Source organism: Chenopodium quinoa, unplaced genomic scaffold, assembly GCF_001683475.1.
Source record: "Chenopodium quinoa cultivar QQ74 unplaced genomic scaffold, ASM168347v1, whole genome shotgun sequence".
NCBI classification, from domain to species: Eukaryota; Viridiplantae; Streptophyta; class Magnoliopsida; order Caryophyllales; family Amaranthaceae; genus Chenopodium; species Chenopodium quinoa.
In genome coordinates this window covers 1,915,456-1,987,544 of record NW_018744813.1, presented here as the reverse complement: position 1 = coordinate 1,987,544, position 72,089 = coordinate 1,915,456, and the positions used below count along the sequence as shown (strand labels likewise).

The 72,089-nt window shown below is 37.1% G+C and overlaps 2 protein-coding genes across 2 annotated transcripts; both read left to right on the top strand.

Annotated features, from left to right (window-relative positions):
• The first annotated feature begins 35,270 nt into the window (after positions 1-35,270).
• On the top strand, positions 35,271-40,439 carry LOC110704017. The gene is made up of 4 exons (XM_021881805.1): positions 35,271-35,890; positions 35,999-36,057; positions 36,167-36,865; positions 39,927-40,439. Exons 2-4 carry the CDS (start codon positions 36,000-36,002, stop codon positions 39,947-39,949), a joined length of 780 nt encoding a protein of 259 aa, XP_021737497.1. The 5' UTR covers positions 35,271-35,890; position 35,999; the 3' UTR covers positions 39,950-40,439.
• A 446-nt stretch (positions 40,440-40,885) lies between these two features.
• On the top strand, positions 40,886-41,701 carry LOC110704019 (photosystem II repair protein PSB27-H1, chloroplastic-like). The gene has a single exon (XM_021881806.1). It carries the CDS (start codon positions 41,004-41,006, stop codon positions 41,538-41,540), a length of 537 nt encoding a protein of 178 aa, XP_021737498.1. The 5' UTR covers positions 40,886-41,003; the 3' UTR covers positions 41,541-41,701.
• The last annotated feature ends 30,388 nt before the right edge of the window (positions 41,702-72,089 follow it).

Genomic DNA, 72,089 nt, shown 5'->3' with positions numbered 1-72,089 from the left:
TGTTTCCCTGTGGAGATCGACCCTACTTCCCTATCTACTTTAGTTAGAGGATTAAGGTATTTACTTTTGATTAGGGGATACGACTTTACCCTGTCATGCATCCTTTGCGAATTGCATAAAGATCATCACTCAAAACCTTAATTTCATCAACCTTTCTCAAAGCATTGAATCATTAAGCAACGTGCCATGTTGCAAGGGATTGAAACTCCTTTCAATATAATGTTGAACCTTATAAGAATCTTATCAATATAAGTTTCTTAACCAAACTCAAACATTCTTTGAGACCTATCTCTATAGATCTTGAATCCCAAATGTACTCATCATCCTCTTCAAGGTTTTTCATACAAAAATGCACTACCCACCACTTGACTCTTCAAGCAATGAATAATTTAATCTTTATACTAGACCAAGAAGACTTCATAGCTCCCACTAAACATCTTGTACACACAAGACCTTTTCTTCATTTTACGAGAACATCAAACGATTTGATTAACTCACAAAATTAAGAACACGAATCAACTCCATATGCATCCCTAGGATTATTGGATCTTCAAACTTTTGATTGTATCATATACAAATCTTCTTTCATGAACAACTTCAAGAAAGTGTTTTGAAATCCATCTACCAAATTTTATAAAGTAGTAATCACTAAAATATCTTTAATAGATCTTTGCAACATGACTAATGTAAAGTTTTCATCGTAATCATAGTCATACTATGAATTTGTTGAATCCTTTAGCAAGTCTTTGCTTTAGTTAGAAAACTTTTTTTCTTTCTTGTCTGTTTTGCTTATAATGGGTCTCACCCAATTAGGCAAATTATTCAAGTGTCATACACTTGCTTATAGACTTAGAATCTATTTCAGATTTCTGGTTTTTTTTTAAACCACTTGGAGTCATAACTTGTCAAATCATATTTATTACTTTCATAATCATCATGTTCCAAAATGAATATTTTAGAACTCTTAATCAATATGAAATCATATTTCTTTGACTAAGTTTTACATATGCTAGTCATCATTGTGGGTTTTGATGCAACAATTGAAACTTATACAACAACTTTGTTTAGTTTCAATGAGAAACGACAATTGAGGATGTGCACTTGGAATGTACTACCTTCGACACATGGTTATTATTCCCATTACACTTAATGAGACCACGCGTTGTCATTTGTAACATGAGGTGAATCATGCTCATATTGTTGCTTTGATTCAATTACTTCTCATATTTCTTCAATATTTTCGAATTCATTTTTCTTGAACTTTTCAAGGCTGTCGAACTTTTCAAGATTCTTATACTCCCACTTGCCTTTTTGAGAAGGCATATTTAGCGTAGGGTGAACCAACCATGGTTTGAGCCATGTTTGTTTGTTGCTTTTCTCGAACTCTTTTGAGAATTATACTACTCCCACTTGACCTTTTGGAACAATTTCCATAAGGGAACCTACTTGAGCAACAAACATTTTGTGCTAAGTATGGTTTGTATAGTAGTACCCTGTGCTCTGTATAGGAATTGATCGGGAATTAAACGATTTAATACAAATTTTATTCCTTACTTTGTAGAAAGACTTTATAAGAACTCTTCTTATCCATATCACATATGAAACCTTTGCTACATTTTGATTTGACCTATGTTTCTTTGTTTAGTTTTGTAGATTATCTTAAAAGTATATCCCTTGAACAATGGTTGGAAGATAGGTAATTTTATCCATTATCAAAATATATCTCATATAGATTGATAGCTCCCTTCATAAACACTTCATAAGGTTTTCTTTCGGAGTTTGTCGTAAAACGATTTCACAACTCTTGGATGTTCATTAAGGTCTTGGCTTAAATTTTCATTATTACGATCATATCGCAATATTTTGAATGTGTTGCCAAGTAAATGTCTTGACTCAAATTTTCACAATTACAATCATATTGTAATGCAATTATTATCTTGTCAAGTTGATACTGAACTTCATACTGAACATTTTGAACTTTTCAAAATTTTCACTCTTATGCTTCAACTAAGCACATGTGATCATATCACAAATGAAGTTTCATTGTCCATCTCTAGCCTTTGAACCTTTGGTTTTCTTACATCGATATGTATTCGATCTCGAGTTCACATCATCATTTCTCTAAATGGTGACTCAGTCAAAATTTCGAATTAGAATGATAATTACATATATCAATGGATTCATAATCCAATGATATTGAAAGTCCATCCCTTTGGATCTTCCGCATGCAATGTTCATTTTCATTCGAGTTAATTGACATTTTAGAGACAATTTATAAATATAGAAATGGTTTAATTACTTCTATCATATAGAACTTTGAACCTATTTAGCGATTTCAAAACACATTATGACTCAATGAAGCATAGAATAACATTCATTCCACGTTTTTGAATCTTCGATGCTTAGTCATTACTTACATTGAATGGTGTTTTAATAATGGCAAGAATGAATAACATTTTTTAATTCTAGCCCATAACAAGGTAAGGTGAAATATAGGTTCTACTTGTAAAGTTGCAACTTTTGCTTCCAGACTTGTAGATTCTACTTGTGAAGTAGCAACATTTGCTTTTTAACTTGTAGATTTATTTCTCCTTTAGTCATACTTCTTCATTTAGTTCAATTTCATTCTCAATAAGAGAGAACTAAACAAGACATCATATGTCCAAGAAGTAGTAATGTGCTAAATCAATTTGTATAATATACTTCTTAAATTGGAACATTTCCATTCTTTTACCTTCCAACTATATGAGGTAGTTTCTAATCAATTGGAATTGGTCCATTTAATTTGAAACATTTGTTATTCATAACAACTTTTAGCATGTAAGTAGTTCTAGGTTTGAGAAGTAGCAACTTGTTTGCATTTCTTGGCCTATAACTTCTTTAATGCAATCCTCATATATTCCTAAACCTTTCCCATTTGAGCCACTTAGAACACTTCTCTTTGGTTCAAAATGATACTTTGCTTAACTACCTTAAGCACATTTCATGATTTTTCTAAGTCTATTCAATCATTATTTATAATAGAGTTTAATCAACTATTTAACTCTTATATAAAGTGGATGAAGAATAGCGTCATTTGATCAACTTTTGATCATAGAGATTTCCAATCACTTTCTTATATTCAATCATATTGAAGATAAGAGATTTTATTGGACTTTTATACTTGTCTTTTAGAGGGTTTGTACCTCCCATCTCATTATATCCCTTGAAACACTTTTCAAAATAAAGATGTGTTGGCATTTTACTCAAACATTTTGAATAAAACCAACCCTAGACATGTGACATGGATTTCTAAAACTTGCCTTTTAGAACCATCTTAGTAAAATTGGAATATAGGTTTATGGATTATCTTTTAAACTTTTGAGAACGTTTCTCAACTTTATTTTCAATCGAGGAGATTATATATAATAATAAAATTAGAACGACATGTTACTTGTAAGTAAACGCAAAATTCAATTATGTTTAATAAAAATTTAAAGTACCATAAGCGATTATAAAACTGGTAACTTTAAAACATTCATTCAATTTAATTGATCCCTATTGAATAGAATGATTCCAAGATCCTTTATTTGTGGAATAATTGACCGGACTTTGGCCCTACCATCAACTATTACATTTTCAAGGTGAGTAAACTCTTTACTGATTACAACTCTTTGTAATTCTTGGTTGAATAATTATCCATCACATGTTCAACTATTACCCTTAGCTTCAAGCTAAGGTTCTAAACTCTTTAGGTAACCTTGTTGAGTATAACCAATCAAAAGTGTAAAATTTGTTTTACCCCCACTCCCCTAAGATATAATATGACACCTTGCTTTGGCATGACCCATCATAAATATCGAAGGTTTCATCAGGTTTTTGATTAGAAAAGCTACCTCAATATTTCTGGGACCTAGATTTATTATGTTGTGATTAAATAGTGAACTCTAGCGCATCATACCTAACATGCGTAATAAACTGAATGCATAAACAAGACATAGCATGGCCCCTAAACCTAAGAAAACTAATAAAGTAAATGCTCCCTCTTGAACCTTCATGGATCTCATCCATCTTGCTCCTTTGGGCCTTCACTCCATGGATTTCTTGGATTAACTGCAACCTGTAATTTTACTCTATTCTATCTACTACTTAAATAAAATGAAATAAAATTACAAAAATACTTTATCGGTACATAGACCGTACTAAGATTACAAAAATACATCACGATGCGCAGATCGTATTTAGAAATCTACTGGGCCATACTAGTCATTATATAACAGTAAATAATATCATATATTATAAACTGCCACATAGTAAATCACTCATCATGCTTTCCTAAACTACAACATCGAATGTTCACAATTAAGGAAACATGGCACCAAAAAATCTCACATTTTTTATTAATGCAATTAGATAATATCATATATTATTCATGACCATCAATAAAATATCATATATTCAAAATTAGTCATGAGATAGAATCAAATCTTATTTTAATCTTAAAAGATAAATCATATTTATCCTCAAAGATTATCCTAACAAAGTTAGGAAACTCTATCCTAATTACTAGTCAATCACAAAATTTTAAATCAAATATTATCCAAAAATAATTATGGGATAATCACATTATTTAAATCAATTACTATCCTTTTGGAATATGCTCATAATATCCTAACAAATCTTATCCAAAATTAACCACTTTAATTATGGATAATTACCAATTTAACAACTTTAAATATGGATAATATCAAATATAACAACTTTTGAATATTTGATTTTATCCTATAATAAAAGATTTTATCCAAATAAAATTGATTTTATCTTTCAAAATAAAAGATCATATTTTCAAAATATTTTATCTCATCCAAAATAAATCATATTTATCTTGAAATATTTTTAAAATAAAATAATAATAATAATAATAATTTTAATTTTTTTTTGAAAATCGTGTACCACCACACCGGCCACCATGGTTGGCCAGCCGAAGCTAGCCACGGTGGCTGGCTGCCAACATCAGCCACTGCCGCAATGGCAGCAGCACTGGTAGCCGTGGTAGCAGTCGTGCAACGCTTGCACGCTGCTGCCCACAGCCACCTTGGACCGCCGCCTTCCCCTCCTTCCCTCTTGGACTGCCACCAGGTCGGCAGCCTTCGTGGCTGCGCCACCCAGCCGCGGCTGCCGGCCTTACAACTATTAACTTTTATTTTTTTTTCAATTTAATTAAAAGAACATTTATTAAAATTAAATCAAATCAGTCCAAAAATTAAAATTAAATCAACATTCAATCTTAAAATTAGGGTTCATCATAAAATTAATCCCAATTTAATTTTAACTTTTAAAATTAAATCGAAGATCATACACAAAACGTTTTTATGCATAAATCAATCCGATTAAAATTATGAAACATAAAACAAATCGAATTAAATAAAAATCAAGAACAAAAATCACATTTTAGGCTAGGAATTTTCAAAATAATTCGAAATTAGTTTAGGGCTTTCGAAAATCCGAAACTAGTGTTCTAGGATTCGAAATTTTCGAATGGTCTAGGGCTTAATTCGGTCCTCTTCATGGCTATTTTGAGCATAATTAAATCACATTTAATTAATTTCAAAAGTTTAATCACATTAAATATAACAATTGAACCATAATTAAATTATTCTCCCTCCTAATTGAATTAAAATTATGGACTATCAAAGAATTATAGTCTATATGCGTAAATGCAATAGGCTAACTGATACCATTGTAGGGAATTATAGTACTACGCAGCGGAAAAACATGAATCATATTCATGCAGTACCTAATCCCGAGATCTAATGCATAACACATAAAGAACATATAATCGTACTTTTGAAGCGTGATTCCACGTGCGATCGAGCAAGAACAATGGGAGATAAAGAACCCCAAGCGTGATTCCTCTACTTAGTCCACGAGCATGGATTAAACCTCCACTAATGCTAGTTAGTTGTGACTGAACACTTCAATCAACCTTCAACGGAGATTTGAGCCACGAACACACCACAACACCACCCACGCGCCACCACACGCGCCACCCAGGGAGTAGGGCCGTACGGACAGGGAGGAGAGAGAGGGCCGAGTAGAGAGAGAGTTAGGGTTTTTGGGAAACTTGGTTGCTTGTGTGACAATTCACTGTATGTCAATTGTTGTATATCATGCAACCCTAGGCATGGTTTATATTTATAGATCATATCTAGAAATAAAACCATGTCAAGTCCAAAACCCATTAGACTCTTCTAATTATCCAAGCCCAAATATCAATGTTGTATATCATGAACTCATGAGGCCCAATAATGGGCCTCTAACTTGTTTAACCCAGTACTCTTATGTGTGACCTTGTAGGATCCATTCTATAAGGCTTTGGGCCATTAAGCTAGCCCAAAGATCAATTGTTATATCTAGCGCCAAAAATTGACGACCCTATAGAATGAACTTATTATCTCCATAATAGTGATCCTTGATATATCTAGTAATTGCACTTATCGAAGACATAACCCCTTCACAAGCCTCCATAGTCCGGTGCAAAAGGCCATACCCAGCCACGAGCCAATGCTATCATGGCAGCTCCTTCTGCTAGTTCCAACGATGCCGAGTCAGCGGGAGGTGTTTCTCAAATGTTCACGGCAGACCAGTGGAAAGTAATCGCAGGCTTCATTGGTAGCATAAAAATTCCCGATGATCGTTTGAATGGTGAGTTCGACAATGAATTGTGGATTGTTGACAGGGTGCTTCAAGGCTTGTGACGAGTAATGACAAATGGCTTTTTGATACTCGACACATCTTACATTGTCTCGTCGGGCTTCCGAATGGCAAACCGTAAACACCACAAAGGAAGGCTCGGTTTGATTGTCATCAAATATTGTTCTTAAACATGTGTTATTTGTTCCTGATTTACGTTGTAATTTAAATTCGGTATCACAAATAATCGATGAAAATAATTACACTGTCCAATTTAACTCTCATATGTGTGCTATACAGGATCAGTCGAGGGAGCTGATTGTAACGAGTGTTAGGCGAGATGGACTGTGTTACTTTGAAGGGCGTGCTACGGTGCAACATGTGACTATTTTTGAGTTTTCGGCAAATTTAGAATTGTGGCACAAGAGAATGGGTCATCCTTCGGAACGAGTTGTGAAGCTTCTCCTTCCAGTTCATAATTGTAAGGGTAGCTTAAATACAGCATGTGACATTTGTTTTCGTGCTAAACACCCTAGAGATAGTTTTTCTTTAAGTGAGAATAAATCCTCTAGAATTTTTGAAAAAATACATTGTGATTTATGGGGGTCTTATAGACACACATCATCTTGTGGTGCTCGTTATTTTTTACAATAGTTGATGATTTCTCTCGTGTTGTTTGGATTTATTTGCTAGTTGATAAAACATAAGTTTTTCGTTTGTTCATGTCAATTGTAGCAATGGTGGATAGACAATTTTCTCAAACAATTAAAATAGTTTAAAGTGACAATGGCACCGAATTTAATTATTTGCGAGAATATTTTAATGCAACTGGCATATTATTCCAAATTTCTTGTGTTGGTACTCCACAACAAAATGGTAGAGTTGAGAGGAAACACAAACATATTTTAAAGGAAAAATTGAAACGAATAATCCCACATTTTCCACTTCTGCTCAAAACAATCCCACCTTCGCGTATTCTAGAAATAATCCCACCTTTTACCCCCCCCCCATCTTCTCAAAACAGTCCTTTGACCGATTTGTAAAATTGGTAACTGGTTTTAGAAGGTGGCTTGCCACGTGCCACTTTCTAATTAGCTTTTTTTTAAAAAAAAATTAAAATAAAAGAAAATTAATAATAAAAAAAAGCCTCCTTCTTCCCCGATTCCCCGTCCTCCTTCCCGAACGCCCACATGAAACAACCCCCCACCCCCATGCCTACTCCTTCCCTAACCGGAGCAGCCACTCCGTAACCCTCCATGCCAACTCGCCTCCTCTTCCTCTTACAGTCTTACCACCCTTCTTCCTCAAAATTCTCAAACCTCTAGCAATTCTAACCCCCACCTAAAATTTGTTTTGTCATTTTTAACCCAATTTTCATTTTAGGAACATGGATCAAACCCAGAATCCGAAGCAAAATCTTAGGAAAATCGTTAAATTAATAAAAATCAACAAAACCAGGAAGATACACGCAAGAGTTTAATTTTGAGGTGATTTTATGGAGGCAAAAATGCAGCACTGTAAAACCCATTTTTATCCAATTTTCCGGTGCCACGAACACCACGAAGGTTGCAGCTGAGTTTAAGGGGGTTTTGGAGTAGCGGTGGTTGGGTTTAGTGGGGTTTGGGTGGTCGGTTTCAAGGCATTTCGGGGTGGCTGCCTGGCTGGTAGTTTGGGTTTAGGAGGTTTCGTGGGGGTCAGGTACGAAACAATGGTCATGTGAGAGGGTAGGGTTGGGATTTCGGGTGAGGTCTAGTGGGGCTGGTTATGGAGGTCTGGTAGTGGTGGTTATGGTGGGTCTCCATTGAATGGGTAGGGAGGTAGAAGGTGAAATTTAAGAAATAAAAAAGAAATAAAATAACCTGTTAAATAGGTTATAAGTAAAAAGGATCATTTTGAGCAAATAAGAGGCAAAGGTGGGATTATTTCTAGATTATTAAAAGGTGGGATTGTTTTGAGTAGATGTGACAAAGTTGGGATTATTAGTTTCAATTTTTCCTATTTTAAATGTGGGGAGGGCGTTGAGATTTCAGGCTAATTTACCAATATATTTTTGGGGTGAAAGTGTTCATGTCGCAGCACATTTAATAAACTGAACCCCCTCTCCTCTCTTGCAAAATAAATCACCCTATGAAATTTTATTTAGCTCACCCCCTCTTATTCCACAATCTGTACCTTTGGGTGTCTTGCTTTTGCTCACAATAAAAAATCCAAGGGAGATAAATTTGCAAATAGGAGTCGTAAATGTGTTTTTATCGAATATCCTTGATGAGTGACATTTATGTCACTCTTAGGGATTAGTTTTAGAGTCAATTTCGGGCTCGGTTTCTCTTATTTTTCCTTGTTTTCTCGTTAATCAAGTTTTTTTTTTATTTTAGAGTGTTTTAGTATAATTTCTTTATTTAATTAGTTTTATTTTATTTTCGTATTTTATTTTCTTTTGATTTATTATATTTCGTTCTTTATTTTCCTTGAAAGTAAACTAATTTACTTTTATTTATTTTAATTAGTTTTTAGTCTTTTTCATATTTTATTTGTTTGTGTTTTATTTTATTTTGTTTGTTTTAATTTTATTTCTCTCATTTTCTATTTTAGCTTATTTAGTTCAATTTTATTATTTATTTTATTTGTCTCGGTTTTACCCTCGGGTTTGTTTGTGTGTAGGTTTGAGTTCAAGGTCCAAGTCGAGCCATCCAATTACAACCGAAAACTACTAGCAGCCCCTGCTCCACCAATTAACCATTGCTTCCCAGATATCTCCAACCACCGCTTCTCAAACAACAACAGAATAACCTTCTCACCATCGCAATAACAACCAGCAGGGGCGGATCTATTAAGGTGCACAGTGAGTCACGTGACTCACCAGAAAAAAAAAGAAAAAAAACCAACTAAGAGACCCCCTATTATAGATAGGCGGTCTCTTTGTTGCTTCTGTTTGAGATTAGCCCACTGTCAGTTTTTTAAATATTAAAGAGACCGCCTATTAAAATATCAGATAGGTGGTCTCTTTGTTGCTGCTATTGCCACCATGTCATTAGAGACTTGTTGTCTAGATAACAAGTATCTTTTTGTCAGCATTGAATTAGAATAATATTTTGCGTTGCTTTCATATTTCATTAAAGAGACCTGTTATATTTAATAACTGGTCTCTTAAGTTATCTAACTTTTTTTTTTTAATAATTCTTGTTTTTAAGTAAAAAATCATAAAATTAGTTTAATGTAATACTTTTATAGTATGTATTTTTATGTATTTTTATATCCTTTTTTTGGATTGAAATCATTTTGGTGAAATATAATTTTTTTATATAATTTTTGGATTGAAACAAGTGATCAATTATTGATGGTGAGTCATAAGTTCGAAAATCCTGGATCCGCCACTGACCACCAGCCCACATCAATCTCTATTGCAACCCAAACCAGAGGTAGCCACAATCTGCCCTTAATCATCTCTCACATCACCTTACCACCAAAACCACCAGCCGCACCACCATTCTCAATCACCAACAGTCATATCTCCTCCCGCAACTCCACCTTCGTAACTCCAACCGCACCTTGCAGCCAACTCCACCTCACAGCCACATCCTACAAGCAGCCACCTGACCGCAACTACCAATCACAACCCCCGCACTGCAATTCACCACCACGTGCACCACCCTGCTTCTGCTGCAACACCTCACTCCTTGAGCCAATTCGCAAGAGCAACAGCCCCAAATCAAAGCAAATTCAATTTCAATCGGGTATGGGCAAACCGCATAGAAGTTCGATCGAAATGCCAAAAAGTGTCAAAAAGAGTCAGAATCATTCGTAGTTTTCTCATTTGAAGAGGTGTGGTCGAACACACCCATGGTTTGACCGAACCAGCCCAAAGTTCGGCCGAACCTACCCTCGGTTCGATCGAACCATTTCACGAGCTTGGCACATGATAATTAATAAGATCGAACGGTTGAGATTGAAGATCGAAGATGATGCTCCATGATAGCCATTAATGATGTGATGTGCGGCAGTGATGCATGATGATGAAGAGTAAGAGCAGCTGAAATTCAAAGGAGTTAAGGGTCACGTTTTGGTTTTGGGGGGAATTTGTTTTTTTTCTTAATTTCGTTTTCCTTTTCTTTATTACCTTTTATCTTATTTTTCTCTCTTAGTTTTATTTTCTTTATTTTTATTTTCTTTTTCGTGCTTTCTTTAGTTTTCTATTTTTCCTAAGTTGGTATAAATACCCAATATTGGGGTAATTAGTAAAAAAAAACCAACTATTATTCTATTTTGCTCTTAATTAGTTTTAGGAGAGCTTCTCTCTCTAGGTTTGGCTTAGGATTAGAGTAGTTTAGAGAGAGAAAGTGAGGGTTTCACCATTGTTGAGCTTGGATTTTGAAGAAGATGATTGATCATCTTGTTTGTAGACTTTCATCTTCAATAAATGAGAAACACTAACTCTCCCTCCTGTATTTTATTTGCTTTCTTTTGATTATTGTTTTAGTTGTTAGTGTTGCTTGTTAATCATGTTGATTCTTGGTTATTTGTTAATTAATCTTGTTATTATCATGATTAGTGAGTAATTCCCCAATTAAGGGGATGATTGTGGTGTAGTTAGATCTTGAGCATGTTCTAGGGCTTGGAATTGATTTATTTGTGATTAAAGTCTTTATATGCTTGGTATTATTAAATCTACTTGCAAAATGCATGTTGTTAGTTGACTGGGAGTGAATTATTGTTAGAAGATGCGATAGGGGACCTAATAAGATTCATTTGTATCGATCGTTATTTGATAGTACCTCCTAGTATATGGTTCTAATGTGGAAGCATAGAGGCTATGTTAGGAGAAGCCAATGAACCCCTACAGGTGGCTAGATTGGACCTTACTTCGATATTAGAGCATGTTTAGTTCATAATTAATTCAACTTTTATGCCTTTGCTATGCTTGAGTGATTGCTATTCCTAAACCATTTCCCTTAGTGTTTTATTTCTTGTCTTAGCGTGTTTAGACTTTAGTTTACTTATCTCTTATTCCGGACTAGATTAATTGTTGATAGCTTTTGGTAATGTTTACTCGTTCCCTGTGGTTTGACCCCTATGCTTGCTTTATACTCGTATTAGGTTTGTTTAGGTTGTATAAATTTTATTTGATCTAGGGATAGACATTTGACGGCGCGTTTATTCCCTTTGTCAATCCTTTTAGAAAAAAAGATTGGAATCTCTTTGATCTTGATAATAAAGAATATTTTGTGTCACGGGATGTTAAATTCTTTGAAGATGTTTTCCCATTTCTTGATCCCATATCCACCAATATTATTCCCGAAAATATTGTACCCATGAATGCCGAAGTGTCTTATGATTTTGATGATGTAAATGTGGGTCAAGATATTAGCATCCTGGTCCAGCCACGCAGGGGGTACCTGCGCCCGTTGGCAGCTCGCTGGCTGGCTGACAGGCTAAAGTCGTATCACCCAATCAAAAGTAATTCCTAAATCCTATAACTAATGCAGATAGGGAAGTAGGGTCGAACCCACAGGGAAATTGGTCTTTCTATTCCTAATTAATTAAAGCAATCTAAATTATTAAGTAACAAAATAATATATTGATGAAAGGAAACTAAACTACGGAGAGTAAAAGTGGAGAAGAATAAGAATAGAGAAAATCAATGAATGAAAGACCTAGGGCATAGGTTCACCAATAAATAACATTCTAGGGTAAAACATAATAATCAAACATCAATGCATCAATTAATCAGATCATAAAGGGCTTTCGCTACGTATTACAATCACGGAATTAATCTACCGGTATTAAACCTCATCTCCTGAATCTCGACTTAACCATTTATAAATTAGTCCGCTTATTGATACTAGACCTAAACATCAATTCTCATCTCTCGAATCTCGAATCAATATTGTCAAACTCATGCTTAAAAGATCAGGCCTAATCTAGTCACAGAGCATTAAATCAATCAATAGGAAATTAATCTAGCATTGATAATCAACAACAATAAATTACCCCTTCATATTATTTATGGATCCTCACAAACCCTAGAAAGAAAACTACTCAGACATAATTAAATATAAACTAAACAAAGCAATTAAAGGAGACATGATGAAAGAAATAAAGTAAATTAACTGAGATTAAAGTAGAAGAAATTGTTACCAAAGTAATCAGAATTAAGGAGTTGAATTAAGAACAAAATATAGAGCAAAAGCTGTAGAGAGAGAAACTAATCTAAAGCTAAGTAAAGAGAGAAAGTCTAAGAGAAGAGATACTAATCGAAAGCATTAAAATCATATTTATATCTAAAACAATTACTCCTAATTAAAACTAAAATAAATTGCCAGAATTAACACTCTACAAATCTCGCGCCCGATCGGGCGGCCCTTTGCCCGATCGGGCCCGCCTTTTCTTCAATAGGAGCTTCTCTTACGCCCGGCCGGGCGCGAACTCGGGCGCAAACTACTCTTCCCCGCCCGGCCGGGCGCGCCTTCGGGCGGTAGCTTTCTTGGCCGGGCCCGGGCACTTGGGCTAGCTTGGACTTATTGATTGGGCTCCGATTCTTCAGCCCAATCCGGATTTCCTCTTCACGTCTTGAATACTCGGTCCAAATGCCTCTGAATCTCAAATGCTAAGCCCTTAATCACCGGTTTGATGACTCTAATAGGCCCTGGGCTATAAAAACTGGTCGTGCTCCTCCAATGCTCGTAGTCACTCCATAATATCTGGGGAAAATGCTCCAAAAGTGCAAATCGCTATAAAAGTCAACCAAATCTACAAAAACACTAGAAAACACCAATTAGTAATAAAAATGGCTCTAAAGGGTCAAAAACACTATTAATTATGACCAAGGGACGGGGGTAAAATACTATGTAAAATGGACATATCAAACTCCCCCAAGCAAAACCTTTGCTTGTCCCTAAGCAAAGATCTCATCAATGACTAAATAAATACATGCCTCACCCCAAATAATCAAAATCAAGCAAAAACAATTCAAGGAGAATCTAATAAACATGTTTCAACATCAACCAATCTCATCCATCCAATCACTTATCCTCCCTAACAATTGTCAAATAGAGTAAACCACAAGAGCATATAGAATTCAAGACTAGTGCTCACACACTCAACTCTCATTTATGTGGCGAGTAAAATATGTATTCGATTGCTTTCCTTCCCAACCCCTTTATTGTGAACAATGCCCTCCCAAACTCACAACTCTCGTGTGTTTAAAAAGACAAGCACTCAACCTACTAGTCGACTCGAAATATGTCAAATCATAACTTGCATTGATAAACAACACTTTCACATCCATACAACTCTATGCACAAAGGTCGGAAGGTTTTTAAAGCTTGTAATGTAAGGCTAGGGTAAAGGGTAGAAAATATTTAGGAAAATGTGGGAGAAAAGCCATTCTTAAGGGAGCAAAACCTAATAAAACCAAGGTCAAAAATAAATAATGACCAAAACATCCAACATACTCAACTCCACCAAAAATTCACCAAATACAACTCCAAACATAAACAACAATCCCAACAATTACAAATTCACTCACAAAAATATGACAATAAATAATTAGAGTGAAATAAAACAAACTTTGAACTCATTTTTTTCTTTCTTTTTTTTTTCAAACTTGAACCTTTTTTTTTCATTAGTTTTTTTCTCTTTTTTTTCTTGAGCAACCTTCACATAGAACATTTGAACATTGAAACAATTTTTCTCCTTTTGCTCTTTTTTTCTTTTTATCTCACATTAGAAATTTTTTCAATCTTTAACAACAAACTATCAACAATTTTTCCAATCACAAAATCTAAAGAACAATCACTCTTATTTAATTCCCACATTGTGCAAATAATATGCACACCACAACTCCCTCACCTCACCAACTAATAGCTCCCCTAAGCCAAGCTTGAGACTAGTAACCAATGGGGCTCATATAGGCTTGTAATGTGGCTAAATAATCAATAAAAGGGCACAAGCAACAACATGGGTAGCAAGAAGGGAACAAATGTATCTAAATCATCTGAAGGCTACCTAAAAGAAAAAAGGCCTTCATCCTCCTCAATATGCATAATAGTGATCCATACAAACATTACTCATAGTTGCAAACCAATACTCAAATTCATTGACATACCAGGAACTATCACACAATTCCTAACCAAATCAACTAGTCAAGCACTATATTCACAAGCAGTTGGGCAAAATTTGATGCATGCTAGGGTATCCAAGAAATCAAACTTCAAACCATGATTAACAGATCCACAATGCTTAATGTTATATACCAAGAATCAAAACAATATATTTTCAAGTATGGGGCACAGGGAAGCATGATTTACAATCATTGGAACGTATTTTTGGATTTTTTGATTTTTTAATTTTTTTGTATTTTTCATATAAGAAAGCAATAAAACTATACTAGAAAGCAATAAATCTAATCTAAGAAAAAACACTAAAAATAAAAGAAAAAGGGAAAAAGAAAGATACCAAATCCAAAAATCTCCCCCAAGCCAGAATCAGACAATGTCCTCATTGGCTAGGGAACTAGCCCAGCGGGCTAATCCTCATCATCCTCATCCATGGAGTCGAATCCTCTACTGCTACCACCTGCACCAGAAGAGCTACCACCAAAATAGTTAGGCGTAAACCCCCCTCCCCAGCCGGTCCAAGGTATGTCCTGGCAGTACCCGTGCAAAGATGAATAGTCAGTATAAATACCATGGGCGGTGGGATCTCTATCGTATCCCTGGGGTTAGGGCTGGCAAAAACTGACCCGACCCGAAAACCCGACCCGAAAAAGTGGGTTAGGGTTGGTTTTTTCGACTCGAAAACTTAAATGGGTCGACACGAACCCGAACCCGAAATCAAATGGGTTAGGTTAAGATTGAAAATCTCAACCCAAAAACGACCCACTTAACCCGAAATAAATTCCAGGTCAAAATCAGGTCGGGTCAACCCGAACCCGACCTGATAAACCTGAACATTATACAATATAAATAAATAAAATTAAAAAAAAATTGCACAAACCTGAATAAAATTCAGTCGAATCCCAAATATGTAACTAGTATCTAAAACCCTAAAATCCTAAATGCCTCCTCCTCACACAATCAGCCATTTAGGCTTTCTCCTCTCTCCTCTCTCTCTCTTCAACTCTAAACTCTTCAAACCTCCGATCCAAATCAATTATTCTCTGTTTTTTGGTTTTTTCCCATCCTTAGATCTTCCTCTCCTTCATAATTTAAGTTTTTAAAGATTCACCACTTCAACCTTCAAGGTAATTGCTATTTTGAATTTTGCATTTATACAATTTTTTTTATTGTTGTTGTTGTTTAAATACGAATCTTGCATGTCTGTTGTTGTTGTTTTTCTTTGCTACTCAAATCCTAATTTTGATGTTGTTTGTTGTTTTAGTTGTAATTCAAAGCATAATTTAATTATATGGTATTGTTTTTTTGTTTTAATTGATGTTTGTGTTTGTTATATTATTGTATTGTTGGGATTGAGTCCTTTATTATTGATGTTTGCTTAAATTGTTTTTATCTGATTTGGATCCTCACACGCCACAAACATAGCCTCTGCTTCAACTTGCTTCAAGTCTCTGCTTCAACTTGCTTCAAGTCTCTGCTTTAACTTGCTTCAACATTGTACATTATTTGAGAACTATGTTGTATGAAGTTTGTAAAAACAATTAAAAACATTGATTGTATTGAATTCTGATTTGTAATTTATTTAGTATACTATATTTTTGTATATAATCTTTAATTAGACTTGCCAAATAACATAATTTAAAAATCAGGTACATTCGGGTTAACCCGAACCCTGCTACTATCAGGTCATTTTCAAGTCAAAATGACCCATATAAACCCAGATAAAAAAAATCAGGTCAATTTAAGTTACTTTCGGGTTGACCCGAACTTGAAAATATCAGGTTCAGGTTGGGGTTCTCAACCCAAAAACTTAAATGGATCAGGTTCGGGTTGAGGGGTAGCTGACCCGAAATCAGCTAACCTGAACATGAACCCGACCTGACCTGATCCATTTGCCAACCCTACCTTGGGTGGGGCTGAAACCAATCAGGGTAAATAGCATCGCCAGGAATATTTCCCCGACGAGCAAAATCATCATACATAGGATACAGGGCTCTACCCTAGTTCCTCTCAAGGTACCCTAATCGTTGGTCAAGGGAGCCTACCATCTTCTTAAGGTCCCTATGTGAGTCCTCTATGCGTCATATGGCCTGACCTATACTCTGAAGATCCCATACTGTCTCAGAGTCGCTATGGGGAGGAGGTGGGGCTGCATGCGACATGCGAGGTGGTGAAAGAACTACCTCGGGCTCAGGCTGGGGTGGTGAAACTGGTGGTGCTTGCCCCCTAGCATGGGCAACTAATAGGTCATATGTGTAAGACTCTTTCCTAGGGGGAAAAGCGGTCAACTCGGGATTAGGCAGGGGAAAGATAGGTAATGGTTGCTCTGACCCTGTCCTAATGCACCAATTGGGGGACTCTATGGCTATCCAAACATACCCAACCCAAGTCCTTTAGGCACCTAGCAGTCATATAAGTGTTTGGTCCACAGTTAGTGAGACCGTGAGGTCCACTCTCAACAAACCCGACCTTCTTAACTGTTATCCTGGTGATGAGGCCTCCTAGACGAATCGGGGTGCTAACATGGTCACTAGTCGAGGCATGTCTACTAAGGTGAAAGATGATGTATCTAGAAATGTTTAGCTTACCATACCCAAACACATAGTGTCCAATTACAGCTAATTCATTGCTTTGGGCATTGTACGGCTCATTCCTACCCAAAAAACAAACACCTGCAAATCTTTGCCATATTTTAGGTACAGGGTGATGGATGGGTCTGGCACTAGCATGTTGGGCGTTAGGCGTCGGTAAACCAGTCAAAACATGATAAATATCTTCCTTTTTATAATGCTCATGCCATTGGTTAGGTAATTTAGAATTTAAATCAAAAATCTTACAAAAATCAACAAAGGTTAAAACGATATTTCTATTATTTCACCTAAACATTATTTTCGGACCATTTTTGCTATTTACAACAGACAAAGAAGACAATAATTCACATGTTAATTCACGATAACTAGGGTAGTGCATATCTAAAAAATTTCTCATCCCTATATCGTTCAAAAAAATGTTTCACATAATCATATAAACCATAGGATTCAAGAGTAAGGCGTTGTAACCACCGTGAAGGGATTACCTCATGCTCGTAGAGTTGCTCAAGTCGTTCTCTTTTTTTCGGGGTAGCAATTCTGATGGTCGGCCATTGCGCAAGTTGCAATTCCAGATCGTATTGTTGACTTGAGCTGGAACACCTCCCTAAAATTGTCCTCAACCTCTTTGATGCCATATTTCAAAAATGGGTAAGAATTTTTTTCTAATTGGAATTTGGGGATTTTGGTATGGGAATGTAGAGGATGAAGAGAAGGTGAAAAATATGTAAAAATTATTGAATTTGGATGAGAAATGAAGAAGAGATCTTAGAGAGTGAAGGTTTTAGAGAGAGAAAAAAATGGTGGAAAGAGAAAGAAGGAAGAAGAAGAAAATAAGGGTGGAGGTATCCCCGCCCAGTCGGGCGGGCTGTCGCCCGGTCGGGGGATCTATCTTTCAGAAAATAAACTCATCTCGCGCCCTCAATTTTTCTTCGACTTTCGCGCCCGGTCGGTCACCCTTTGCCTGTCGGGTGATCAAATGTTCCGTATTTCGTCAATTCTCGCGCACGGTCGGACACCCATTGCCTGGTCGGGCAAAAATTCTTGAATTTTAACCCTTAGTCTGGCGCCTGATCGGGTGGTGCTTCGCCCGGTCAGGCCCAAGACAACTTTAGTACGGGGAATTCTTTTCTTTTTTCTTCAAATTTTGACCAACTCTTTTCCTTTAAACCTGTGCAAAAACTCAATAAAGACATTAAACTCCTTCATCTCTCCTCTCACAAGAAAAAGAAAGAAAAACTAGTCTAAAAAGCAAGAAAATACGGGTTGCCTCCCGCAAAGCGCTGGTTTATCTAGGTCCCACACGACCCTCTTACCAAGTATAAAAATTAGGACCCTTGGCCTACCGCTTAGTCAGGTGGTTTCTCACCCGGTCGAGCGATGTTTAGACCACGACGCGGCTTCCTGATAGACCCCATGAGACGCCAATTCACCTTATCTGATGGATCCTCCTTGTCTTAAAATGGGGGTTTCTTTCCTACTACACTCTAGAGACCCCTTTTCGACCGATGGTTGCTTCAAATTATCACTAGATTGAGCAATTGCAACTCAATCTGGCGGAACACTTACTGTAAGCTCAATTTCCACAACTCGCTTGTTTATTTCCACCTTCTCATCTTCAAAGCCAAGAACGACAGTGTAGAGGGCTCTTTCTATTACATCAACTTCCTTTTTCCGTTTGTCTATTTCATTTGTAGAAGATACAACATAAGATACCGCCTCCAAGGGATCTTTTACAAGAGCCTGGGCTTATTAGAACAATTTTGAACCACATTAACACTAAAACACTTCTCCTCTATCATGGGGCTTTTAGGGGTATTATTCAAATTGAAAGTAATTTTAACATCCCCTACTGATAGTGTCAATTTGCCACATTTTACATCTCTAATTGCTCCTGCAATGTTAAGGAATGGTCTACCCAAAATAATTGGGGTTTGCAAATCCTCAATCATATAAAGAACAACAAAATCAACGGGTATATAAAATTTTCCTACTCTAACAGGAACATCCTCTAAAACACCTAAGGGGTATTTAAAAGAAAAGTCGGCTATTTGTAGAGTAATATTAGTAGCTTTTAATTTACCCATATTTAGCTTGGAACACATAGACAATGGCATGACACTAACGCTAGCACCCAAATCACATAATGCATTATCAATCATTAGATTGCCAATATGACAAGGGATAGAAAAACTACCCGGATCTTTCAATTTAGGTGGAGATTTATTTTGAAGTACGACACTACATTCTGCAATAAAAGCGACTGTCTCTACCTCACTAATAGACCTCTTTCTAGTCAATATTTCTTTCATGATTTTTTCATATGGAGGAATTTGTATAATTAATTCAGTGAAGGGAACTGTTACCTGCAAATCTTTAACCATCTCCAGAAACTTACCAAACTTCTTATCCAAATTTGTTTTCAAGTGATGATTGGGGAATGGAAGTTTGATAACTAGCTTTGGAGCATTACTGCTCTTATCTGGAGCTTCTACCTTCCATGGAGTCGTACCCTGCAATGTATTATCAGAAATATTAGTACTACTCTTTAGCCTACAGGGCTATTAGCTACATTGTCAGGTTTAATGGAATCAAGATTAGCAATATTCATTAAAACAGGTTCATCATGTCTGGGCATAGGGGGGCCCTTCATAGTTTGAACCACTCGTTAGAGTAATTACAAAAGCTTGATCCGTAGGCCTGGTTGGTTGTGCTGGTAGGGCTCCCTATTGACGGGCTTGTAGAGTAGAAGAAAACTGCGCAATTTTATTATCTACAATTTTATTATGTGCTATGATCGAATCAATTTGGGCACCTCTACTCTCCATGTGCTTCTGTATACTCGCCAGTATCGCTCTAATTTCTGCCAAAGCAGGGTCAGAAGATGAGGAGGGTTGTTGTGGTTGGTTCTTTTGGCCAACATTGGGGTGGTTGCTGAGTTTGTTGTGGCGCCTGTGAATGTTGTGGAGGTGGCGGATTTTGAACATTGGTGCTCCGGTAGGAAAGATATGGACGATTCCGGAACCCAGGATTGTAGGTGTTGGAGTATGGGTCATTCTACCTATAAGCTTGAAAGGCATTGACTTGCTCCACGGAACTCCTGCAATCTTGCTCCCAATAACCTACAATTCCACAATTTTCACAGAAAGCCTCATTAGCATTATTATTATTAATTGTAGAAACATTAGCTTTATTTGCAGTACTAAGATTATCTAATTTTTGGCAAATAGAGGTTAGTTGAGCTTGTAAAAAGGATACAGAGTGGACACTATGTTTCCCTTTGTTAGCAAAGCCTCTGGGATTCCCATATTGGGAATTATGAATTGCCATATCTTCAATAACTTGACCTGCATCATCAACATTAAGGTTCATAAACCTCCCACTAGCTGCATAATCCAATATTGTTCTAGATGAATTTCCAATCCCATTGTAAAAGACTTGAATTAACTGCCATTGTGCCAGATTATGGTGGGGGCATTCTCTCTGTAGATCCTTGAACCTCTTCCAAGCCTCATATAGAGTTTCATCTGGCTTTTGGGCAAAGTTCTGAATGGCACTCCTTAGTATAGATGTTCTCTCTGCAGGGTAATATTTATTATAAAAATTTAAAACAAGAGTCTCCCAGTCAGTTATACCCAACTAGTGTAGTTCTATTTAATCCATTATACCATAATTTGGCTTTTCCACATAAAGAGAAAGGAAAGAGAATCTCCCTGATTTGGTCCTGTGTGACCCCAGCTTGCCTGATGGTATTACAATACTAACAGTAGTCTGCAATATGAAGATTTGGGTCTTCACCCTTAGCTCCACTAAATTGCTTCCTTTCTATCATTGTGATAAATTGGGGTTTAATCTCAAATTGTACCCCATCAAGAGCCGGAGTGAGAGTAAGGTGTGGAAAATCTGTAAGCTTTGGCTACGAATAATCACTGAGCTTCTTGGGTACCGCCATCTCTGATTCTGGATCTGAAGATACCTCTGAATTGCTAGAATCAGTTGGAGGGTCTTGGCGATTATTGTTATCACCAGAACCTGCCAGGATTTGCCTGTGAAGATTCTTTTGTCTATGGAAAGATCGTTCGATCTTAGGATCAAATGGGATATAACCTTATCTGGAATACCTGGGCATAAACAAAGAACTAAAAAGCAAATATGAGACTTGCCTCAAAGAACTAACGTTCTCTAAGACAAGAAGAAATAACCTAGACTACAGAAAACAATCAGAAATAAAAATAAAACTCTTTCCCCGGCAACGACGCCAAATTTTGACAGGCTAAAGTCGTATCACCCAATCAAAAGTAATTCCAAAATCCTCTAACTAATGCAAATAGGGAAGTAAGGTCGAATCCACAGGGAAACTGGTCTTTCTATTCCTAATTAATTAAAGCAATCTAAATTATTAAGTAACAAAATAATATATTGGTGAAAGGAAACTAAACTACGGAGAGTAAAAGTGGAGAAGAATAAGAATAGATAAAATCAATGAATGAAATACCTAGGGCATAGGTTCACCAATAAATAACATTCCAGGGTAAAACATAATAATCAAACATCAATTTATCAATTAATCAGATCATAAAGGGTTTTCGCTACATATTACAATCACAGAATTGATCAATCAATCAAATTGTGAGTTTAAGTTGCTGGATATTGTGTATACAAGGGTAATTAATATAGTATTATTGTCCCTTTATGTAGGAGACTTGGTTCGGGAATTGTTGAAATGTACTCGACTATTTTAATAGTTTATTTGAATTACGTTCGCGAACTTAATATAATTTCATTGATGTAGTAAGCATGCTAAATTTATTTAATTAATTACAAGTAGTATCATGCTAGATTTGGAATGGAAATTATGATTTAAATGTTATTAGTGATTGAATTATGAAACATGATTTATTTATAATGAATTAAGGTGGAAAATTATAGTTTGAAATATTGTTTATGAACCACACTTTTATTTATTGCATGTTAGAGATCATGTTTAATTAAACTAAATGTTTAATTTGGTTTGGAATATTAAAAGAGAACTTTAATATGCTTCATATAATTTTTATTGATGCTTAAGCATGGGAAAGGAGCTATATAAGTGTCTAAGTACACGAGGAATAAATTATATGTTGGTGCCTTAGTGCACTTTAGGTGTTTTTAACACCGAGGGATAAAAGTTGTGGCGCTTTATGTGTTTAAGGTGTCATTGGCACCGAGGTAGAATTAAAAAGGGTTCAACATTAAATATTACGTGGTCACTAATTATTCAAGAATCAAATTGGTATATTTGATTATTTTTATAATTATTGTTGATTGAATGATTATGGTTTGAGAGTCATCACTAAGTTTAATAATCTGTAAATAACGTAAAGTGGAAGAGATTACGCACCAAAATTTTTGGATCGTATATACCTTGAGTATGAACATATGGGGGAGTTATGTGACTTTATATTTGATCATAACTTATATTGGAGTACAGGACGATGTACATTCCTTTTATTATTATTATGCGCAGGAATTCCGCCACTTTTGAGTGGTTATTGATGTTGGCAAGTTAGCTCCCGTGTCAGTATCCTCAACTTTTGGGGGGAGGTTAGTGGGAAACCTGTTTGATGCGCAATCAACCCTAAAAAATTATGTAGTTGTCTAGTTGAGAAGTTTTGTTGAATGTTGTATGCTTGAAAAACAGATGCAACAAGGTAAATTGTGTGTTGATAGATAAATGCATGTTAGTGTGTTAATCACACTTATGTACTCAGCTTTGCTGATTGTGTGTTTTGTGTGTTTGTTGGCCTTGTCTTTATCTTGGCCCTATGATGACCCATTATTAATGGAGAGTAGTGGAAACAAGTAGAGAGAAGCTTTTCAGGTGATGAAGCATATTCATGAATGGACATGAGTGAAGAGCGAATCATGCTAGTTTCCATAAGTATATTATGTGTTTAAATGCTTTAATTATTTATAATATTATTAAGCATGACTAATGCAAAAGTTTTAAAGTTGGTTTGGTTTTAAGGGCCTATAATGGTTCCAAGTTTTAGATTGATTTTATTTTACTTCGTTTCACTTGGGTATGACTTTACTTTCGTTTGGTTGACTTTATAGTTGACTTGTTTTGAATGTTTTTAAAGACAGTCTTCCGCTGTGTGTCTTTGATAATTGTCTTAGTCATTTTCACTGTGGCAGTAATATCTTAGATTTTCCTACTTTGAATTTTAAACAAGGCAAAACAGGTATTTTAAAATAAATGAATTTCTAGGGTGTTACAGGTGGGATAGGGGAGGGGGAAAAAGGGGATAGCTGGTGGTGGTTTTTTATTTTATAATTAATTAAGTTGTTAAATAATAAAAAAGGGAAATAATACGAGGAGGGGGTGGGATTAGTGGTCGGGTTTAAATCTACCGCAAGTGTACGGGTCAATTACAATAAATATAGGGTGAGCAAGGTATCGTATCCACAAGGAGGTCTACTCAAGTACCAATTTAAGAAACTAAAATATTATTTAGACGAAGAAAATATGGGAAAAGTAGTACTAAACTATAAACGGTTAAGGTTGCAAACTAATAAAGCGATAGACAAGAATGAGAAGTAGTTCTAGGTTTCGGGTTTCGCCAATTACTCTCTATAATGAAATTAAACTAATTGTAGGGTTGAACATATATAATATAACAATGATCAAATTACCAAAAGTATGTTATCTCCTCTTCCAAGGTAGAAAACGTATATTTAAATCAATTTCATGTCTACTTCCGTGATCACACCAATTGAAATAAGCTCATTAAGAATAGAAATTCAAGAAGACCACCCCAAGTATATAACTATTCCTAAAATTATACTACTTGACGTATGATAATCCCACGAAATAGAATTGAAAGTTCACTTCCGCTAATAAATCAACACCTTAAACATACAATCGATTGGCCAGATTAAAAGTATGAATTAAAACAAGATTATCAAATTGCATTCATATAAATCAAACCCAAACAATATAATTCAATTCATTGATAGAAAATAAAGACTACATCCCTAACCTAGAACAAAGGAAATAATAATATTGTAGGAACATAGGATGGATCAATCAAACCTTTAGAAATAGCATCTCAAACGAAGTGACAATCAAATTCAATATGCTTCCTTCGTTCATGGAAAACCGGATTATTTGCAATATATATGCAGAGCAGATTGACTATCACAAAATAGCTTAATATCCTTAGGGTGTTGCACGCCCAAACTCAAAAGAAGACCCTTTAACCACTTCAACTCATGTGTAATAGTGGCCACAGACCGGTATTCTGCCTCTACAGAACTTGTAGAGAGAGTATTCTGCTTTTTGGTTTTCCAAGAGATAGATGACTTACCAAGAAATACAAGCCACCCTGTGAGAGATATTCGTGTTAGGGGACACGCGGCCCAATCTGAATCACACCAGCCTTGTAAGGTTAAGTCACTGTCAGAACGCAATAAAATTCTGCCTCTACAGAACTTCGTTTGAGATGCTATTTCTAAAGGTTTGATTGATCCATCCTATGTTCCTACATATGAGAAATTAGCAGATATCTTTACAAAGGCCCTCGGCAAATCACAATTTGATCTTTAACTTGGCAAGTTGGGCATCTTCAATCCACACGTTCCAACTTGAAGGGGGGGGGGGGGTTGTTGGGAATATTGGGATATCTTTATCATATATTTAGTAGAGTTAGTTTCCTTTCTTGTAGGATATGTTAATATTTATCATATCTTTTGTTTCTATCTTTTGCACGCTTGAGGAAACTGATGTACTCTATTAATATGATTGAATGAAGTGAACAAGGGCAAGCTTTAAACCCTTTACCTAATTCTCCATAAACATTGTTGAAAACTTGCAGAATTTTAGGCATGAGGATAACATAGAAAACTTAATTATCCAAAATGCATGAAAAAAAAACATGAAAGCAGTTAAGACATGATCTCATCAATTTTTTACCATTTCTGCTCTAACTTAAGGATCCACCAATTGAGTTAATGTCACGTGGTTAACTAATAGCATATATAAAAAATTCAGTTTAGCTATATTTTCTCCCCCGTTTATTTTTCTGACTTTTTTTTTTATTGAAATTGAATTATTTTTGTTGAATTTTTTTTATTGATATTAAATTATTTTCATTAATTAGATCTTAATTTTTAGGAAAAATACGCTTTAATAATCCCAACTATGGGCAATTTACCTACAATAATCCCAACTAACGTTTATTCTACAATAATCCCAACTATTAGGTCAGTTTTCCTCCAGCAGTCCCAAACCGGTCAACAAAAGTCAACAACCTATTATTGTAGGTTGTTTGACACGTGTCAGCGTGTGAGTGGTTCCCAAAAAAAAAAATACAAAAAAAAAAAAACCAAAAAAAAAAAAAAAACTGGCAGCCAACCCTAACCACCACCTCCTGTCACCCAACCACCACCTCCAGCCCTAACCACGACCAACCGCACCCCCGGAACACCACGACCAGCCACACCCCCGAAACACCACAACCAACCGCACCCCCGAAACACCACGACTAGCCGCACCCCCGAAACACCACCTAAATCGCACCAGCAGCACCCACGACCAGCCGCCCTTGCCCGTGAAACCACCATCAGTCCAGCAGCCCCAAATCGCACCAAATCGCCCCGAAACCCTAACCCGTGAACTGATTGGAGCTTGAATCCACGACGCCTTGCTGGAAACCACTCGGATTTGGGAGTGAAGGGGTGGTTGGTGGGGCGGGTTTGCGATTTTGGGTGACTAGTGGTTTTTGAGGTTGGATGAGGAAGAAGGAAGGGGAGCGGTAGAGGCATGTAGCGGCAGTGTGAGGCTACGATTGGTCAGAAAGGGCAGGCGACGGTGGGCGGCGGCGGAGCTGCGGTGTTGGGAGAAGAATTGGGGTGGAGCTTCCATGTTTCGTGGTGGGTGTAAGGTGGTTGAAGGGAGGAGGGGTGGCTGGGATTATTTTTGCTATTTTTTTTCTTTTTTTTTTAATTTTTTTTTTAAATTAAGCCAATCATGTGCTGACATGTGGCATTTAAAAAACCAAACAAAAAAGTTTACCATTTCAGCAGGTAACCGGTTTTTGGGACTGCTAGAGGAAAACTGACCCAATAGTTGGGATTATTGTAGAATAAACGTTAGTTGGGATTATTGTAGGTAAATCGTCCATAGTTGGAATTATTAAAGTGTATTTTTCCTAATTTTTACTAATTCTTTTTTTTTTACTAATTAAAGCTTTTTGTTTTACTGGACGTACTAGACTTATTTTTATAAAACTTACATGATTTTCATATTGAATATTATTTGAATAAGACGAGGAGAATTGGACCTTAGAGTAAGGTGCCACAATATTTTATGCACCTTTAATTTTAAATTTTTCATATGTCCAAAATATAGTTTAATCTCCTCAATATTTCTCTAAGTATGCTCCCAACAAATCAAAAATTGAGAATAAATATTTCATAACTTCCTTTAGGTTTATATCCCCCTTCACACATATTTTTCTATAATTATTATAACTACGTAAATACGCCCCCAACCTCCATTATGCTCACTAGTCTATTAAAAATAGCAATAAAGTTCGGTGATAAATTTATTTCTTAAAACTCACTTTGTATACATTGATAAGTGTTCGAATTAATGTGAGACCAAACATTAGTATAATTATAAAAGCTATGTTTAATTCACACGATCTGATCTAATATGATTGAATTTTAAATTTAAGCAAACAATGACCTTATTTGTACACTAATTTGTAAGTTAAAAAAAAAAAAAAAAAAAAAAAAGAAGAAGAAGAAGAAATAGCTCGGTAGAAGGCCGATCTTCGTTGTCAAATGAGATGTCTTAGAGTCATGTTAATATGTACTTTTCAAATATGAAATTTTTATAAATAATGGCAATTAAATGCAAGTAAAACATTAAGATATGATATAATATGATCAACGTGTTATGTGTGCGGTTGGTCATACCATGTATTCGCTTGTAGAGAATGAAGTAACTCTTATAACACTAACTGAGTTACCTCTCTAATACAGACCGAGTAACTCCTATAACACTAACGACGTAAATCATGTAACACTGACCAAGTAACCCCTATATATAACACAAATGAAGGGGTGTAGTCGACCACATATAATTTGTGTTAAGGGGTGTAGTCGGCCACATATAAGAATTTGTGTTAATATGATTTGGTCCGATTATTTCTAGAATAAGTTGATATCAACATACACATAACCTAAGGAGACATAATTTAGGCCCTGTTCTCTTCAACTTAATTTCACTTTAGTTTAGTTGAGCTCCAATCTATTTAGTTCAGTTCAGTTCAGTCAGCTCTAATTAGAGTTGTCAATTTGGGTAAATAGGTCGGGTAAGAGCGGGTCGGGTCAACTCAGGTCAAGTCAATTCGAATTAATGTCGTAACCTATGTGGGTTGGGTTCGGGTTCGGTCATGCTTTGAGTTGGGTCACATCGGGTCATACATCTTATCGGGTTTGGGCCGGGTTAATAAAAGGTCGGGTACATTTGGGTCGGGTGAACAATAGGTCGGGTTTAATTCGAGCTTTCACGGGTTAAAACGGGTTACGGTAATTCTCGGGTTTGAGTCGGGTTCGGTTCAAGTCAATAATTTGCGGGTTAGAATCAGGTCGGGTCATTCTCGGGTTTGATTTGAGTTCGGTTTAAGTCAATAATTTGCGGGTTATAATCAGGTCGGGTCATTTTCAAGTCGGGTCATTCTCGGGTTCAAGTCGGCTTCGGTTCAAGTCAATAATTTGCGGGTTATAATCAGGTTTGATCATTTCTAAGTCGGGTTATGTTCAAGTTAATAATTTGCGGGTTACACTAGTGGAAAAAGAGCTATCCGTAACGGGCAAAAATAGCCCGTCCGTAACGGGCAGTGGGCGTTACGTATGCTCCCGTTACGGATAGGCTATGTTATTTGTAACGGGCAGTGTCCGTTACAAATAACCAGTTATTCGTAACGGACAAAATAAGTGCCCGTTACAAATGACCCGTTATTCGTAACGGACAAAATAAGTGCCCGTTACAAATAACCCATTATTCGTAATGGACATGTAAAACGCCCGTTACGAATAACGGGTTATTTGTAACGGGCACTTATTTTGTCCGTTACGAATAACGGGTTATTTGTAACGGGCATTATATCTGCCCGTTACGATTAGTGTGTGATCCAAATTAAAAAAAAAATCCAGCACATGCTGGACCATTTTATCAATGAACTAGAAAATTATATATTTTTTTTTTGTTTTTTTATTTATTAAAACCATATTTTATTCATTTTAAATACACATAAATTATACAATGAAACAAAACAAAATAAAAAGAACAAAAACAAATCCTGATTGTTATAATAATAAAACAAGATTACTGTAATTTCCCTTTAAATTTGTACTTTATTAAATAATTTACATCTTGCCTTCAAAAAAAAAAATTACATCTTCCACCATCAGAGTTGCAACTTGGCATCCTTTTCTTCGTCATCTATCCTTTTCTTCCTCGCGCTTAACATTGTTCAAATTCAGAGAGGGATAGTCTTTTCTTCTTCATCTTCTCCGAAACATACACAATTGAAGCATCAGCCTTTAGGGTCTAATATAACAATACTAGTATTATCTGAACATCATCAAAATCACAGAACATAAGGAAGTAGCAAGCATAAGTAACACTCAAAACATAAGGAAGTGCCAATAGATTCATACTGGTTCGAATAAGTGTAATATGTATTTCACATACCTTATGACATTCCATATCATGAAAAATTCAAGGATTAAAATTCAAGGAAATTGTCATAAATAGAACTATAATAATAATAATAATAATAATAATAATAATAATAATAATAATAATAATAAAATTAAAAAAAAGGAAATTACTCTGATTTTCTGTTTCAGAAAGGACTCAATTCATGTCCAGTCTTATTTGTTTTATTCAACTTTGTGTTTATGCATACACCTTTTTTTTGTTTAAGTTAATTCTCCCAATGGTATGAAGACAATTCATTCTGAAAAAAAATGAAGGCAATAAAAATAACAAATACAAATCGAATTAAATTTTAAGATCAAAAGCAATTCAGACAGATCTATGCAAAATCAAGTATCTAAACCCTAAATAACGGCACGAAAACAAAAAAAAAAAAAAAAGAAAACTATAAGAAAACATAAAAACCTGCAGAATACAAGCAGTACGAGTGAGATGAAATTCGAGAAGCTTCAAAATACAAGCAAAAAGCTCAGATTCAGTTTTTCCAGGGTAATTTAGGATCAAAACGAGCACTATCATTCTTCTTTACAATACAACAAAAATGACCACTTATGATCTGTTCAACAAAATCTCAATTCCACTTTCATGATCAACCAACTCAAAAACCTTACATTATACAAACAACTCACTCAAAACACGACGAAATAATCGCACGTTCGCTACCAAAATCCGATGCAAATCACAACCATTATCAAATAAAATCAATCCCGAATCATTCAAATTACAAAAAAAATCAACTTCGAGACAAAACATTTCCAAAATATATCATCAAAATCCAAAAACAACATAAAAATAAAAAAGAATTAAATTTTTAGATAAAAAATAATTCGGACAGATCTCTTCAAAATCGAGCAACTAAACCCTAAAAAACGTCACAAAAAAAAAAAGAAACCACACAAACCTGTAGAATACAAGGAGTACGAGTGAGATGAGTATGAGGTCATTTGGGATCTCCGATGAAGGGGAAAATAGAGCGAGGGTTTAGATCGAAAGAGGTGAAACCCCCCAATTTAACCATTTATTGTCTCTCCTCGTTCCAATTCGTCATGAATGGAAGGGGAAGATTGATGGAGGAGAAGAGAGGAAAGGAGAGAGGGACTGAGTATGAGAGAGAAAGAGGTACGAAAAAGATTGAAGGAGAGGAGAAGATTGAAGGAGAGGAGAGAGAAAGTGAGTGAGTGAGTGAGTGTGAAATGAGCAAGAGGTGAATGCGGCTATTAGGTGAAACCCTAATAAAAAGCCAAGTAATGGGCTCCTCTCATCAGTTGGGCCAAGTTTGGGCATTTGTATCGGGCAAAATACGCCTGTTATATGTAATATAGTATTCGTAACGGGCAAAATAGTGTCCGTTACGAATAAATAAGTATTTGTAACGGGGACTAATTTGTCCGTTACAAATACATAAGTATTCGTAACGGACACTATTTTGCCCGTTACGAATAAATAAGTATTCGTAACGGACACTATTCTGCCCGTTACGAATAAATAAGTATTTGTAACTGACACTATTTTGCCCGTTACGAATATCTTAATTGTAACGGGCAAAGCTTTGCCCGTTACAAATAGCCTGTTACGAATGAGATTTTTTCCACTAGTGTTACAATCAGGTCGGGCCATATTCGGGTTCAACTAACTATAAATAGATAATTATCATTATTTATACCAAGCTAATTATTTCCTTTGACTATAATATATATGGCAACATACTAAGGAATTATAGTCTATAATTTAGGAAGATAATTATCTCTTTGACCATACAACAAATACATACAAGAAAAAGAGCCTCTAATCAGTTCACTTGCTTTTTTTTTCTTTTTTCTTTTTTTTATATGATTTAGCTAATGATATTCTTAATGACAATTGAGTTTAGGTGGGATGATTTATTTAAGTTCATTTTTATATCTAATGATATTGCTAATGATAATTAAAGCCAAATTTTATACTTTTTAGCATATTACAAAAACAACGACAATAATAATAATAATAATAATAATAATAATAATAATAATAATTTTGTCAATAATAATAATAATCCTCCTTTTGTCATCATTTCCTCGACTATCAGCATTGTGGAAATCTCAGCAGGGAGATCACACGTCTGCTTGGCTTCGGGCCATCCCTATTTCGGGTTTGGGGTCAGACGATGAACGCAAAGACTTATCGATGTGTGTTGTCCTATCGGTTGGGTGTTCCATTATTCTCTGTCTCGACGTCTGCTCTGCTTGTTCGAGGGTTTTTGCTGGAGATATTTTCGGTGATCACGCGGTGTCGTGTGCTGGTATGGTGGGTAGATTAAACATCGGCATAATGTTGTTCGGGATACCCTTATTGATGTTTGCTATCGTTTGGGGATTTTAGCGAGAAAAGTGGTTGACATTGGGTTGTCTGGAAGGAATGACGAGGCCCTCAGACTTGCGGATGTGTTACTTTATTCCTGCGATGTCTGTGTTGATTTGACAGGGTCTTCTCCTTTGACACAATCAGGGCTATCTGACTTCATTCTTGGGGCGGGTTGTGGCTGATGCGGCTCATTGAAAGCGAGATAAGTATGAAGCTCGATGTCAGGCAATTCGATATTGGTTTCATTCCCTTCTCCTTTTCTTCACTTGGGGAATTAGAGAAAGAGGCTATTGCGTTGCTGAAGCGGGTTTAAAAATTCTCAACGACGCAAGACAATGGGGCACGTGCTGCTGCTCATATATTTACTAGGATTGGATTTGCTGTAGCTAGAGGAGTAGGGGCCCAAATTGTATCTCGGCTACCCACTAACTTTTATAGGTTGTATGACTTTGTCTGCTTTTGAGATATAATAATAATAATAATAATAATAATAATAATAATAATAATAATAATAATATTGGCGTTTGCTAAGACTCAGGATATTGGTGCTCGTGCAGCTGCATACATGTTTAGCAGGATCGGGTTTGCTATAGCTAGAGGGATGGGGGCCTATATTGTATCTCGACTCCCCACCAATTTCTTGTAAATTGATTGACTTTATAGGATTTTTTTATAATAATACTAATACTAATAATAATAATAATAATAATTTTGTCAATAATAATAATAATAATAATAATAATACTATGTCGGTGGTTGATGATGAGGACCTTGATTTGGAAGAGCGTAATATCAAGCAGTGTCGTAGGAAGATTTGTGATGGTCATTACACCGCTGCAGTCCGGGTTCTTTCTTCTTCAGGTGTTGCTCCGTATAATGAGGCCACTCTTGCGGATTTGCTTTCAAAACACCCTTCTTCTTCACCTCCTTCCTTGCCTGCTGATATTCCTGTTGATCAACTTCATCTCGTTGCTTCCTCTACTGTTATTTTGGATCGGATTAAGATTTTCCCGCGTAGCACATCGTGTGGTAGGGATGGGTTACGTGCTCAACACCTTATGGATTGCTTGAGTAGTGCTGCTGTGGCTGTCTCAGACGAGTTGGTTGACTCTATTATCGGGGTGGTTAATCTGTTTCTAGATGGTAGATGTCCTATGGAACTAGGAAAGTATATTGCTAGTGCTCCACTCACAACCCTTGTCAAGCCCGGTGGTGGAATTCGTCCTATAGCTGTGGGTACCGTTTGGCGGCGTCTGGTTTCGAAATTTGGTGCTGTAATGGTTGGACAGTCTTTGGGAAGCTACTTTGATGGTCTTCAATTTGGCGTTGGGCTTTCTTCAGGCGGTGAGGCCATTCTTCATGCTGTGAATCGATTACTTGAGGTTCATGGTTTTGATGTTGGTCTTTCAATGTTGTTGGTGGATTTTCATAATGCCTTCAATCTAGTTGATCAAGCGGTCATGTTACGTGAAGTTCGTCGTCGTTGTTCGGGTATTTTGCGGTGGGTTGAATTCTGCTACTCTAATCCAGCCATATTGTATTATGGGGACCACACCTTATGGTCGTCTCAGGGGGTGCAGCAAGGTGATCCCCTTGGTCCTCTGCTTTTTGCTTTGGTATTACAACCCTTGGTGTGTAAAATCAGAGATACTTTTGATGTATGTCTTCAGGCTTGGTATTTAGATGACGGCACTATAGTGACACATTGGTGGTGGGGAAGATTTTGCAGCTGATTATGAAGGAAGGGCCTCGTTTTGGGTTACATCTTAACGTGGACAAAACTGAAGTTTTCTGGCCTACAGAAGACCCCCAAAGTAGGCTTTTGGGTGTCTTTCCACCTAACATTGCTCGACCTTCGCGTGGTGTTAAGTTGCTTGGTGGTCCTGCTAGTTCTGATTCTGGTTTTAGTAGTGAGCTTGTGATGCATAGGGTGACCAAGACCATTGCGCTTATGGATAAGGTTGCTACGCTGGATGATCCTCAGTGTGAGCTATTGTTACTTAAGGCTTGTACCGGAGTTTCTAAACTCTACTTTGCATTGCGTACATGTCCCCCTAATACTTTTGAGGCGGCTCAGCGCACTTTTGACGGGGCTCTTCGATCTTCTTTGGAGCGTATTGTTACTGCCTCAGGACCTGGGTTTGGCGATTGGCAGTGGCGGCTTGCAACTTTACCATTTGCGTTTGGAGGGCTTGGTGTTTATTCTGCAGGTGATGTTCGGCATTATGCTTTTCTTGCTTCTCGGTTACAGTCTACTGGGTTGCAGACAAAGCTTCTACGACATGTTGACATTGTTGGTCATGGTCGAGATTTTGAAGACGCTTTGGGTCTGTTTATGGCGTGGTGGAGTCTGATTTTTTAAGTAATCCTAGTGAGGTCGCTGCCCCGAAACTCATGAAGAAATTGGCAGATATATATTTCACGAAGGTTACCGATTCTGCAGAATCCACCTTTTCATTATCCCCTCGTCTATCAGCATTGTGGAAATCTCAGCAAGGAGATCACACGTCTGCTTGGCTTTAGGCAGTTCCTATTTCAGGATTGGGTCAAACTATGAACGCAAAGACTTATCGATGTGTGTTATGCTACCGATTGGGTGTTCCGTTGTTCTCTGCCTCGACACCGTGCTCTGCTTGTTCGAGGGTTTTTCTAGGGGATATTTTTGGCGATCACGCGGTGTCGTGTGCTGGTATCGTGGGTATTAAACATAGACATAATGTTGTTCGGGATACCCTAGTAGATGTTTGCTATCGTTCTGGGATTTCAGCAAGGAAAGAGGTTGACATTGGGTTGTCTGGAGGGAACGACGAGGCCCTCAAACCTGCTGATGTGTTACTTTATACTTGGGACCGTGGTCGCGATGTCTGTGTAGATTTGACAGGATCTTCTCCTTTGACATAGTCAGGGCTATCTGACTTTATTCCTGGACGGGTTGTGGCTGATGCAGCTCATCGGAAGCGGGTTAAGTATGAGGCTCGTTGTCAGGCGATTGGATATGGGTTCATTCCCTTCTCCTTTTCTTCGTTTGGTGAATTAGAGAAGGAGGCTGTTGTGTTGCTTAAGCGAATTCAGAGGTTCTCGACGACGAAGGCATTGGAGCACCTGCTGAAGCTCATATTTTTACTAGGGTAGGCTTTGCTATAGCTAGAGGAGTGGAGGCCCAGATTGTATCTCGGCTTCCCACTAATTTATTGTAGGTTGTATGACTTTTTGTTTTTGAGATAATAATAATAATAATAATAATAATAATAATAATAATTATTATTATAATAAATAATAATAATAATAATAATAATAATAATAATAATAATAATAATACTTCCTCCGTTCTTTTTTTACTGCACCATGAGGGATTTCACGCTTGCCAGTGCATTACTTTAGCTATTAATATGTTCAGTTATACTTTTGTAAAAATTATAAAAATTTGATATTTGAAAGAATGATTTTGAGACGAATCTAACTGGATCCCACATGAATATATTTTTTCTAATGGATAAATCACAAATGTTAGTTAAAGTCGATTAAGTGAATAGTGTAAAAGTCCTAATGGTGCAATAAAATAAAAACGGAGGAAGTAATAATAATAATAATAATAATAATAATAATAATAATAATAATAATAATAATGACATTTGTTAAGTCCAGTTCAGCTCAGCCCCAATCAGTTAGTTTAGTTTAGTTTAGTTCAGTTTAGCTCCAATCAATTTAATTAATAAATTCAACTTAGGGCCTGTTCATATTTACCGAATTGAGCTGAAATGAACTGAAATGATTGGAGCTGAACTGAACTGAACTGAAAATAAGTAAATATGAACAGACCCTTAGTAAATCAAAAGAGATCCTTATTCCATTCTTTACTAACCATCGCTATTTTTTACTCTTATTAGGGCCCACCAATAGAGTATTTATAAATTGAAGTTGATCAAACAACAGAAAAACACAAGTCCTAAGTTTTAAACTTTAACTATAAAAAAAAAAAAAAAAGGTCTAATCTCCACATGCAAGTGAAGTTGAACTCAAAGTCGAAATCCCATCATTCATAGCCTCTGATTCCTCAGCGCGGGATTCACAGACATTCACCCACACCTAGAGAGAGAAAACTCCTACAAGAGAGAGAAAATGTTAGAGTGAGAGTCATACTCTATAACATCAACAAACACAAAAATTAGCGTCACTCAAACCCTAGAATTTCCATTCTTAGGGTTCCTCCTTTTCTTTCAATTCAATTTTGCTTTCTTCCGATCTTTTTATCAAGTTTTTTTCAACTATTTTTTATTGTTCGATTTCTTCGAATTAGGTCAATTCCTGCGGAATTCACATCTGGGGTTTGATTTGTTGTAAGTTAAGGTGCCTATTTTTGAACTGCTGACCTGCAATTTAGCTCAGAATTTTAAGTTTTTCAGGTAATTTTTGGTTAATTTTGTATAGAATTTTTATTTCTAGCTTCAATTTTACCTGATTTTTTTTCTACTGTAGCGCCTGATTTTTGTATACTTATTTTTTGGGTGAAGGATGCCTGAAAAAATGTGTAGAATGTCGGATAAAGAAAAGAGTAGAATTGCTGAAAAAAGTAAGTTATATTTCCTCTTGCTGTCATTGTTGTGATTGTTTCATTACTTTGTTATGTCAAATTTATTCCCATATTTTTTTTTGAAGTTTTTTGTTTGATTTTGTTTCAGTGTCTGAATTCATATTGTTAATGGGGTACAATGCTGATTTTCAAGTTGTTATTGCGAAGGAACTTGGTCGGCATATATGGATGAGTTCAGAAAATCTAGGTAGAAAACAATGTAGAGAGCTTTTGTATCTTTTGTACATGGCTGATAGCGCGACATTGTTATCCTATACGGTTTCCTTGGGGAAGATTATTTGGTGTAATCATTTGAAGGCCAAAAGAAGGGCCCTCAAAAGGAAGCTTTTGGAGAAGATAAAACAGCGGGAACTCGGAAGAGAGAAGAGGAAGATGAAAGGAAGGGTGAGGTTAGTGGTAATGGTGAACAGGGGAGGGAAGAAAGGGAAAGCAGGCCCAGGATTGTGGGCTAGGATAGGATTTCACTTGAGGCCTAAATTTGTGTATAGGAATGCAAGGCGTAGGGTTGTAAAGCGCAATGTAGCGGTTGGTAGTCGGGTATACAGGCTTGCTCTTGCTATGGGTTTTCTGTCATTCCGTAATCTTTGTGTCACATCCGAGTGGGAATTTTGGGCTGTCTGCCTTGTTCAGCAAGTCTTTGGCTTTTGGAGGAGTATTGCAATTGGAGGAGGGTTGAGTAGTTCTTATACAAGTGTTGCTCATGAGTTTGGGTTGGATGTGGTTCCATGTGATGTTTTTGAGCGCCTTCAGAGCTGTTTTCGATGTTCTTCTACTACTCGCTATCCAGGTAATCAACTCTTAACAGATTTTGTAGATATATGTACTGATATTGTCAGATGCATCTATATTACGGTGCTCTTGGACCCTTTTCATTGTTCTGGAATTTGTATGATGGCTTACATAGGTTCATTTTGAAGTGGCTGTGTAGTGTTCTAACTCTTCTAAGCTGCATCTGTTATTTACCAAACAATTCATGCATTGACCGTATATCTCGACTGTTAGGAACTGTATTTGAAATTTTGTGTGGTCTGATGCCACCTGCTTTGTTGTTTACTGTCATATGTTCTGTGAATCAAGCGTGCTTGCTTATGGTACTTGTTGGCCTTTTCTGTGTCTACTTTGCGAATGAATGGATATGACTTCAAACTATCCAGTGGAACGTCCTTCAGTCCTTGTTCCAAATCTTTTTTTTCATGGGAATTAGTATAAATGACTTTGTGTTATCAAATTTGATTTTTATGGTATGAACTTGTAGAATATAATTAATCCCCAGAGTCTTTTGTGTTAAGTTCATGGGGAATTTTTTGGAAATCACTTATGTTTAATTACCACAACACAACAAAAGTTGTGGTAAGTTCTTAGCCTGTTCCTGCTTTAGAGATGGCAGTTGACTCTTTCTTCGCATGTCAATATTAGAACAGCGTTCATAAATCCAGCTTTACTACCTTGGAATTACTTCTTGTTTTATGCTTTTGAAACATACCCAGCCCTTTTCAGATTGTTTGTAGTGAATAATGGAATTGACATTGCTGGCATTCTGAAAGATATTTTGTGGGCGTAGGCATTGTCCAAGTCTTGACTAATCAAATCATATGATAGGTATACATATATTAGATTTTTTATTTTATTTTTTTTGGTATGAAAAAGCATCTTATGCACAACCAACATTTCATCTATTTTTATGGATGATGGTGGATAAATTGAAAATGCTTTAGCCAGGACTAAATTGTGGATAGACTGTTTAATTTTGGGATGAGACCTGTGGTTCATAGGATTTGAATTTTGGCTCATTTGAGAAACCATATCTTAACCATTACTGTTGCTCAGAAATACTAGTTCTTCTGAGAGTTCAACAATCTCCATAATATCTCAAGTTAGTTAAGATAAGGCTTCAAAAAGGGATTTTCAAAAGCTTTTCCTAACTCAGTGCTAAGCAGTAGTTTCCTGTTTCCTTTTACAGTGATTCGTGTATTTTGGATTTTCTACTTCCTAACTCTATCCAAATGAGTATGTAGCATTGGAATTAGTAAATCATTTTCTTAACTTGTTCACTTTAAATCATGAATCAGTTGATAGTTAGTTCTGATAAGTTGATGACATCGCCGATTTGTCGCTGTAGTTCACAAATCTCATGTAGCCTTCAGTTGGTAGTTAGTTTCTCTGTCAGTTGTCAAGATTAGCAGCCCATTGATAATTTGAGTCTTACTGTAGCAGCAAATGAACTCTGGATTTCCGTTTTGTTACTTTGGTTTCAGTGACACATGATAAGGATTGATGTATCCATTAGTTTTTTGAACCACAATTAATAACCACTTTTCTTGAAGACCCCTTTTCCTAAGAGTGACAAAGGGGGTGGGGGGTCATGATCCGTGAACCAATTTTCTTCTAATTGTCAATTCCCAATACTACTTATTGTCTTGCTGCCTTTTTTCTCCAAGATATATTCCAATTGCTAACTGTAATTATGCTGAATGCTGCAAACTTCTAATACTACCTCTGATTTTTTTAGTTGCAACTTTGGGGTAGACCTGACAAATGGGTCATTCGGGTCAACTTCGGGTCAGGATTCGGGTCCAATTCGGGTCGGGTATGTTCGGATGGGGTCGATTTCGGGTCAAGTATGTTAGGTCATATTCGGGTCAGGTCAAAATCTGGTCGGGTCATGTTCGGGTTGTTTCATTTGTGAATCAAACTCAAATCAATAATTTTATACGCAGTATATATTTTGTTATTGTTATAACAACACTACCAATTCAGTTTATGAGCTTATTTACGATTAAAGATGAACAATTTGGGTTATTTTTGGCAAGACATTTTAAGTTCAATTATAAGGTAATTTTAGTTTAGGACATTTCGGGTATCAGGTTTATTCGGGTCAATTTCGAGTATCAGGTCTATTCGGGTCAAACAATTTTGGTCAATTTCGGGTCGAGTCAACTTCGGGTCGGGTCAACTTCGGGTGTCAGGTTAGGATCGGTTCAACTCCATTTTTGGGTCGGGTATGGGTTGGGTCGGGTTAATTTCGGGTTCTGGGTCATTTCGGGTCAATGTTTTTGGGTCAATTTCGGGTCACGGGTCGGGTCATCGGGTCTGGGTCAGGATTGCCAGGTCTACTTTGGGGTATTATTTGTGAGATAAAATCGGAGGTAATATTTTTTTTTGATGTTCAGCATTGTCTTCAAAACTGAATTATAAGTGTCACCTGCAGGTCACTTGTCTTTTTCTGCTCTGTATTCTGAACCTCTGATGTCACCTAGTTCTCTCGCTGATGCTTCTACATTTTATTTAGAGCCAAGCTTGCTTGGTCCTGTTTCATGTCATTTCACTCTATCATTGGCTCATGGCTTTTTATGTAGTTATGATACAGAGTTGTTTCATGTACTTTGCTTTGGCAGTTTTTCCCTACCCTAACCTATATTCTTTCGTTGCGTTATCAGCTATTTTTTTCGTGGACAAATTTATTGGACTCACTTGCAAAGAATATGTAAATCTTACTAGTTCACTTGGACATAAATAGATTAATTAGAATTCCACCGTCTCTCTCTCTCTCTCTCTCTCTCTCTTTGTGGTTGGTTGTGTGTAATTGCTCAATTGTTGTATTTTTGTACGATTGTGCACTTTTCCATATGGAAGGGTGCATATTCTTTGCTGTGAAAATCTTTTTAATTGATGTTAATTTTGTTAGCTGGAAATTTTATATTAATACGAAGTGTGATATAATATGACTATTAAACATTGGCCGTGAGCAAATTGTGATTTAGTTATCATGTAGCTCAATCATCTCGAAGGCCTGTCTGCCTTCATTCTATTTTTCTTCCTTTAATGAAGATGATCTTGTTTAAATGCAGGGTATGGAAGAGAATTTCCATAGGGCTGGAGATATGAGCTTGTGAAGGTTTTCACTGACGTGGATGTAAAGGGGCTCCTACTGGGATGCATTAGTCATGTTTGTGTCTGATCTGACTGGATAACTGAAGAAAGAGTTTCCTGCTTTTCATATTGAGGATGCGGCATTTTAATGGCATAACTAATGTAGGTACTGGAGAAACCCTGCGCTTTGTTGGTTAGGATTAACTAATGTAAATATGATACACAAGAATGAAGAACATGAGATTGAGATGGAAGAGCTTAGATGTGAAATTGTAAACATAATCTTACTTTTCTGTCCGAATTGATACATACTGTATGAAATGCAAAGCCTGTATTAAATGTGTTCAGCTGGATGAAGATTTAGTTACTTTGGTAGGTACCGCCTTTCGGTGGGAAAGTGAAATGCTGTCCTGAATCTTATGTAGGTCATTTTTGGTGCCCTTTATTTTTGTGTTGGTGAGAGAGTTCTTCTCAGGTCTTTTCCCAGGTTAGTCACTTGTATGTTTACTGCAAGGGACGGGTCACATATTTTTCCATGTCAAACATGCATTGTCTATATAATATGGTCTAATTGAGATGGAATTTCCTTTCTGAATGTTGAAACTTGTAGATTTTCGGTTGATAGTTTTAGAATAAAAAATACTCCGTAAAGTCGTAGGCATAAATACGCGAAATACTGAGTTTTTCAAGAATTGCATCTATGGAGCATGGAGGGATGAGTCTTGTAATTTTTTTTCTTTTCGTACAGTAGGAGACTCACTTGAGGGGGGAGAAGAAAAATCACTTGAAGGAGCCGAGTTATGTGATTACTGGGTCAGGCTGTTTTTTCATTATAACTTACGACTGTCTCATTTTCGTAGTTTTTGGTTGGTTTTCCATGTCACTTGAAAATCCAACATGTTAACTTCTCTCATCCATAAACATCAAATCTTTTAGATAAGACGATAAGCCCACGTTGCACAGGAACTCACACACTTATGTCTTTTCCCCATTAATTATCTTCTTTCCTTCTCTTTCTCTCTCTTCTCCTTTCCTCCATATACTAGAGCTAAACCATGGCAGCTTCTACTTTGATCACCCCAACTTCCAAGCTGAAACCCCTTTCCCCAACGCCAATCAAGTCCAAGCTCGTCACTGCCACCATGACCTCGGTTGCCCCATCAACGTCCGCCTCGGCCTCTGCTCCCACTATCCTAACCCGGCGACAACTCACCATTACTGCAGTCACTGCTGCCATTCTCTCTCCTCTAATCTCACCCTCTGCGCAAGCCGCTGAAGACGAGGAATATGTGAAGGAGACCCAAGAGGTGATCAGCAAGGTTCGGACTACGCTGACTAAGGATAAAACTGACCCTGATGTGGCTGATGCTGTAGCAGACCTCAGAGCCACTTCCAACTTCTGGGTGGCTAAGTATAGGAAAGAGAAATCCCTTCTAGGCCGGCCATCATTCCGGGATATGTATTCCGCCCTCAATGCCGTCTCCGGCCATTACATTAGTTTTGGCCCTACTTCTCCAATACCTGCAAAGAGAAGAGCTAGAATCTTGGAGGAGATGGACAGTGCAGAGAAGGCTCTACTAAGAGGAAGATGAGCTTCTTTTTCTTTTTCTTTTATCCACCTCCCTTTTGTCCTTTATTTGTATTCATAATTTTACCATAATCTATGTACCGGAAATCTATGTTTGAGGTTAAGGTGAGATGTGAATTGTTACAAGTAATATATGGATTCTTGCAATCGACCTTATTCGTAGCACAACATTGTTAACTCTCAGGCCAAGGGTAACCAGCTTCCCATGTGGACTAGTGGTAAGAGAATAAAACCTCTGAAGTCTATGTCTAGGGGTTCAAGCATTGGTACCACCTCTCTTTCTCTCCTCTCTCTAAAAAACCTAGCCAAGGGTAACACATAATTCACTTAGTAGTCTATTGGTTATACTTTTTAAACATGATCTATGTCCATAACTCGCTCTATCGCGTACAGACGGACTTTGGAGAGAAATTGTTAGGATGCATATTGTCAATGTTTCTGTTCCTCATGCCTTCATTTTCACTTCCACCATGGCTCGAACGTCTATGAATTCGTTTATATCTCACAATTGTCGTAAATATGTTACCCCAATTACTCTTGGTATAATTGAAAATTTGCTACTCTTAAGAGTCATTACTCTATACAATAATAGATGAGATTATATATTGAGTAGACTGATGTTGAAGTATAGTACACAGAGGAAAGGTAGTTGACCATTGCATTTTAGCCCGATCAAGCGCGGGTACAAGTGCTTTTTGATATGTTTGCCCAGTCGGGCACGAGTATAAAGTTGATGCCTGACCTAGTAGATGCTCGCCCGGTCGAGCTCGCATGTAAGTTGAGATTACGTATCACTTTTTTTTAGTCGGAAACCCAATTGGGCATAGGGGTGAAACTAATTCGGTTTAAAACCAAATCAAACCGAAAACCTTACCAAATTAGAAATATGGTTTGATTTTTTTCCTTAAGTGGTTCGGTGCGGTTTGCAAAACCAAGAATCTAAAATATTATGGTTCGGTTTCGGTTTGAGGAATTGAAAAATCGAAAAATTGAAACCGAACCAAATTTTCGGCCCCAACCCCAAATAACCCTAAGCCCAACTCTAGTTCTAGCCAAAGTATACAAAGCCAAAAAAAAAAAAAAGGAAAATTCTATGATATAACCCGCAACTTTTAGAAATTCTACGCTGTGCCCTTACTTTTTTAAACTTCTATATAGTAACCCGCAAGTTCATTTAGTGACTATATAGTAACCTTGCCGTTATCTCACTGTTAATAAATTCCGTTAGTGGGGCTCACTCTCCAATTTTTAATATTTTTTTATTGATTTTTGCTCATTGTAAAATGTTCCGTTTAAGGTTGTGAGGCTATTTTGGCTTTAAAGGGTCCAAATTGAGCTTAGATTTGGCAAATATGAAACGTAAATACCTTGTTTTGCGTATTAAGAAATGTCTCGACTTGTGTGTTTACATTTTAATATGTAAAACGAGTTATTTACGTTTGTTTTTTTTGGCAAATCTAAGCTCAATTTGGACCCTTTAGAACCAAAATAGCCCCCAAAACCTTTAACGGACATTTTACAACGCGTAAAAATCAATAAAAAATATTAAAAATTGGAGAATGAGCCCCACTAACGGAATTTATTAACGGTGAGATAACGACAAGGTTACTATATAGACACTAAATGAATTTGTGGGTTACGATATAAAAGTTTTAAAAAGTAAGGGCACATCGTAGAATTTCTAAAAGTAGCGGGTTATATTGTAGAATTTCCCAAAAATAAAAAAAACTTAATCCATCTTTCTCCTCTCATTCTCTCTGACTCTCAATCTCTCATAGACTCAAACTCCACTCAGTTCCTCACTCCACCGGCAACCGTCCACTGACCAAACTCCAAAGGTATGCTACTAATAATCTTTATAACTGCGATTCAATTGCAATTTTGCCTATTTGCTAAGCTCAATTGTTCAATTCGCCTATTAATCTATGTATGTTACTGCTTTGTCTGCTTTGCTGAGTTGCTGTATTGATTTTTTATTTTATTTTTATTTTTTTATTTATTATTATTTTTTTTAATATGTCCTAAACCAATGGCAACCAATGTGGAAGGTTAACCGAACACAAATTCAATGCGGTTTGGTTTGGTTTATTTTTATTTTTTTAAGAAAACTAAAATCTAAAGTGGTTTGATTTTGTTCGGCTTCAAAGACAAAATGGTACGGTGTGGTTTACAAAATCCAAAAACCGAAATTTTGTGGTTCGGTTTCGGTTTGGGCAATAAACCAAACAGAAAACCGAACTTTCACTCCTAATTGGGCGCGGATGCGCGTCAGCAGACCAATAACTCTTTCTCTTCCTCTTCCTTTGTACCCCCTCTTAACACCCATAATTAATGGGGTGTTTAAGAGGTTTTTAACCCCCCCCCCCCCCTTTACTCTGTGTCTATTCATTTTGGCCTCCTTTAACCTCTTGAATTTCCATGGTTGTTCTATAAATTCCATGAAAAGTAATTAGATTTTACACACAATAAAAATTAGCTAAACACATCTGGTCTTTGAGTTTACTTTAACTTCACTTTTTACTTTGACCTTAACTCTACCTTTTAATTTTAAGTATCTTATTGTAAGAGTGATGTGTAACCTTATGGAACAATCCGGCGATTATAATTGTTTACCCCGGTTGCACCCGAATTCATTTTCAAAGGCAGTGATATGTCACGCTGTAGACACCTAATTGTGTCTCCCCAAAAACCAAACCCAATGATGAATATCTTTCACGTCATTGATTATCGAACAAAGTGAAATGTGAAAGAGACTTGTGAATGTTTCTGTTTTAAAAAAAAAAAAATATATATATTTTTTTTTCCCGAAAATCTTTCTTTTTGTACCCTATTTATGAAAAACATCCAATCCAGTTTATTTTGGTCCATGATAAGGGTCCAATAATGGTGTAGTTATATGGGGCTTGAAAAGACCTTTCCAACGATATATTTTAAGCCCAATTTTGATGGATAATGGATAATGGTGTAGTTAGGACCTAATGATCATGTGGAGGGTCCAAAGGTTTAATCCCATTCCTAAACTAATTAGGATTAATTAGAATCTTCTATAAATTATTAAGAGTCTCGCTCTGGAGAATAGGTTTTTCTCGCGGCGGTCAGAGTGGTTTTCTCTTGCGCGTTCAAGCTTGACTACCCTGTTTCTGGGGGTCTGATTTGCGGTGTGATGGCGGATGACATTGTGGAGAGGTGGGCGAATTTGAAGATCACGACAGAGGCGGACAAAATTGCGGAATTGGGGACTTCTGAGTCGGGTTCCCAAGAGAGCAAGATTGCCCTTTCGGTGGTCGAGAAAATTCTTACGGTGAGTTCGTATAACTTTGATGCTATGCAAAGAACATTGAAACAAATCTGGGCCTTAAAACGTGATGTACTTTTTCGTAAGATCGAAAATAACCTATTTATAATCCAATTTTTCCATTGGCGTGACAAGGAGAAAGTTCTTGACGGAGCGCCGTGGAATTTTGATAACCAATTGTTGTTGCTTAAGGAGATTTGCGGTAATGAACAACCGGAATCAATTGATTTAAAATTATGTCCTTTTTGGGTATGGTTTTATAATTTGCCTCTTGATAGTAGATCGAATGCTGATGTTCGAGTGATAGCGGAAAAAATTAGGGATTGTTATTGAGGTTGAGAATGGTGATTTGGGTTGGGATAAATCTCGTCGTGTACGGATTATGATTGATACTTCGAAACCTTTGCGTAGAGTGCAAAAAGTAAGAAACAAACAGGGGAATGTGACTATCGTTCAACTAAAATATGAAATATTGTCTACCTTCTATTTCATGTGCGGGGTTATTGGCCATACGGAGCGTGATTGTCCTAATGTTGAGGAGGATGATGAGTCTTTGGAGAAACAATGGGGTCTTTGGCTTCAAGCGTCTCCTCGCAAAGGCCGTGCGAAGTTAATTGAAGAGATTGCTAGTCTTCAATCTGCTGCAAAGAAGGAGCTGATTTTTACTCACAGACCTACTGCCGTGCATCGCAAGGTGAAGGAGGGGGGTGAGAAGGGAGGGGGTGGGAGTAAGGGGAGTGGTGGTTCAGCTGATAATTCAGTCTTGTGCTTGGAGAGTGGAGGTGGAGTGCTGCAAAAGGGGGTGACGGAGAGTGAAAATGGGCAGGTGTGTGAGGAAGGGGGTGGTACTAATATGGGGAAGGATGGCGTTCCCCCTTTATCAACAAAGGAGGGAAGTCATGATGGTTTGATTTTTATGGCAGGGGAGGGGGAGAAGGCAGGGAAGGCTGTAGGGAGGGGCCCGAAGAAGTTTAAGAGGGTTGGGCATGTGAAGGGGAGTGGGGAAGTGTGTAGGATGGATTTTGAGGGAGAGGTCCTTCTTGGTAAGCGAAATAGGGAAGGTGATGGCAGTATGATGGAGGTGGAGTCTAATGCAAAAAAGATTATGCTTGATGGTGATGGTGGTTGGCGAGTGGCGGAGGTAGAGGAGGAGCTACCCCGCCAAGCCCAATGAGTATTCTTAGTATTAACTGCAGAGGTCTGGGCAATACCGATGCCGTTAATAACCTCCGGAATTTAGTCTCGAGGGAGGCCCCGTCTCTTATTTTCTTGATGGAGACGAAATTGAGTAGTGGTGAGATGGTGAAGATGCATTCGAAACTAGTTGGGTATGAGGGTTTGGCGGTTGATAGCCGGGGGAGGTCGGGTGGTGTGGCTATGCTTTGGGCTAAGGGGATTGAGGTGGTGCTTCGGTCTATGTCGATACACCACATCGATGTTTTGATTATGAAGGGGTTGGGTCCGGTGGTTTGGCGGCTAACAGGGTTCTATGGGTGGCTGGAAGTACAAAATCGTCACCTTTCGTGGAAGTTGTTGTCTGATCTAGCTTTGGAGTGTGATAATCCGTGGGTGTGTATTGGGGATTTTAATGAAATCCTCTCTGATTCGGAGAAAAAAGGGGGTAGAGATAGAGCTTTGTGGCAAATGGACAATTTCAAGGAGGTGGTGGATTTGTGCAATTTGAGAGATGTGCCTTTTTCGGGGTACGAGTTTACTTATGATAATGGTCAAAGTGGGGACGATAATATCCAATGTCATCTTGATCGTGCTCTTGCCTCTCAAGAGTGGTTTGATATTTTTCCTAGTGCTAAATTAATTAATTTGGAGCGTGAGTTGTCTGATCATGCACCAATTAAGTTGAACTTGGAGGAAAAAGGAGATGGGAGGTATAGAGAAAAGGAAAAGATTTTTCGTTTTGAGCAAATTTGGGTGGAACATGAAGGGTGTGAAGGGGTAGTGGGTAATGCGTGGCAGGGGGGTTTGACTTTGGGGCATAAGCTTTCTCTTTATGCTGCTGAGTTGAGGAGATGGAGTGATAAGGAGTTTGGCAAGATTTTTAGAGAAATTCGCAAAAAGAGGAAGAGGTTGGGTATCTTGAACAAGGGGAGTCGGTCATCTGCTCGTGTGCAAGAAAGGAAAAAGGTAGTAAAGGAGATAAATGATTTATTACATAAGGAGGAAATCTATTGGAGGCAGAGATCGAGATCGTTGTGGCTTGAGGCAGGAGACCATAATACAAGTTATTTCCACCGAAAAGCTTCTCACCGGAGTTCCAAAAACCGCATCTATCATTTGGTGGCGGAGGATGGTACTAGATATGAAGACCTGGAGGAGATTGAGCAAGTGGCGGTGGGATATTTTCAGAATTTGTTCACATCTACGGTTCCTTCTAGTTACGATGATGCTCTAACCAGAATTGATCACAGAGTCACCGAGGATATGAATGCCGTACTCTGCGCCCCTTACACTAATGAGGAGGTTTTTATAGCTCTCAAGCAAATGCACCCTTTGAAAGCTCCTAGCCCAGATGGTATTTGTCCCTTATTTTTTCAGACTTATTGGCATATTGTTGGTCCTACAGTGTGTGGTTTAGTAATTGGTGTTCTTAATAGTGGCGTGATTCCTGAGAAGGTGAATGATACTTTTATTGTTTTAATTCCAAAAAAGAAGGACCCGGATAATATGACTGAATTTAGACCGATAAGTTTGTGTAATGTGGTCTATAAACTGATTACCAAAGTTCTTGCCAATCGACTTAAATCATTTTTATCAGAAATTACTTCTATTAATTAAAGTGCTTTTGTGACAGGGAGGTTGATTTCTGATAATATTTTGGTGGCATTTGAATTATTTCATCATATGAAGAATTCTGGTAGTGAGAATGGTTATTTAGCTCTGAAGTTGGATATGGAAAAGGCTTATGACAGGGTCGAGTGGGGATTTCCGAGAGCGGTCATGATTAAAATGGGGTTTGTTGATATATGGGTGGATCTTGTGATGCATTGTGTGTCGACGGTCTCTTTCTCAGTTTTGATAAATGGTGCACCTTCAAGGGAGTTTACCCCGACTAGGGGTTTACGGCAAGGTGATCCTTTTTCCCCATATCTTTTTATCTTGTGTGTTGAGGCTCTATCTGGTTTATTATCTAGGGCGGTTGAGGTAGGAAGTTTACATGGAATTAGAGTGGCTTCGTCGGCTCATTCGATTTCACATTTATTGTTTGCTGATGATAGTGTGATTTTTGCTAAGGCTAGTGCAGATGAGGTGAATTCTATCAGAGAGGTTCTTCACTCTTATGAGGTTGCATTGGGTCAGATGGTGAATCTTGGGAAGACTAATGTGACCTTTAGTAAGGGTGTTTCGGTAAAGAAGAGAAGTGAATTGGCGGAGTTGCTTGGGGTGAGAGAGGTGGATGTGCATGATAAGTATCTTGGTTTGCCTATGGTGATAGGTCGATAAAAAAAGGTACTTACTAAAGGGGTTAGGGAGAAGGTGTGGAATAGACTCCAAGGGTGGAAGGGGGGATTTTTATTTAAGGCGGGGAAGGAGGTTTTGATTAAGGCAGTGGCCCAATCTATCCCGACCTACGCGATGATGTGTTCAAATTTCCCTCTACTTTTTGTGATGAATTGCGATCAATGGTAGCTAATTTTTGGTGAGGTCAGAAAAAAGGCGAACGAAAAATTCATTGGGTGGCTTGGAAGAAATTATGTGAGCCTAAAGCAGTGGATGGTCTTGATCGAGGGTTGAAGTAGGTCTGTGGGACTACTAACCCTAACCAAATTAGAAATTTATAATACCTAAACTTACACTAAACTAGTTAGTGACAAGTAAAGGTTCGAACCCAAAAGGACTAAGTGCATCAATTTGTGCTAATTAGACTACTAGGAAAGCTTGTGAGATAGAGAGAGGTTCAACTAAACACAACTAAGAACAAATAACTAGAACTAGGGAAAGTGGAATCCAATTACATCAATACATTCAATAACATCATACAATTAGATGAAAATGACCTTGATTAGGAACAATCAACACATTTAACTCACTCTTGCACAACTAAGGATGTTAATTATCCTACTAAACTAATTCACTCTCGTGCAACTAGCCTAGTAAAGGTATGGAAGAAATTAGGGCTCTCAACCAACTCACTCTCGCACAATCGATTGAAAGCACAATTAAGAACATAGAATCAATTAGCTAGAAAGATTCTAATCCATAAAGCATCATCCATACACAATAATCAAGAAACAATTCCATACTAATCACAATCAATCATTCAATTTATTAACATAACCTTCATCCATTTCCCTAGAACAAAATCTAAGCTAACATAATGAAGAAAGACATGGAAAACAAGGTAAAATAAGAATAAAAACAAGATTAAATAAATAAACTAATTAATCTACTCAAATCAACAAACAAAAAGCAAAAACTAAGAATTTAAGCAAAGAAATAAAGATGAGAGAAAGTTAGAAAATGCTCATTGAATAGATGAGAAGAAGTTCCACAAAGTTTCTTCTTCAACCTCTCAAAAAATCCATGGAAATCCAAGCTTTCTCTCTCTACACTACTCCTAAAACTAACCCTAAGAGAGAGAAAGTAAAGGCTAAACTAATCTAATCTATCTAAACTTAAAATGTTGATTGATAGTTTTCTAGAAAATAACCCAAAGAGGGTATTTATAATACAAGCTAAAATAAAATTAAAATAAAAGAAAGAAACTAAAAAGAAATAAAAACTAAACTAAAACAATTAAAATAACTAAACTTAAAAACCAAAAAAAAAAACAAAACAACCATAAAATAAAATAAAAGGAAAATAAAAATGAGAAGGAAAAACCCAAAACCCACTAAAATTCCCACCCAAACCACGAAAACAACCATCAGACTCTTTTCTCCTTTCACTGTCGAATTCCCCTGCTCCAATTCAAGCACCCATTCACGCATCATCATCACCGTTCATACTCCATCATCATCAGCAATTATCACTTTGCAGCCGTTCGATTTTCATTAAAAGTCACGCGCGAAGCTCGTGAAATGGTTCGGTCGAACCACGGGTTGGTGCGGCCGAACTACGGGGTTGGTTCGATCAAACCATGGGTGTGTTCGACCACATCTCTTCAAATTACAAAACCACAAAAGTTTCTGACTCGAACTTCGACCGAACTCCTTTGGTTTGCTCGAACTTGATTAATTGTTATTTGCTCTGATTTTGGGCGCTTGATTGAAGTGAATTGTTGCGATTTGTTGGCTGCTACTGTTGCGGTGGTTTTGGCGGCTGACGGAGTGCGAGTTGGCTGGGATTGGTGGCGAATTGCGTGGCTAAAGGTGGTAGTGGCTGCTGTTAAGGGTGGCTGAAGGTGGAGGTTGGTGATTTGGGTGGTTGTTGTTGATTGGAGGTGGGTGTGAGAAGGAGGAGCAGGGGCTGCTGGTGCGAATTGCCTCGAACCTCGGACCTTGAACCCGATCGACCACGGACCCGAAAACATCTACAACCAAAAACAACACGAGGGGATTTTTAAAAGATAAAATAAAATAAAATAAGATAAATAAAATAAAATAAAATAAGATAAATAAAATAAAATAAGATAAGATAAATAAAGTAAAATAAAAAGATAAAACTAACTAAATAATAAAATAAAATGAAATAAAAGAAAATAAAATAAAACAAACTAGAAACTAAAAAAACATAAAATAAATAAAATGAGAGAAGCGGGAAATTATTAACTAAAACTACAAAAATAAACTAAAAACTAATAAAAACTACTAAAATACTCAAAATAAAGATAAAAGACGAGAATAAGCAAATAAAAGAAATAAAGAATAAAATGGGCTAAATTTTTGTAAAATAAACCGGAAAGCGGCTCAATAAACACCCTAAAAGTGACATAAAAGTCACTTATCAGGTCTCGGTTTCCGTGACATGAAGGCATTCAATTCGGCTCTGCGTAGAAAACAGGCATGGCGTCTCATGCAATTACCTTCTAGTTTGGTGGCTCGAGTATTGAAAGCTAAATACTTTACTAATGGTGATTTTTTAAGCTCCGAGCTTGGAAGTGCTCCAAGTTATACTTGGTGGGGGATTTGGGGGGTTAAATGGGTGGTACAAAAGGGTATGCGGTGGAGAGTGGGAGACGACATTAATATTTCTGTTTGGAAGAGTAATTGGATTCCGGGGACCCAATCGAGAAAGGTGGTTTCTCCTATGGGTAATGCGCCATCTGAATTGAAAGTATGTGACTTAATTCATCTTCCTACTGCTTCTTGGAATGTAGAGGAGGTGAAGAGAATTTTTCTTCCTTTTGACTGTGATCGTGTGTTGAGCATCCCGATTAGTATGCGGCTCCTGAAGGACTCTTTGTGTTGGGACCTTGAGAAGAATGGTGAGTACTCGGTTCGATCAGCTTATAAGGCGATTTATGGTGAGTGGGATATGGATAGTGGAGCATCTACTTCGGGGCCTACTAAATTTTGGGCAAGCTATGGAACGCCTCTACCCTCCCAAGAGTGACAGTATTCTTTTGGAGGGCTTGTAGAGGAGCTTTGCTGACTCTTGTGGGGCTGGGTAGAAGGTTGTCCGGAAGGGATACTTTGTGCTCATTATATGGGGTGGGGGAGGAATAGGAAATCCATAGTCTTAAGGAGTGTGTTATTGCTCGTCTTTTGTGGGATGCGAGTGGCTTTGGTGGGGAGGTGCAGGGGCATTTTAATTCATTTATCGATTTTGCATATGTGTGTTTTGATAGGCTGCCACATCGCGAGCATGGTCTCTTCATGACCATTTGTTGGTCGATATGAATGCAAGAAATCAATGGATCTTCGAGGGGGAGACTTGTGACCCGTAGCGATCGATGGAGTACATTTCGAAACTGATGAGGGAGCTTAGTAAGGAAGAGGGAGGTGCGTTACCTGTGGGCAGAGGTGTCAAGGTGCGTTGGAAGCCTCTGAATGAAGGCTGGGTGAAGCTTAATGTCGACGGGGGAGTGTGTGATGGGCTAGGGTCTTGTGCAGGAGTGGTGGTTCGTGATTGCAGGGGGGACGTGCAGCTCGCTGCTGTGGGGCAGCCATTGATTGCTGAGGCGAAGGCTTTGTTCTTTGGCCTACAAACTGTTGTTAACTCCGGATTTCGAAGGGTGGTGGTTGAGAGTGATTGTCTCGGGCTCATCAATGCGATCGTATCACAAGAAGTTGGGAGGAGTGACTTGTTTATGATCTTGGATGATATTTATCATATGAGTGGCTTTCTTAAGTTGGTTTCATGGTCTTTTGTTCGTAGGGAGGGTAATAAAGTCGCTCATGCGCTAGCTCATTGCTTGCCATAGAGTGTTGGTAGTAATGTTTGGTTATCAAACTTTCCGTCTTGTATTGCTAGTTCTTTGGATCTTGACCTTCCTATGAATGAAAATTAATCGCTCTTTGAGCGTTTTCCCTCAAAAAAAAAAAAGAATCTTCTATAAATTTCTAAAATATCTTAAATTATTCTTTTTGAAAAGATAAGATTAAAGAATTTAAAATTGAATAAAAACTTTCCTTTTTTAAGTTCAAATTCTATTCAAATTTAAAGATGTTTGAAGACAGTAAAATATTATTTCGTGCCTCATAATTTTTATCCAAATCTTACATGTTTGGATAGATCTTGAAATTATCTTTCCAATGATATATTATAATATTAATTCCGATCTATTACCAAAAAGATATGAAAGAAATACAAAACTCTATCCAAAACTGACACCGTCTCACTATTTCGGCCATATCTTTTATTCTAGAAAAGATTTTAACTGGATTCTAATTTGTTTAGAAATTTAACTTCAAGAGATTTTCAAAGACATATTATATGCCTTATTTGGACTTTTAGATCAAAAGTTATGATAAAAAGAAAATTCGCAAAAACTGCTGACCGTCGAGTTTTATTTCGGTTCGAATTCAGATTCTTTTCTATCCCTTCGACCTTTTTTTTTTTTTTTTTTTTCCTGATACATAGAGTTCATATCACCCCTTTTTCAAGAATCAACAATCATATAATTATTTTCTGTTCTCTCTCAAGCTAGAAGCTTGTTCTTTCTCCCTCTTTCTAAGCCTAGCCTTTTTACAAACACAATACCACATTTACGAGTTCTAGACACATCTAGCCAAGTTCAAAGTTGCATTCTCCCTAGACATGAAAAGTTGATAATTTATGAGGGTTTGGTCTCAAATCCCTATTTCAATTATTTAAATTAATTGTTTGGTTTACTATTTTCCTTAATGTTAATAACGTGTGTATTTTGTTATGAGAAAGAGATACAAGGAATCAAAGTAAGTAATTTAATTACTTAATTATTCTTTTGATATAGAAATCATGCTTAAATTATTTTAATTCCTAGTATCATGTTAGGATGTTTTTATTGCTTCATAGTATCATATTAGGATGTCTTTTTGCTTCCTGGTATCATGTTAGGATGTTTTTATTGCTTTCTAGTATCATGTTTAGGTTGCTTCCTGTTTCTTCTATCATGTTAGTATCATGTTGGGAATAAAGCTTTAATCTTTATTGCTTAGTGACATGATAGGATTTGTTATTAATCTTGTTCGTATCATACCTAGGATCTTGCTAATATTATTATGCTTTGGCGAGATTGAAAATATTATTGATGATGATTGTTGTTATGATTATGCTGCTTGATATTATTGTTATTGCTTGATCACGCCATCTCTTGTAGGGTTAAAGGGAATTTGTACTTGTAAACACGCTTAATAAGATAATTAATAGTCTTGTTTAGGCTAATATGATTTTAATTCAAGTGATCCCCAATAATAGATTTGTTTGTGCATTAATATTCAACCAATATAGATTAAACAGGTTTAGGGTTAATATATTGATTGTATGTTAGTTAGAGAGTGCACATGAATATGAGAAGAATAAAGTAGAGGCCTATTTTTAGGGTAGGTTCAATCTCTTTTAGGTTGGATTTGTACCATCATCCCCGCATGGTTCCAGACCACTATGGAGTTAGCGATCTCATGGATCGTGAAGGGGTGTAACCTTCACCATGTGAAGGGTTTACAAGTTCCTAAAACTTATTGGCTACTCTTTTGCTCTAGTTTCCTTCCCTTCCGACGCCACCATACTTAAGTGTATGATCACAGTGGGGCACAAGTGTAGGATGCTTGAAATATTCCCTACACACGCTAAACCAAATTTCCTCTATTATGTTGTTTTTGTTTGTTTTTGTTGATTGTATTGGACTCCAATTTAACAAAAACTCCAGAGTCTACTCACAGGTCACAATGATCATAATTCAAATATTATATCAACATGTCCTTTAGGCTTAATACAAATGAAAATAATGTAGAAATTGAATGTCTACTGTTGTAGGTGTCGTTTGAAGTGCGCCTACATTAAATCATGTTGTGAATATGCTTGGCACTCATAGGAAGTGAGAATTGACATATATGATAAGGGACAATGATTAGGGACAAGGAAAGTAGGGAGCCGCCAACAAGTTTTTAAGGAACTTGTAAACTGTTCACGGATCATATAAGGCAATCACGAATAAAGGGACAACGATTGACCCGGGAAGGTTACACCCCATTAATAATCCATGAGATTACTATCTCCATGTGATTCGAAACCACAAAAGCAGGATCGGAGAGGATAGTACGAAATGAGTCATGGAGTCACATTCGCCCATATTGGCCGCTACTCGATTCTTATTGTGAAAAGTGATTCATGCGATCTCAAAGGCATGCAAACGAAATATTCAATTTTCTCCAAACTATTATTAGGATAAATTGGTTGAATATTAATGCAACATATCCATAACCTTAAAAGCCAAATTCAAGGGTTAAGGTAGCATTTTTTTTTTTGCTTTTCCTTATGAACACTGAAGTACTGATTTTTCCCTTACTTCATGCCTTTTTGTTTTTGGTTGAAAATCCTTATGAACAGTGATTTGGCTTCCTTGGCCTTCTCCTTTTCATTTTCTTTTCGCATTTTTTGTTTGTTTTACTTCTGATTATGTTTTTCCTTTTTTTTATGCAGGTTGCACATGGAGCTGTTGGTGGATGTATTTTATGAACTGCCATACTCTACAGACGTATACATTATCCCATGAAGAGAGACACTGCGTAAATCTTTATGAAGAGGAAAGTGTTAATTAGATAATGTAATCAGAGAGTTTAGTTTTGGGTGTTTTAATTCTGGATTTTGGGTTGTAGTTAGTTACTTGCATTCGAATAAGAATGTGTGTTTGCTTTCTAACAAGTGTTGCTAATTTTAATTCAGCTTGTGCTATGTAGTTAATGTGAAAAAATTTATTTAAATTTGCTGTTTATACATTGTAATCAGAATGTTTGGCTAATTTTAATATATATTTTGATGGTTTATCATTTGTGGCTGCTTCAATTTATTATATTAGTATCACTTAATGTTGATTAGTAAGTTTGAGTTTATATAGCATTGATCGATGTTGATTATTTAGTTTGGAATTAGACAATGCCAATGGTTAGTGTGAACATTGATGTGTCAGGTGGGTTGCAGTTTATTGTCTGGTGGTTAAAAGGTAGTTATTTGGATATTACAGTGATCAGCTCAGTTCAATCTATTATCCAGGGGATTTAAAGGTGAATGCGCATGCTACTCAGCGCTGTGTTTGACGCTGTGGGTAATGATGCTTAATACCTTTCAAAGAAGTCTTTGGTTGGAAAGTTTAGGTGTGCAATTCATGACTATATAAAGGGTCCTGTATGATTGATATTTCATCAACAAAACAAAGGCAATTGAGCTAGAAACAGAGGGGAAGGGGAATAGGAATAGGTGAGACACTTATCAGCTCATACTATTTATATGGTTCTCTGGTTTAAATCTTATTTAATCTTCAGATATTAATATATGATGTGCCTTATTTCTATGCATAATTGCAAATGTATTGTATAACCAAAATATTGTACTAAACCTTGACAAATAAACATTGGACATTATACAAAAATATCAGAACAAATTTATTGATAGCCTATGGATTGTATTGTTTGGACTGATAAAATGGATAATTGGTTAGATTGCTGGGGGTAATTATGTTGTTGAAAGTGCTGCAGTTATATTTTTAAATTGGCTTTCATGTTATTTTGCTTGGAATTTTATGTCAATGCTGTTATAAAATGGTATAATGGGTTGCTTAAAATTACAGTATTTTGTTTTGTAATGGCCATTGGATCCGACCTACCGTGAGTCATACTCTTCCTGATATGGGTTGCTTAAAATTTTAGTATAATGATGTAACAATTTTTTGGTATTTTGTTTTGCTTAAACGTGTGTTATATCTTATTAGTTGTGTTGATCAGAGGCATGAGATAAATATTATTATTGTGGTTCAATATGGGTGAAATGTAATTTTGGTTTCAGATTGACTGGGTGATTGTTGATGTCTTGCTATTAATGTTTGTGGATGATGATTAATGGTGTTGATAATTTTTTGGTTTTTAGTTTATTTTAGTTTTGATTTCTGGTGTAGGTTGTAAATGAAGGATTTATGTCTTCATCGTTGACAAGGGTTGGAACTAGGTCGTCATCTAATTCTCCCTAAGTCAAACTAAATTTGTAAACGCTTAACAAACCTTATACGAGCATAGAGGCAAGCTAAGTAGGGGTGTTAAAAATACCGACCCGTTTGACCCGACCCGTCGACCCGCAAAGTACCCGACGGGTATTTTTGCTTTTTTCCAATTTTTGCAGGTCGGGTAATGGGCCACCATCGGGTAATGGGCCTCCATCTGAGTGTAGCGGGTACCCGATAAATACCCGATTTTTTTTTCTTGTTTTTCTTGGCTGGAATTCCCTTTACTCCTTTAGGTTAGTGTTACTCACTCACACTCACTTATTGGGCTTGTGAGTAGTCGCATCTCACAATTCTCACCCCTCTTCTCTCTTCTCTCTCCTCTCTCTTCTCCCCTCTCAAACATTCAAACACTCCCTCTCAGGCGACGAGCACTGTCCTTCATTCCTCTCAGGCGACCACCGTCCTTCCTCTTAGGCGACCACTGACCTCGCTCCGTAAGTCCCTCAACGTCAGCCGCGCCTTTTTTTTTGGTGGAAGTAGGTTTTGTGTATTCTAGTTTGTTTGTTGGAGGGGGCAAAATCATCCATGTATGTTTGAAACTACTAGTTTACTACCCACTGTTAAGAATGTTATTCTCAAAGTAAATATCTTCTATTATTTTGTAAATATTCTCTACCTTGATTCTAGGAATATAAGTCAGTACATTAGTCTATATAATTAGCCTCAATCTCCTCCTTAATCTTATTGATTGATTGATTGTAATCTTGTATAGCCTAACTTAGCCAAAGCCCATACCAATTGTAATCGGTTAATGAGAAAAAATAATAACTTCCTTCATAATTCTTAATTTCTTATACTCACCTATTGTAGATGGGTTGGTTTTGTTTGTTGGTAGTAGTAAACTAGCAGGTTTTTCTTTTTCTTTTTTTTTTTTTTTTTTTTTTTTTTTTTTTTTTTTTTTTTTTTGAAAATAGCAAGTTATTTGTAAAATAAAAACACCATTTTTTTAATGAAAAAAGTAGGTTATTTTAATAAATAAACATATTAGTTTTTGTTTTTAGGAAAAATGGAATCTAAAAATCCAACCTTTGGCCGATCTGACAATAAAAATCCAACCTTCGTTTAATCTCACAAAAATCCAACCTTTATACCCCACCTTCTTTGACAGATCCATTTGACCTTTACCTGTTAAACATGTTTTTTTTTTTTTTTTTTTTTTTTTTTTTTTTTTTTTTAAATTCTCACTTTCCTTCTCACTCCTCTTCTTTCTCTCTCCTCTCTACACCACCACTAGTCCACCACCTTTGCCACCACTTAACCACCCTACCCAAACCCGAAACCTTCTTCCTCCACTTTCACTCTTTCTCTCCTCCCAAACCAAGGCAACCTCCTCTTACCTCCCCATCCCTCTTCTATGCCCACCATAACCACCACCCCAGCATCTCCCTCGCCCAACCTCACCCATACCCAGTACGTGTTGAATAAAAAAACCCTCAAAATGAAGACGGTGAAGTGCGTGTTGAGATGGACGGCGAAGCTTGGACAACAATATTAGGTGGTGCGATTTTGGGGGTTGAGCAGGGACTGATTTCCGCTGCAATTAGGCCTATTATTGTTGTTGGTGGTGGGTGGTAGGCTAGACGGGCTAGGCGAATTGAGGTTGCGTGGGGTGGTAGGCTAGACGGGCTAAGCGAATTGAGGGTGCGTGGTGGCCGGAGGGCTGCGGGGAGGGTGGTTAGGAAGGAGGGTGGGGCTGGTTTTTGGTGGGTTTGGTTGAATGGGTGTTTGGTGTGGTGGTTAGGGTATAGATTCGAAGAGGGTTTTGGTGGTTGGGGAGGTTGTGGAAAGGGGTGGGGGGGGGGAGATCGCCGGAATCCGACTACCCCGATGATGGGGCTAGTTGGGGTGGGGGGAAGTTGCCGGTGAGTGGGGGAGGTGGCTAGGGTGGTGCGGGGGCTAGGGGAGGTGGCTGATGGTGTTTTTTTTTTTTTTTTTTTAAATGATTAGAAAAATAATTGACCAATTTACGCCTGAAACGTGGCACATAAATTATAAAAAACGATCATCAACAGGTAATGGATCTGTTGGAGAAGGTGGGGGGCAAAGGTTGGATTTTTGTGAGATTAAACGAAGGTTGGATTTTTATTGTCAGACCGACCAAAGGTTGGATTTTTAGATTCCATTTTTCCTTGTTTTTAATGAAAAAAGGTTTTTCTGTTATAAAATCCGCATTTTTTTTTATAAAAAATATAGTATATTAAAATTTCGGGTACCCCCGGGTACCCGATAAGTGGGTACCCGCTTTTACCGGGTCGGGTAATGGGCCGCCTAAATGACTTCCCGCACTTCCGGGCACCTAAAATCCCGGGTACCCCGGTAATGAACACCCCAAAGCTAAAGGTCGAACCCAAAGGAATGAATCAAAGCCATGTTATAGTCTAACGTTAAGCTAAATCGAGATTGTCTATGGTTGAGTATGGTAACTGTAGGGAATAATTTCAAGCTTTTAAATCCCACTAGCTTGAACCCCACTGTGATCATACACTAAAGTATGGTGGCGTCCAAAAGGGAAGAAGATAGAGCAAAAGAGTTGCCAACAAGTTTTTAAGGAACTTGTAAACCGTTCATAGGATGAAGGTTACACCCCTTAACGATCCAAGAGATCGTCAACTCCATAAGGTCTAGAACCAAATAAGGGTTCGGGGATGAAGGTACAAATCCAACCTAAAAGAGATGTAACCTACCCTAATAATAGGCCTCTACTTTATTCTGATCGTATTCATGTGCGCTTTTTAATTAACATGCAATCAATAGATTAACCCTAAACCTGTTTAATCTATGTTGGTTGAGTATTAATGCACAAACAAATCTATTATAGGCGATCACTTGAATTTATAATCATATTAACCCTAACAAGATTATTAATTATCTTATTAAGCGTGATTAAAAGTACAAATTCCCTTTAAGTATGCATAAAAGGCGTGATCAAGCAATAAAGAATAAATATCAAGCAACATAATAAATAATCAACATCATGAATAATAATTAAAATCATCATAAATTATAACAATCATAATCATAATCATGTCCATGTTAATATTAAGGCATAATAGAAGCAAGATCCTAGGCATGATACTAACAAGATTAATAGCAAACCCTAGCATGTCACTAAACAATAAAAATCCAATCTTTAACCCTAACATAATACTAACAATCATAATTATTAGGAAGAGAATAGGAAGCATCACAACAATCATATTAAATGTTAAAATTACCCTAGACATGATACTAGGAATATCATAATAACAATATAAACATGATTTCTACATCATAACATCAATAAAACCAATTAAAGCACTTACTTTGATGCCTCTTACCTCTTTCTAATAACAAAATACACACGTTAGTAACTTCAAGTAAAATAATAATCAAAACAATTAAATCAAATAATTGAAATAGAGATTTGGGACCAAACCCTCAGAAATTAAAACCTTTCACGTCTAGGGCGAAGGAAACTTCGAATATGGCTAGGTGTTTTTAGATCTTGCGAATGTGGAATTTTGTATGAAAACAAAGTAAGAAAAAAGAATTGAAGAATTAAAGAGAGAATGCTAATTAAAACTTGTGAATGAGGAGAATTGGTTGTAGGTGAATGTAGATGATGAATTGGTCCGTGAAAACGGAGTTTTTGATACGATATTTATAGAGAAAATCAGCCAAAAAAGATAATTTAACAAAACAGAGTTTGACGCACGCAAAATAAGAATGGCGCCAACCCTGGCTAGCTGGCGCCAGGCACCAGTGGCTAGCGCCAGGCGCCAATGGCTAGCGTCTGGCGCCAAGCCTGGTTCCAGGCGCCAAGGCCTGGGGTTGGACGCCAGTCTTGGTTTTAACGCGTTTTCAAAAATCCGATAATTTTACCGTACTGGAGGATAAAATAATATGATTCTTTCGAAAATGCTATTTGATTTCGATTAAAACTCTGAAAAGTCAAAAAAGTCAACTTATCAATGCTAATTTGATTAGGAATGAAAAGAACCTTCTAGAAGATTCTAGAAGACTAAAACCATTCCTAATTGCATTAGGAATGATAAATCACATTAGGCCCTCCCCTAGATCATTGGGCCGTACATAAAGCTCAAAGGGCCCAGTTTGGTGATTTGGCCATAACTTCCTCAATATTCATCGGAATTGGGCTTATAATATATCGTTGGAAAGGTCTTTGCAAGCCCCATATAACTACACTACTATTGGACCCATATCATGGACCAAACAAACTGGATTGGCTGTTTTTTTAAAATAAAGTTTTCAAAACAGAGAGAAGAGAAAAGAAATTAAAACTTTCCGCAACACTAGACCTTTCCACACTTTCGTTTCATTCGATTATGATTCGACGTGAAAGGTACTCATCACTGGGTTTGGTTTTTGGGGAGACACAAATGGGTGTCTACAGAAGCCCCCACTTTGACTGAGTTTGGAGAAACGCAAGTTTCGAAAACAAAAGTCAAAGTATCGATAGGGACGGAGAATGATTCAGAACGTTCTGCGATCCTAAATAAATCTTGTAACGCCGATACCTGCAAAACTAGCATTAGTTAAACAGATAAAAGAGTTAAGAAACGCGTATCTTGCACCGCCGAGCACACGTCTCTGAAAGTAACCGATTGTTTTGATGACCTGTTGCAAGCTAGAGAATGCCATCCCGCTTGAAAACCGCTACGCCTGTAACTGCTTCCAAATTAGAAGATTGCTTCGCCTGAAACGATCCTCCTCTGCTATGATAATATTCCACGTCCAAGGGAATATCATCGAAGATTATTTCTCTCGAAACAATCCCCATCTGCATTGATAATATTCCACGTCCAAGGGAATACTATCGAAGATTATTTCTCTTGAAACAATCCTCATCCGCATTGATAATATTCCACGTCCAAGGGAATACCATCGAAGATTATTTCTATTGAAATAATCCTCATCCGCATTATGATCATACTCCATGCCTAAGGGAATATGATCAAAGACAACTTCGCCCGAAATTACCTTCAGTTGTTTGTGACAACTTTCCGCAAGCTAGGGAATGCCACCTTGCTGCTTTGACGTTCTGAACAAAGAGCTTCTTTTTTCCGCTGTGATAGTCTTCGAAAAGATCACTGCTTTTTAATATTTGCTATGCTAGTATGTCGGCGCTTTGCTGCTTGTGAACCAGTATGTCGGTGCTTTTGCTGTGATGACAATCCTCTTTTCTTTGGGAATAGTTGCCAACACATGACAATCCACGTTGAGGAACTTTTGCCGATATTTATGATGAATTGAAACCTAAAACAATCCTTTGGGAAATTTTGCTATAGGGAACTGAGTGTATGACAATCTAATCTCGGAAAACTTGCCAGACAGAGAAGGAGCACAACAATCCACGCTTGGAAACTTTGCCAGAGATAACAATCCAATCTTGGAAAAATTGTCGTTGAAGAAGATGCACGACAATCCATTTTTTAGAAATATTATCAGTTGGGGATGACAATCCAATTTTTGGAAAACTTTGTCGTTTAATAAGAATGCGCGACAATCCATATTTGGAAATATTATCATTTAAGTGCTTGCTTTTGAACCGATTGTAATGAGCCAGTGTTTTAGGCGCTTAAGCTAAGTGAGACGACTTTTTGTCAGGTCAATCACTTACTACGATTGTAATCGAGCCGACTACTAGTCATGTCAAATTGCTTATAGGGGCTAACTGGCGTACCAAGAAACCCGAAATTGCTGCATGAGGTCGAAATCACCATTCTGGGAGGCTTCGAGCTCTGTCGCTGCTGAGATATCTCTGGCGCCAAGAATTAATTCTGTCGCCGAACGCTGTTATAGGGTCTTCCCTGTTTTGCTGCACCTGTATTTATTTTGACTATAGAAATTTGCCAATCTTTTTAATCATCTTAGGGTTGACCTAAGGTTTAGCATTGCTTGACTCATCGACTTGACACGACTCAAGGTATAAACATGACTCGCTGTGATTGACTGACTCGAGGTTGACTCGACTCAAAGTGAAAAGACACGTGTGACTCATGACCCGTGTGTGCATTGTAATGTGATCGTGCGACTCGAAAATGCAAAAAAGCAAAAATTTTCCGGCATTTTTGTGGAGGGTACTGACTTTCTCCCGAAAAAGAAAGACGCGAAAAAGAATCAAAGTTTTGAAGGTGCATGTCGAACGAGTTTAGTCAAATGTTGTTTGATACTATCTCTCAAGGTGTAAGGATTAATCCATCCTAGGCTTTCTCAATTGTTGACTCAATGATGAAAGTATTTGGGTAACTTAGGCACGGAGGCTAAGCACTTCATACTTCGTGATGCAATGACGATTATGATTGATGAGTGATGTTGATATGATAAGGCATGCTTCAGCGTTGTGTTAAGATTTCATGACAAAGGGTTCCTAAGGGAAGTATATTTGGTCATGTATCTGTGATGTGTGTGATAGTGATTCTAAAGCTAGGCCACAAGAGCTAAGTTTGTGGAAAGATATATTGAAAAGAGTCAAATGGTGGTGACTCTTAGGCTAGGTAAGCTAACGATGTAGGGATCAAGCCCCCAAGTCTAGCTCTAAGTGAATAGGGATGAAAATTGGAGATCCCTTGATATGATCATGGTGCAAGTGTGTGAATGTGAATAAGAATGCATGTTTATTACGGCCGCACCTCGATGTGGGGTTGCCTACGTATCCGTTAGGAATTAGGCCGAACGTAGCTCTAGCCGAACCTCGCACAAGTGTGTGTATACCTAAAAAAGGTCTTTTTAAGGGTTGTAACGTGGTTAGGCTAAAGGCTGTATAAAAAAGGGATAAAGGCGCAAGACCCTAGATAAGCCCCCAAGGTGTGCAATGACAAGCGCACTTTAGGGCGCGCTTTAGAGCATATTTTAGGATGATTTTGGATGTATTTGGGGCCGTTTTGTCCGATTATTACCTTGTTATGCTTACGTCCCCCATATTACGTGCTTCACGGGTTTTTGGTTTGTTTTTGATGTGTTTTCAGGTAATATCAACCGAGTTTAATCGGATCCCGAGCCCTTGATGCGTAACCGAGCTATCCTTGACCGAAGTCCGAGGAGTTAAGGAAGTTCAAGTGCCGTGCATTGATTACATAGCACAGGCAGCACGACCGTGTTACCATAGGCACACCCGTGCTGGCCTATAAGCAAGCAACCCCAGGCAAGGCAGCACGGCCGTGCAAGCCAATAGCACGGCCGTGTTAGTATCCACGCACCCGCACGACCGTGCAGGCCATTAGCACGGCCGTGCCAGATGTTGCCCGTGCCCGTGTCAGCTTCAGTATGAGCCCCGTGCTAGAGCATATTCAGCACGGCCGTGTCATTTTTAGCACGGCCGTGCCATATATAGCACGGCCGTGCCATATATAGCACGGCCGTGCCAAATTGAAGAAGAAATCCGGTTTACCTACTGACAAGCTAGCACGACCGTGCCAAATACAGCACGGCCGTGCTGATCCAGGGTTGACTGCGCGCTTGACTTCTCCGAATTAGAAGACGTATATAAGGCCCGACTTTAAGAGGATTGCAGAGACAGTTTTAGAGATAGTTTTTGAGAGCCTTTGTAGAGAGTTATTAGAGAACGTTCTTAGTATTAGAGATTCAATAGTTTTCTTAGAGATTATTCTAGCGATTTTAGTTTTCTTGGATTGATTTGAAGCAAGATTTGTGAAGATTCTTTGTATTATTCATTGACGACGGATATCAAAGTTCTGAACTTTTCCTTTGATTCGCATCAATACAATTGGTATTATTCATTCTTGTTTATTAATCAACCTTTATTATTCCTTAATCAGAATTCATGTGTTATATCTATTATGCTTTTGGAATTCATTATTGCTTTGATTATGAATATGTGTGAGTAGTCTCCTAGCTAGGGTTTCGGGATGAAACCCGGCCTAGGTAACCTATGTAATTGAGGATTGATTTTGATAAACGGATTGTGATTAAATTAATTATATGCGATTGCATGTTATTCATTATAATAGGAGTAGCTAACCTAGAATCTTGAATTTGATTGCATGATATCCTTGATTTGAACAAGAGATTGTGAATTGAGTATTTCATTGTTGAATGTGGTTTGATTATGTATCGAGTAATGTTAAGTGCATGAGAAATCCAAGCTTAATATTGCCCGTTGTCTTCCTACCTCATGATATTGATCAGACATATAGTCTTTGCATATCCCGTTTGTCTCTGTGATTCCTTGTTGCGTAGTTACCAATGGTTTGGTGAATTCCCGTCTTCCCTAGTGTCTTAGTTTATCTGGTTTATCCCATCTTATTAGTAGTATTTTAGAACACCATTTTCCATTGATTTCGAACTAGCTTAGGTTTAAGATTGATTTGCAATTACTCTCGTTCCTCGTGGACCGAACCTTTATTTGCCATTGTACTTGGTTATAGGGTGTTCGTATAAGTATTGTTTGATTGAGAGTTAGATTGTAGCGACCGATTTAACCCTCGTCATGCAACCTTGCTTTTGAATATTTGTATTTTCATGGTTGAGGTTTTCTACTCTTTGTTAGCTCTTTCTTTTGCTTTAGCATTTATTTCATTTTTATAAGTGTGAGCAATCTCGATCATGCGGTCTATCACTCACTTGGCATTCATGTTTCTCAGGCACGGTACCGAGCACTCGATAAGAGACGCAATCTGAGACGTGTTCTTATCGAAGATATTTTCATATCAAAGACATTGGAACACTTGCCTTTTGTACACTTTTATTTATATTTGCTTTTGCTTATTTTTAATTTTTTTGAATTCACTCAAGCTTAGAATTGCATAAGTTACACACCATCCCATCCCATGGTTAGGTAAATGTAGGTTGAAAAAAAGAAAGGTCTATCGTTAGACGAGACTCAAAGTGGTTTATGAAGAAAGGATTTGTAAAATAAATAAAGAATCTACAAAAATTAATCTAAGGGAAAAGAAAGGTGCCTATGCTAGACTTATTGGGGAAAGGAAAAAATGAAAAAGAAATAGAAAAAAGGTCATGAAATCTTGTCATTGCAGCTCGCCTCTTGTCTTGTGTTGTTCGCTTCATCATCACCCGGTCTTCTCGCTAGCTAGAGGCAATGGGATCTTGTTTGCTTCTATGAGGTCTTGAATGAGGTTTTGAATCCTGTAGCATTCATCAGTTGTATGACCGTTTCCTCGATGGTACTTGCAATAGGAATTTGTATTCCATCTTGAAGATCGATTTTCTGGTGTTGGATCCTCGGTAGGGCCAATAGGTTTGATTAATCCTCGATCATAGAGACGATCGAAAGCAGCATCGTAGGTCATCCCAATGGGTGTGAACTCTCGGCTGGGTTTCCTTCTAGATCTTTGATTGTCTACGGCTAAGACATCATTATGGTCAAAGGTACTAACATTATTACTAGAGTGGGCGTTTTCGGAAGAAGAAAGATTGTCGCTCTTCTTTCCTTTCTAGCCACCATGGTTACTATTGTTAGTAGCTTTTTTCTTTGCGAGGTTGTCTTTGATTTCAATTCCGATGTCATAAACGACCTTGAAAGTATTCAAGTTGTGTTGATATTTTAAGTGCTTTGAATACTTTTCTTGGAGATTCTTGATAAACATCCTCACAGATTCCTTTTCGGTGGGGAACTCGATCATCTTGGCGGAAGTTTCCCTCCATTTATTAAAGAAAGAAGTAAAACCTTCATTCTCTTTTTGTCTTAGCATCTCAAGTTGTCTATGGTCGGTTTCAACTTGAATATTGCACTTGTATCTATCAACGAAAGCATTTACTATCGATTCCCAAGTAGAGGTTTTCTCTTTGTCAAGGGAGAAGTACCATTGTTGGCAAATGGTTTCAAGAAATGGTGAGAACAGAGAGGGAAACACCTTCTTATCGATACCCTTAATACTCATTATGGTTTCAAAAGCTCTTAGATGAAAGTAAGGATTATCTGTTGCCTTGAATTTTGGGATGTCAGTGGCGTTGATTTTATGTGGAAGAAGTTCCTTGTCCAGCGAGACCCCTTGCGAACTTATGCCCTGAAATTTATAGTCACTAGATAGCTTCCTCAAACTTTCTTGCATGAGGTTCATTTGTTGTTGCTTCACGGGATCATCGATCTTGAGCGCGAGAAGCTTCAGTGTCTCAGTCACGGATTCAGTTGGTTCTTAAGATCATTGAATTCTTCTTGTGTTGCCATTATAGTCTTAGCCTTCCTCTTTTGACGAATCGGTTTATAAAAAAGTGAGACTTGAACAAAGAGGTTGTCCTTGATTAATCGCCCTTCTCTCCTCGACCAAGTACTGTGGAAAAGGAATTTGGGGATATTCATTGTTAATTATTTGACTCAAACTTTATTCAACATGCAATGGATGGAGGAAGTGAAGAAAGATGGAATAGAATGTGAAGAAAAATAATGCAGGGATATGAAGGATTAGGAATAGAATGTACCCCCAACTCAAATGACGGGAAAGACCGACTCATGCATGAACCTAAGACATAGTCATGGTGACATATAAAAAGTGTGTGCTATGACTAGTGAGTGTAGGTTATATGTTAAGACTCGTGTCATGACCATGTGGCTAGACTATGTGACTAGACTCAAGCAAATAAGTTAAGACTTCACGTATATGCATTAAACTTGACAGACTGTGGTATTTTAGTAATAACTTTTGATATGTGACTCTGATTTAGATGTAACCAACGCCAAATTAAAGATAAAACTCGGGGCTACAGATCCATAGGTTATACGACTCGTCGTTCTTCCTAGAACTCCGGCTATGACCAAAACAAGTTGGCGTTTGTGCAGTATACGGAATAAAAATCCGGGTTGACTTAAAGGGACTATGACTCGATTTTAAATTTATTTTTTTAGCTCAAATTAATTAATTAATTAATTAAACTAAGTGATTGAAACTTTGAGTTACTAAATTCTATGATTTTTTATTGAACTTTGTTGATTTAATCATTTTTTAAGTTGATCGGAGTCATAACGTTTGGAATAATTAAACCAATTTAATTATTTTTGTTGCACCAAGTTAAACCAATTTTATTAAAGAATGGTTCTTGGAATAATTTTTGTTTTTATGCACTTGAATGAATTTATTTAAGTTGGACTTGTTATATTTTCATTTTTCCTCAAAATTAATTACTTCTAAAATTAATTTAGAATTGATTAAATATGTCACACAAAATCGGGATTTTTCCCGAGGCATGAGCACTAAAAATCAAGGTCGAAGAAGCCCTGAGCATGCTCTCCGCCAGCCGGGCTGCTCACGTAGCCATGGGCTGCCAAGGCTGCTAAGGTGCCTCAACTTGATGCTGCTATGTGCCGGGGAGGAGCTGTTATGTGCACACCTTGGCGCACCATGGCAGCCAAGGCATCCACAACGTGCCGTATGAGCTAGCTACTGTGCGAGCACCGTGTGTGCGGCCTTCTGGCTTGCCATGGGTGAGCCATATATGGTGTTTGCATAGAGCTTGCTTTGAGAATGTTTTTAGTGCGTAGCCTGGTATATAATTAAGGGTAATATGCGTAGACATTGCTTGCGAAGCAATGTGGTGCAATGAGCTCGTGCAACATGGCCATATATAATGGGCCACGACTTGGTGTGTGAAAGTTCGCTGATGTGGGCGGTGTAACGCCTAGCGACATCGTGACCCACTCCCACTATCCTTGAGCATCATTTGGTTGTGCGAGTTGTGAGCACTCCAAGTCTTTGTGCTAGGAATTTGGATATTTTGGACTACTTAATTTTTTGCTTAATTTGTCATTTTAATTATTTTATACTAATTAAAATTTTAGAGGCTTGGCCTCGATTTTATGAGCGACATTTGCAAAATTCTATTTTTGCAAATAATTGGGTTTTACCGGCTTAATTAATTGGATTAATTAAGTTGGATGCGGGATTTAGTGGGAACTTCAAATATTAATTGCGCTTATTTACATAATATGTTAAAACAACTTTGACTAGTTTTAATTCGGCGTGTTAATTAGATTAAAAACCTAGATTAGTTAATAGTTATCGCGTGTTTATGCATTGTTACTTGTTTTATCATTGTAAAATGCTTGGGTCATTAACAAATAGTGAATGGATGAATGGAATGTATATTCTCTCACAGGTTTTATAAAATGGCAACTAGTGAGGCCCGATTAGGATAGAAAATACAGAATGCGATCCGTGATGTATTTTTGTTAATCTAAATACGGTCTGCGTATTGTTGAGTATTTTTGTACCTTAATATTTAGATTAGTCCTAATCGTGGATACTAGGGAGTTGCATAATTTTGATCAAGTCTTGAAAACGGAGGTTCTTGGAAACAAAGCCATGATGTTGCAAAAGAAGACATTTGAAAGAATTCAAGGAGTCATACTAGTTGCCAAATGCATCAAAATGCTTATGCTTTACATATTTATGATCACTAGTTGTTGGAGCACGCGTGTTACGCGTGCACCCCCGACGGCAAGATAACTAAAATTCGTGGTTGTGTTTTATTTTTTTGATATTCGTGGTTGTGCTCGTGTTTTGTAATAGCAAGAATACATACATTTGTAAGAAGTAACAAGAAGTTAAAAGCGAAGTTATCTAGAATTTGTTAGAATTTTAAGTTTTTAAAAACATTTTACTACTGTTTTAGAGATTATTTTAGAGCACTATATGGTTTATTATTCAGTAGCTTAATAATTTTCAAATAGTCCCGTTCTAATATGATTGTGATAATAAGGAGAAGTTTTAGGGATCTTGCTTATTTGCCTATAGAATTGGTGTGATCTAAACTTCTTCAAAGCTTATTTTTATATTGGTATAATTTTTCTTTAAGTTGCATATTGAATTTTAGTGCTATTTTTATCCTCAAAATTTGTTTTTCCTAAATGAATATAAGATCTAATTTAGGAAAAAGTAATTGTCTTGGTGGTGAACATAACTGTAGGCGTCGTTTGAAGTCCGCCTACGTTAAGCATGTGCGAATACTTGGCACTCATAGGAAGTGGGAATTGACATAATACGATTAGTGACAAGGAAAGTAGGGAGCCGCCAACAAGTTTTTAAGGAACTTGTAAACTGTTCACGGATCATAAAAGGCAACCACAATTAAGGGACAACGATAGGCAACAACGATTGACCCCTGAAAGTTACACCACATTCATAATCCATGAGATTACTAACTCCATATGGTTCGGAACCACCAAAGGAGGATCGGGGATGATGGTACGAAGTGAGTCATGGAGTCACATTCGCCCGTATTGGCCTATACTCGATTCTTATAGTGAAAAGTGATTCCCGCGATCTCAAAGGCATGCAAACAAAATATTCAATTTGCTCCAAACTATTATTAGGCTAAATTTGTTTAATATTAATGCAACACATTATTATTGATCACTTGATTAAAAAACAAGATTAAAAAGGAAAACCCCGTGACACAGTGGAAAGCAGTGGGACACTGATCTAGGGTGAGACTAGGTCGTTGAAAATAAATCTACCCTTGGTCAAAAGAAAATTTTTAATCTCTCAACACACCCCTATACAAAGCATAGAGTAAGTCGAGGGTCGAACCACTAGGAATGGGAGGTGAATGCTAAAGTCAAAGCTAAGCTATTTCGAAGCAATAAAGTGAGGTGTGTATATTTAAAACAATCAAACAATCAAACAATCAAAGTGAAATCAAATTTATCAAGCACTAGGGTTAGGATCCGCATATACTCGGAATAGATATAGCTAATTGGGATTGGAGATGACTAAGTCAAGTGTTGTGAGGGAAAATCAATTAAGCAATCAAGAGAGTAAGGTAGGCTAATCTCCTAGAGGTCAAGCTAGTGCCAACAACAAGAGACTCTAACTAGGAACCTTGAAAACCTACTCAATCAATAAAAGCAAGCCACAAATCAATTTTCCGTATCAATGCAAGCCTAGAATGCATTCTAGTGTAACAATCAAAGTTACTAATCTTTAATTAATCACAAACATGTAATTAATCAATCAACCAATTTAATCACAACATCAACTCCATCAATTTCCCCCAATTAGCATCAATCCATTACTCATACGTGCTTCACCATTCCCATAGCAAGAGAACTACTCTCAATCCATTGAAATTAACAATTTCATCATCATCATATCAATAGAACTAATTTAATCACGAATTAAATACAAACTTGAACAATCAACAAAGCAATTGAAATGATAAACTAAAGATTGCATTAAAGTAAAAGAAATTCTTACAAAATTTCTTCAATTTAATGGAAAAAATGCTAGAATTACTAATCTTAAATCATCAATCATCAATCAACAACTTCTCTCTCTACAATCTAGAGTTTCTCTCTCTAAAATTCTAATTCTTATTCTATTCTAATTTTTGAATTAATTCCCCCCTTCTAAAAAGAGAAAGAAAATTTATATATAGTAAAACTAACTAAAATAAGTTAGTTAGATCGTCCCCAAATAAACCCGTACAGGCGCAGCCAACTATAAGGTAGAGCGCGGCCACGACTTGAATGCATAGCTCAAAGACTTGAATGCATAGCTCAAAGACTTTAGGAACATTACACATCCTAACCAATGCCAAACTTGGGAAGAGGCCTCGGGAAACTTGGATAACGACCTTAACCTGAAAAATAAAGGAAAACAAGCAAATAAAAGAGAAAATAACAAAATAAACCAAGAAATGCATAAAGAAAGAAATCCAACTAAGAAAATGCAAACTAAAAGAAATAACGAGTAAAATAAAGGAAAAGCTAAGTAAAAGAGCTATAAAATAGCATGAAATTTACCCTAAAAGGAACCAAATGAGTGCCATAAATGACATTCTCAAATTCCCCCAAGCTAAACTTTTGCTCGTCCTCGAGAAGAACAAAGCAAGAAAGAATAAGGATGAAATACTTATTCAAAAAGAAAAAGAAAGACATAAGACGGGAATATACACTAAGACTCACTAACGTAGGAATCACGGTTGTTTTTAGCTATAACAAGCCCGTTAAACCCCAAAGTCGCCTATGAGGACGTACGAGTGAGGTCTCGTAAAGGTTTCCTAAAAGCTTAACCTATAACTCTCGACCAACATACATGAGTGTAGGGAATATTTCAAGCATTACCCCTAGTTTGAAACCCACTGTGATCATACACTAAAGTACGGTGGCGTCCAAAGGGAAAGAAGATAGAGCAAAAGAGTCGCCAACAAGTTTTTTAGGAACTTATAAACCGTTCACGAGGTGAAGGTTACACCCCTGAACGATCCAAGAGATCGTCAATTCCAATAGTTCTTGAACCAAGACTTGTAGTTCGGGGATGAAGGTACAAATCCAACCTAAAAGAGATTGAACATGCCCTAATAATAGGCCTCTACTTTATTCTAATCGTATTCATGTGCGTTTTTTGACTAACATGCATTCAATAGGTTTAACCTAAACTTGTTTATCTATGTTGGTTGAATATTAATGCAAAATAAAACTATTATTGGCGATCACTTGAATTATAATCAAAATTAACCCTAAACAAGATTATTAATTATCTTATTAAGCGTGATTACAAGTGCAAATTCCCTTTAAACATGAATAAAAGGCGTGATCAAGAAATACCAATAAATATCAAGCAACATAATAATAATAAAAATAATAATAATAATAATCACAATAATAATAATAATTATAATAATCGTCATCATAAAAATAATCATGTTAAGGCATAATAATAGCAAGATCCTAGGCATGATACTAACAAGAT

Bases quoted from the DNA above. Each gene is read 5' to 3' on its own strand.
- LOC110704017 (XM_021881805.1), top strand. From the start codon at position 36,000: ATGCCTGAAAAAATGTGTAGAATGTCGGATAAAGAAAAGAGTAGAATT. The intron at 36,058-36,166 runs GTAAGTTATATT...ATTTTGTTTCAG, and splicing joins GAGTAGAATTGCTGAAAAAA to TGTCTGAATTCATATTGTTA. The intron at 36,866-39,926 runs GTAATCAACTCT...GTTTAAATGCAG, and splicing joins TTCTACTACTCGCTATCCAG to GGTATGGAAGAGAATTTCCA.
- LOC110704019 (XM_021881806.1), top strand. From the start codon at position 41,004: ATGGCAGCTTCTACTTTGATCACCCCAACTTCCAAGCTGAAACCCCTT.